Source organism: Mauremys reevesii, linkage group 1 (assembly GCF_016161935.1).
Source record: "Mauremys reevesii isolate NIE-2019 linkage group 1, ASM1616193v1, whole genome shotgun sequence".
NCBI classification, from domain to species: Eukaryota; Metazoa; Chordata; order Testudines; family Geoemydidae; genus Mauremys; species Mauremys reevesii.
Genome location: NC_052623.1, coordinates 344,361,670 through 344,433,758, shown reverse-complemented (window position 1 = coordinate 344,433,758; position 72,089 = coordinate 344,361,670). Strand labels below are relative to the sequence as shown.

General features: G+C 45.1%; 1 long non-coding RNA gene across 1 annotated transcript; it reads right to left on the bottom strand.

The window, feature by feature from the left end:
* Positions 1-36,545: 36,545 nt before the first annotated feature.
* Positions 36,546-40,717, bottom strand: LOC120395185. The gene is made up of 3 exons (XR_005592509.1): positions 40,596-40,717; positions 40,156-40,246; positions 36,546-37,148 (listed from the first exon to the last, which is right to left on the bottom strand). It is a non-coding gene; the product is annotated as an uncharacterized LOC120395185 (long non-coding RNA).
* Positions 40,718-72,089: the final 31,372 nt, after the last annotated feature.

Genomic DNA, 72,089 nt, shown 5'->3' with positions numbered 1-72,089 from the left:
TTTGACCACAAAAATGTTCAATTTGGGAGATTAATCAAAGACAACTGTTTCCTAAAAATGGTTTCAATTTTTCTGACCCCCGCCAAAAAAAAGTTTAGTCAGAAAATTCCCAACCAGCTCTAGTTAAATGTCACCCTGGAGAACTGGTTTCTATCCCTGCCTTAGCTTAATGGCTCCTATGTGATGCTGGACAAGTCATTTGAACCAAACTTTTCAAAGGTCACTAATTGCAGTGTTCCTCATTTTCTGGATGCCCAACTTGAGATCCTGGAATCTTATATGCAGAAGTGCCGAGCACCCACTTTAAAGGAGCTGGGCTTTAAATGTAAGTGCTATATAATGCTAAGTACTCTGAAAAAATAGGCGATTGGTGTCTCAAATAGAGCACCCAAAAATAGTGGACACTTTTGACCTTAATCTCTTTGTGCCTTCAGTTCCTCATCTGTAAAATGGGGAAAATCTGACCCTCCCCTCTCACAGGGATGTTGTGAAATAAATTAGTGCTTACCATAGCAATCAGAATAATAAAAATGCCTATGAGGAAATAAATAATTCTGTATTCAGAATAGGGTTTGAATAGTGAACAGAAATAGTGAGAGATTCTTTTAAGATATTTTTGGGGATATGATTTAAATTCAGTATTTCAGTCAACCAGCAAAGTTTTTTTTTCAAAATGACATTTTTCGATATTCAAATGAGAATCAATCTAGCAAAGAAAATTACACGATGCTAATTATGCTTTGTGCATATAAATCAGCTGTGAAATCATTTGAAACTCTTGTGTGTTTGGGATCTTTATCAATGAGGCAGAATAATCATCAACAAACCTCAGTTAAGCCCCACTTTAAAAAGATCTCATTATTGAATATGAACACAGTTCTGCACTTCAAAGTCAAAGCTGGTCCCCAGTGGGCCAGGCAGATATCTAAGCTTGCATGCACCATTGTTCATATCTGAAAAACTTAAATTATAATTATTTTTATGTTAAAAATAGGAATCCACCCCGTTCTTTCCCCCTTATCCTTTTATTATGGCAACTACTGGAGCCTATTGTGACCTAGAAACAAAGTGACGCTTGGTCAAATGTAATGCCGCTGTGCTGAATAACCAATCTAAATGCATGCTAATACCTAATCTAAATGCATGCTAATACACGTATGACAAGCACTGATACAATTTCCAATAATGGAGAGCACCTTAATAAACACGGAGCATTTTTGTATTCTAAAGTGCCAATTTGTGTACAGATCAAGCTATAAAAAGCATGGGTTTCAATCTCAGATCAGGTCTACTAAAGATAATAGATTTTTCTAAGACAGCCTCAAAAATGCAGTGTGTTATTTAACATGAGTAATGAAATATTAAAATAAAAGTTCCTCTAAACAGCCTCCAAGGTAAACAAGTACATTTTCACATAGCACTTCCTCAGTAGAGCTCAAAGCACTTCACAGAGGAGGCCAGTATCATTTTATAAGTGTGGAAACTAAGACTTACCCACAGTCACCCAGCAGCAGAGCCAGGACTAGAACACAGGTCTCTGAGTCCCAGGCCAGTGGGCTTTCCACGAGGTCACACTGCTTCCCAAATAGCTTGCTGCATTCAGTAAAATTGTTCTATAGAGTCAACCCACAGTGCTCAGCACTTTAAGGCAGTGTAACGAGAGTGTGCGTCACCTCCTGGGAGGAAGGGAGAAAGACACACTACCTGACAGTGCCCTAGACTAGGAGAGGGTGCAGTGGGTTATCAGCAAAGAGCCTATGAGTTCGAAATTCCAGCTCTACCCCAGATGTCTTATATCTGTGTATTTCACACTCCTTGATTAGCCAAAGCCTCGTACCCCTCCCTTAGGGTGAAATTCATCACTTTTAACAGAGATTGCACAAGGTAACTACGGGTAACTCTGGGCCCAGAAGGCCCTGCCCAGCTGCACCTGCCCAGCATGGTCGAATTGGTGGCTGGGCTCCAAAGGGAGCCGCTCAGCTCAGTCTGGGTGGACAGAGAAGCGGAGCAGCTGCGTGCTGCAGAGAAGCTGCTGGGGCTCCATGTGGCCGAGACCAGGCCCCGCTGCCACAGACCCTTCATCTCACGGAGGCTGGTAACGACGGGCCGCAGCTGATAGAGTAACACCGGAGTGCGATCAGAGGGAATCCAGAAACTGACCAGTGGCGCCAATGGAGGAACCAAAGCCGGGGTAGGGAAGTGGCCCAGGGAGCAGGCGAAAGGCTGCCTGCCCATGGGCCACACATTTAAGCTATTATTCACAGGGCCCTGAGTTGGAACCCAGTGGAGCAGGGGGGATCCGGATTCCCCTGTCCGCAGCCACTGACTCTCCCCACTGGGCGACATGGTCCAGATCACTGCCACTAGGTAACACTACCTGGTTTGGGCTCCAACCTCCCAGCACAGGGTGGAGAACGCAGGCAGTTAAAAGGACAGCAGGTGTAATAGTTAACCCAACCCCAAAAAAGCCACAGATACAGAAAAATTACTGAAACGGACCGTGGAGAGCTAGCGACAGCCAAGAGTTGCTTTGTTCAATTGCACCACAACAAATTGATGGGCAGGTGGTGGTGGTGGTGGTGGGGGCTCCCACTGACAAACAGGAAGTAGGGAGGGGTGGACCATAGCTCTGTCCCCTTATACTCTGGGTAACTCAGTTAACCCCATGATGATCCCTTTGCTACTATTTCCATCCATTTCTTCAGGCATCCAGCCCTTTCTTTGCAATGAAGAGTCTGGTCTGGATGCCTGTAGGAAGAGATGGGCAGATGTGTAGGAGGGGCCATCATCATGTGCCTGGCCAGCTGTCTCTGACCATCAGCAAGTGCTTTGTAGATGAGATTTCGAGAATCACTGATCTAGATCTGGGAAAAGCAGCAGGCTAGCAGCATGGATGCTTTGTATCTGATGTGGAAAGTGCTTAAGAAACTGTCCTCAAAGCACTCAGAAGAGTCACGTCTTTGGCTTAGGATGGTCACTTGTGCATTTGCAGAACATCAGACATTCCAGCACTTCTGGGAATAGCATGGACCCTCCCCCGACCTGTGTGACCCCAACTCCACTGGTGGGAGCTCTCCCCCAACCATGCATGCGAAGTCACATCACATGGAAAATGCCATTTTGAAGAGTGCACTGCCTTGCTCCTATTGGCAGAGCAAGGGAGGTCACTTGGTGGGGACATGGCGGAGGAGTGCGCTCTTCAAAATGACGTCCCCACATCCAGTGCCAGACAAAGTCACATCTGGTTTTGTCTCAGTACCAGACAGGGGACAAACCTTAGAAGAGGAGGACTGCCTGGCTTAAAACCAGACAAATGTTCTGGTTCATCTTATTTTTTTAAAAGAAACTTGTAAAAAAAAATCATTCAGTTTTTAAAAGCAATGTTGTAGCTCAAACAGAAGTGATGGGCATGATTCAGAAGTTATTGGCTTATGTTCTCCACAGGGTCAGATTACATGACCATACTGGTCCCTTCTGGCCCTTATTCAGCACAGCTGCCTTTCACCAACACTAAATCCACACCCTATTTCTCAAAGTTAGCCTGTATAGGCAAATTAATTGCAGATATTGAAATTAGCTCATTAAATAATCTGCATGAAATGCCACACATGGAGCAGCACAGAACTTGGCAGGTGTGACCTGCTCCCAAATGAATAATTAAAAGCAGAGAGTCTCATTGTGGTTGCAGTCTCTGGCAGAAGTACAGTCCTCCTTATTTCAGAGCAGGCAGTTAATTCCTCCAGTTACTCCTTCCCCTTATCCTGAGTCTGGATCGGGAGCTTTTGAAATTAGGGGGAACAGGACAGCTGCTCCTCTCCTCTCCTACAAGCCCGCTTTCTTTTCCTATCCCTCCCAGCCCCCGCCCCACTTTTTTTTTTGGGGGGGGGTGTCCCTTCACAGAGGAGGCACAGCAGTCAGATTCACCTCCCAGAAGCTTAATGAGCTGCAAGTTGCAGCTGCTAGAATTTTGCACTAGGCCTGGCAGCCAGGGACGGCTTGAGGGCTTTTGGCGCCCCGGCAGCGGGCAGGGCAGGGGCGGCTGCCGCTGCATGAGGACCGAGGTCCGCGCCCCCCGAGCAGGACCAGGCGACTCCGCCGCATGCCCAGCCGCGCAGCCTGCCTGCCGCCCTGTGGCGCGGCAGAGCACCCCCCCTTTGCACGCCCAAGCATGCGCTTGGTGTGCTGGTGCCTGGAGCTGCCCCTGCTGGCAGCTCAGGCAGTCTCTAAGGGTCAGTTCCTCCCTTCTGCTAGGTGAATGGGCTTAACCCTTTTCTGGTTTATACATGCATGGGGCACATAAGCCCCCCCTCACAGGAAGCAATAATGAAACTCATGTCCCAGTGCAAGGAGCCCCATCAAAAAGACACGGAACCGTGCCAATATTTGGGAATCTGTCAGCCATTACTGCATGCCACAACGAAAGGGAACACAGAGTATAGTAATCACATTGTGTTATAACCTTATTCTTCCCTCCTTTTCTCTCTGATTGTCTCTTACCCTTACTCCTTGTGGTGTCTCTATAATTAAGCCCTAATCCTGCAACTGACAGCACGTGGACACACCGTCAATAGCAAGATCTGGGCCTTGGACTGGAAACTCTTTGGGGGCAGAGATGGTCTCTGTATTTGTGCTCTAAGGTGCCTAGCACACCTATACATATTACTACTGCTTATGGGTCAGTTGGAAATGGCAGCCGTGAAGGCAGTTCCTGACTAGAACTGGCTGGAAATTGCAGTCGTGGGGGAGTGGCAGGATTGTGAACAATCAGATCCAAATCGGTTTCTGGGTTTTTTTTAACTGAACCTTTCTGAGCAGTTCAGTTTCTGGCAATGCAATTGTTGTGGAGTTTCCAGCCAGAGCACAGTTCTTACACAAAACTCCCATTGCTGTAGAAAATATTACTTCACTAAAGGAGGAAGGAGAATAGAAGTAGTGACAAATGCAGGTAGCTTTGGCTGAAAGTTTGCTTTATTAGCCATGTTCTCTTAGCATTTGTAAAGGATAATTAACTGGTTTTAAACTCCAGAGGACAAGTTACTTATTTGTTCTGCAGTAGCATCTGGATGAGATTCGGGCTACATTGAGCTACGTATTGTGCAAACATGTGGTAAGAGACAGTCCCTGCCCTGAAGAGCTTACCACATAAAAAGAAAGGGGAATGATACCCTCTTTTTATAGATGGGAAAATTGAGGCACAGAGACTAAATGACTTGCCCAAGGTCACATAGGAAGTCTGTGGCAGACCATGTAAATTGAACTTGGAGCTCCTGAGTCCCATTCCAGTGCCTTAGCCGCAAGAACTTGTTAAATTCACTTTTAGAATAGCTAGCTCCCCTTGGAAGTAGTCAGACCCAGCTGGGTAGTTAAATGATATATTGGGCCAGATTCATAGAGATAAAAAGCACTCGGGTCCTCCCCAACTTGCCCATTGTGTTTCACCCAGGATTTTTTGTAATTAATATTTTATTGAAATGTATCAGAAGCGCATACAAAAGGAGGTCAGCTGTGCAAAAGAGGATGTCAGCAACAATCTGCTGACAGTCCAGGAGAGTTAAAGCACCATGAAAAAACTCTAAGCTAGTGCATCCACTCTGCCTTTCTGCATAGCTCAACAGTTCTAGGTGTCTAAGCCTCATGCTATGAAGAATGCTATGAATTATACCATGTCCTGGCATAGGCAGGTGGATAAATTAAATTAATATCTTTGTTTGGACTCTAGAGACCAAGGCTCAGAAGACAAGGGCCTAATGTATTGATTCTCTATTCTGTAGGACCTCAGGGAAACGACTTGGTAATGATTGTATCAACACGTTACTTTAGTATCCCGCAGTTTATTTCTGGGTTGTGATTTTGACCTTTAAAGGGGGAAAATAATCGTCCATTTTTAACTTGCTTTTGAGATTCTCTCCAAAGAAAGGTATTTAAACCTTATGTACTCAGGAACACCGCAAAATGGATGGGGTCAAATTCTTCCAACCATCTCCCAACAACATATATTATTATAATTAATTATTTGTATTACCCTAGGGCCCAGGAACCCTAGCTAAGGGCCAGGACCCTGTTGTGCTAGGTGCTGTGCAAAGACAGATTGGCGTTCCAGTATTACAGTAAGCAACAAGAGCAGAATATGGCCCGTCATCTTTAGATCTACTCAGTGTACCTGTATTAAGAGATTCCAAATTTTATCATGATCTTCTTAGATGCATTAGTCATTTATGGTACCCACTTATGTTTAGACAAAGTCTCTTTCCTTCTGTATTCATTTTCAAAGAGCTAAATTTGTTATATTGCTTTCTTTCCCATAATAATAATGTTTAGCACTTATTCTCACAAGACCCCTGAGTAGATAGATAAGTAAATAGTGTCATTCTCCTTTTACAGATGGAGAAACAGAAGCAGAAACTGTAAGTATCTGCCCAGGTTCACACAACAAATCATTGTCAGAGGCAGGATTAGAACTCAGGGTAAGTAAACTCAGACCTTTAGACTATGATGTTTCTATGACAACAGAGTGAGTAGATGTTTTAGTTTTGTTTTAAAAAAAAACTCCATCAAAACTCTTTTGTGACACAAAATGCCTGTTGACCACAATGAAAATGTCGACCAAAAAGTTTTCTTCATTTCAGTAAAATTTTTCAACAATTTTTTTTGAAATGGACAACTTTGTTTCATTTCAATAGGGAAAAACACTTCCTTAAAAAAATCCCTTCCTGAATGTTTCATTGGTTTTTTTAAAAAGTTTTTTTTAAAAAAGTCTTTTTCCTTCACCAAAATGTATTTTTTTAAATTAAAGTAACATTTCACAGAAAATCTTGAATGAAACAAAAACTGTTGATTTCTTTTATCATTTTTTACAAATCTTTTCCCAAGATCTGGATTCTAATTTTAACTCTATTGTAGACTCACCATATGAGCTAGGACCACATGCTATCCGTAATATCTTCCTGCTTCACTTCTACCCTTTAGTATTAAGGCTCATCACGCATCGTGCTGGAGGAGGCTAACTGAATGTCTGCAAAGCACATTGAGGAAGGTGCTATCCAAGTGTAAAATGATATTATTTAAAACTGGAGTGTCATTTCACTGAAGGATCGAGCAGAGGCAACTCTGGGAAGAGAACAAAGTTTAGGGGTAACAATTTCAATAGATTCATAGGTTCCAAGGCCAGAAGGGACTCGTGATCATCCAGTCAGACCTCCTGTATAACACAGACCATAGAACTTCCTCAAAGTAATTCTTAGAGAACATCTTTTATAAAACACCCAATCTTGATTTTAAAATTGTCAGTGATGGAGAATCCATCATTGATCCTTGGTAAATTGTTCCAAAGGCTAATTACCCTTGTTGTTAAAAATTACATCTGATTTCCAGTCTGAATTTGTCTAGCTTCAACTTCCAGCCACTGGACTGTGTTGTACTTTTCTCTGCTAGATTGAAGTGGCCATTATCAAATATTTGTTCCCCATGTAGGTACTTACAGACTGTAATCAAATCACTCCTTAACTTTCTCTTTGTTAAGCTAAATAAATTGAGCTCTCTGAGTCTGTTACTTTCAGCCATGTTTTCTAACCCTTTAATCATTCTCCTGGATCTTCTCTGAACCCTCTCCAATTTTTCAACCAATAGCAGCAGAAGACAGAAAATGATTAGCAACATTTTTTTGTGTGTGTGAAATGTTCTACATTATTCTAATTTCCCCCAGTGTTCCTGCTTAAACCAATTTACAAAGAAAATTACTATTAAAAGGAGGGAATTAACTACCCTTTCTAGTTAATTATTATCGTTATTCCCATTACCGTAACACTTAGGAGTAGCATGACCATATTTCCTAAAGTGAAAATGGACACCGCTCATCCAAGTCACCTGGCGTCTCCACTTGCCGGAACCGCCTGGCATCACCTGCTGGCCACCCAAGCCCCATGTTGCCTGGGACTGAGAGCTCGAGCCCCACCACCCAATACCTCATAGCCACTCGCCCTCCTGAACATTCCTTTTTTCGGGGGCGGGGGCAAAACTGGGCATTTGTTTGATTTGCTCATGCCAGCTGATGATCAGTTGGCAAGTGCAAATGGGACAAATGCCCAGTTTTGGGGAAAAAAAAGAAAAAAGGTCAGGATGTCTGGGACAGGGCTTAAAAAGGGGACTGTCTGGCCAAAACAGGATGTATGGTTACCCTACCTGGGAGGTCCAGTCACAGATGAGGACCCCATTGTGTTAGGTGCTGTACAAGTACAGGTAAGGCACTAAAATGGGACTTAGGAGATCTGGGTTCAATTGCCAGCTTTGCCACAAACTCTCTGTGGGACCCCAGGCAAGTCACTCTGTGCCTCACATCCCTGCAGGGATAATAATGCTTCCCAGCTTTGCAGGCGTGAGTATACTACGGAAAGCTGGACTATACAAGTTCCCCAATGTGAAGAAAAACATAGGGGCCTCAAATTTCAGAAGTGACTTTTGGAGGCCCAATTTGAGTGCTCAGCACTCTCTGAAACTCAGATCCCTTTAAAATGTTACAGATTGGGCACCCCAAATCAGTAGTCACTTTTAACATCTGAGTCTGGAAAACCCCAAGGAAGCTGTAGTAAATTTATTGGCAATGGCTTAAAGTGCATGGACTATACATTTGTCTATTTCAGTCTCAGATCAGGGCTAAACAGCTGAAGCACCACTGTTGATTTGTATTACATTTTCCCAGATTTATTCATTGTTCTCATATTTCTTCCACCTACTTTCTGCTGCAGCTTTCCTGGGTACTAACTGGTGCCACACACTGAGGTGGATGTTGGAGCCTCACAAAATAAGCCAGCTCTGTTGTTCTGAACTGCTGGTGCCGTCGTTGTGCCAGCCATGAAAAGCCTCCGTGTGATAGAGACTGATCATGCTCTCACATCATTATCATCAGCTGTTCGATGCCGTTGAATGGGGCGCTGCTTAGTGCTGCTGCCGAAACCAATTGCTGTCGTTCACACATTGGTGGTGCTGGGACATTACTGTGCATGTAATATCCAGACATGAACGGTACAAGGAAAACATACTGGGAAATTATTTGGTAAATGGTTATAGGATTCTAGCCAGACAGAACATGTATTACACCAGGAAAACTGTTGAGGCCAAGGAAGAGGATAAAACATTGCTGCTTTGTTAGCCCGCTTCTGGCAAATGCAGAGACCGTGTCATAAACGTTCCCCACGACTGTGGCTATGAATGGGCCCTGCAGAGCCTTTCCACCGCTATGTCTCCCAAGCTCAGCTATTGCCTAACCCTGTGGACACCTGCCATCCCTAGGTGCCTATGTTTCTGCCAATAAAGTTCCCTTGGTGCCTAAAAATTGCCAGTGGGCATGAGTGTAGCCTCCTATGTCCCTCATTCAGGCCCTTAGCTCCAGGCTAAGCCCCAGTGGGATTCCCAAATTAGGCATTTCCCTGCCTATCTCACCCTGTGGGACCCAATCCAGTGGCATTCTCAGAGGCTGCCTGAGAGCATGTCTACTGGATCCGGGCCTGCACAAAATGGTAGCAGTGGTGGTGGCATGACTATCCTCCTTTATAACCTTTAGCCCAGAAGTTAAAGTACTCACCCAGTATGTGGGAGACCCAGATTCCATCTCTGCTTTGCCTGATTTGGAGCCTTCCATCCCTTCTCAGGAGGGGAGCCCTAACCACTAGGCTTTGGGATGTTCTTGGGTGGGTCTTTTTGTGTCTCCTGTTGAAGCTGTCCCACTTTGTATAAGTAACTAAATTGTCCTTGGGCTAGAGAGTGAGAATGACTCTATAGTGGTTAGGATCCTCCCCTGGGATGTAGAAGACTCAAGTTCCTGGTCTAGTGACTTAAGAGTTTTGCCATTTACTTCAATGGGCAAGGATTTCACCCCTTCGATGCAAAACCTGCATTCTTTTTATTCAAAAATTATAAACAGCAGGAAAGTCAGAAGCTGCCCTAAACTTCAAGGCCTTCAAGGCTTCAAGGCCTGATCCCTGGTCGGCCCTAAACTTCAAGGCCTCACCTTCCAATGTGGAGTGACCTCTGCAGCCACACCCCAAATCCTTGCACAACGACATCTGTTCCACACAACGCCATTGGCCCACAGCGCCAAGCCTAAGCTGGCTCCCAGATCAGAGGAGCAGAAAAATAGTTTAGAACCAACTTCCCTGCCCCTGCTCTTTACAGCTACTAGATCCACTTTTCCCCTGGCTCGCTCAGCTACTCCAAGTCCTCCCCCAAGCACGTTTAGCCGCAGCAGGGATCTGGTGCTCAGTAAAGCAAGACTCCAATTCAGCCTCCTCTCTGCTGATCAGTGTGTTCCATAGCCCCAGGAGTGCTGTCTCGTGGCCTGAAAGAGATCCACCAGCCATAGGCGGCAGGTTTGTATAATTTTTGGTGGGGCCCAAAATGGTGGTGCCCCCCCGCTCCCGCCCTGTAAGCCGATATAAAATGAAGCTACAACGCGTCAGTGCCACAAGATTACAAGGGTCAATTAAAAGTGGAAAGTCAGAAGCAGCACTTGCCTACTTCAATATACAGTATTATATTTTGTTGCACCTGTTGTGATGAAGTGGGAATGTTCTTAATATTTTCTCTGAATACTGTGTGGGTGCCTCAGTTTCCCCTGCAAGATGCCAACAGAAGGTGTTGGGGACAAAGAGATCAGGTGGCCTCCTTGTCCGGAAGAGACACAGAGGCCAGAGGAGGGAGTGTCAGTTTGGAGCTGGCTGGGGAAATGGGGAGAGACCCAGAACTTGGTTCTGGGCTCCCCACCCCCCAAGATGGACCTGACAGAGGGGTTCTGTTTTCTGTACCAACAAGCTCTGTTTAAACTGTGTTCCCGTCATCTAATAAACCTTCTGTTTTACTGTCTGGCTGAGAGTCACATCTGACTGCGGAGTTGGGGTGCAGGGACCTCTGGTTGCCCCAGGACCCGCCTGGGCAGACTCGCTGTGGAAAGTGCATGGTGTGGAAGGGCATGCTGAATGCTCCAAGGTCAGACCCAGGAAGGTGTAAGCTTCTTGCCCTGGAGACAGTATGCTCCAAGAGAGGAGGCTCCCCCAGAGTCCTGACTGGCTTTGTATGGAGTTGTTCCAAAGCATCACAGCATCCCCTTCCACACCGTGCACTTCCCAGAAGTCCGCACAGGCACTGACACTCCCTCCTCTGGCCTTTGTCTCTTTTCCAGGCATTAGGAGGCCACCCAATCTCTCTGTTCTCCAACACCTTCAGTTGGCACCTTGAAGGGGAAACTGATTTGGGAGAAATGAAGTAAAAGCTGCCCAAACCGAGCTTGAGCACTCCCGAATTTTGAGGTGTTCAAATCTGGAAGGCAGGTGCTGGGGGTGGGAGAGGGCTGTGGGCTCCATGGGGGAGCATGGCAGCAACTATCTGGAGCTGCACGGAGCCAGACACGCTGGTCTGAGTGGCACAGTAAGCGGTTTGGGGGTTGGAGGGGGCAGAGGTTCGGAGGGGCAGTCAGGGGATAGGCAGCAATTGGATAGGCATGGGAGTCCAGGAGGTTCATCAGGGGACAGGTAGGGGGTGGGGTCCTGGGGGGAAGTTGGGTGGGGTCTCAGGAGGGGGCAGTTGGGGACAAGGAGAAGGGAGGCTTAGATAGGGGCTGGGGACCCAAGGGGCAGGGGTCTTGGGAGGGGGTATCGGGGGACAAGGACCAGTAGTGCTTAGATAGGGGGTGGAGGTCCTGGGGGGCAGTTGGGACAGGGGTCTGGGGAGGGGGCAATCAGCGGCCAGGGGCTGGGATTCAAAGGGCTCTGGGCTACTGACAGCTGCGGGGAGCCCTGAGCCCTTTAAATCCCAGCCGCCGCCACGGCTGAGATTTAAAGGGCTCTGGGCTCCCCGCGGCTGCTGGCAGCCCAGAGCCCTCTGACTCCCCTGCGCTCCAAGCAGGGGAGAAACCTAGCTCCAAATATTGGTGGAGCAGAGCCCCTGATTGTGAATATTCCTGGGGCTTTAGCCCCACGAGCTCATATAAGTTGGCGCCCATGCCACCAGCTACAGCGCCCTCATCTGAACGCAGCTGACATTTAAAGGAGCCCATGCTGGGAAATTGGGCTCATTATGGGTTTTTCTTTTTAATTTAATTTTATTTAACATACAACTCAAACATCTTTATAGCTGCTTGCTGACTTACAAAAACGTGACAATGCATCCTTGCCGTGAAGAAAACGGCGAGGCAGGTATGCCATTTCACCCTGAAGCAGCTAATGTAGCTTTAATGATCTTGTCTACAGGAAAAATTGCCCTGAGATACCTATTCACTACTTAATTTACTCACAACTGGCCATGAACACCCCCCACCCCCCAACACACACAAAAACAACAACAAAATGAAGCAACAGCAGCACAACTTGGTGCTCAGTCTCTGAAACCCAAAGACTGTTGGAGGTGCTTAACAGCTTCAGTAGCAACAACCATAGGAGAATTAATTAGGTTGCACTGTCTTTTCCATTGAGCAGGCATTTTTCACCAAGAAGGCTCCTTACCAAAAAAATATAAAAAACTAAACAAATGGTCAATAATGTTTTTCTGAACTTGAATTAACCTGCGATCTAAGATGCCATATGAATGCTGAGATTATATTGATTAGCCAAATTGGAAAGGGTAATAGGGAAAGAGAATTTAACGTTCAGGCAGTAGCTAAAACGAAGGAGCAATAGGAAAAAGCGGAGATGTACTCTTCCGCTCCCTCTCTAATTACATTTTGCTAATCCGTTCAATTAACGTTGATGAATTTTATGATGAAAAGCATAATGAACCCATTAAACACAAAACAAGTATTGGCATAAACTCTTTTCACCCCAGGAAGTGAATTATATCAGAAAGACTGTGGTAATTTACTAATAAAGTGATCTAATGAAAAGAAGCCATTCATTCTGTGGCCAGTTAGAGACAGATTTGAGGAAGCTAGATTCTGCTCTTACCGTACACCAGGGTAAAGCCTTAGTAAATGCACTGGCATTAATAGGAATCACTCCTTTTTTATACCACTGTAACTGAGAGTAGAATTAGGCCCAGAGCATATGTAGCTTGTTACTACCCAATAATAATATGTAACACTGACGTCAGTATTTCTCTCCCACTCCCAAAAGGCACTTCCATAAAAAGTAGATTTCTTAAGCAGTTAATCGCTGTCTTATAGACTCTCCTGGAAGTTTTAACCAGAAACCACAAAAGCAGTGACAGATAAGTACAAACTGAGACAACTATTCATGATTCACAAATATTCCTCCTATAATACAATCTCCTCTCGCAATGTATGCATGACATTTCTACCATGTGCACGCTAAATTTATATGTCATGCATTTCCTTAACAAGACTATTCGTACAACTATGATAAATAGGCCCATAATCTGCAGCAATTTCAATCCTTCTGCATGCCAGCAATTGTCGCTTAGCAACGGTTGTTATGGGCAACACCAGCATCTTTCGCCGAATTCACTGGCAACCAAGCTTCTACAGGCTTACAACTGAGGCTTATACCTTAGAGAATATAGAACCCCTTCCCCCTACAAATCCATATTAGTTATAATCTCCCTTTGCACAATGTATAAGGCTCAGCAATTATTAATAATTAGCAATTTAGTAAGATCAAAACTGCCAGCCTGGAGATGATGCATGTACCTCTTTCTATTGCACTGAAGAGCCATTAACTGATATTGCAACAATGTGACAGCTTGCCCTCTCCCCAGGCTACTTAACATTCACAACATCATCTTTAAAATGAGTTGGGGACCTATGTAGAGAGAGGTATAAAGAAACCCCTTTACTAACCTCCTGCTGAGGTGCCTAGCTTTAATGCACTTCCAGACTTTTAAAACAATGTGCACATCGGTATATTACAGGCATGCTCTTGATGCGCCTTTATTTCTGGGTCCTGACCATCACCTAATGATTACATCTAATTGTTTAGTGTTTCACATAGGAGGAGCTGTTCCAAATTTATCCTCTGAGAGCTAACTCAGGATGCCATTTTTTTCAATGAGAACTCCATCTTGTGCTAAAATCCAGAGCTCTCCAGATCCTGTAAAATATCTGAAGAACCTTTGGAGCTAGAGAAAAAAGCCAACCAGAAAAGTGACAGGTGATCCTGTGCCATTCAAAAACTAAGTGCACATTAAGCAATGCTGGCTTTAATGAGGACAGCTGTGATATGGGTTAAGAAAGGTATCACGCTGCCTGATCACAGGGGAATATGAATATTTTATCTCAAATCAATTACACAGTTGCTATTCCCACTGCTGTCCTTAAGGCTCTCTTAAAAAAACACCATCATGGGAGCTGAAACTTGGCATCAGTGGGCTTAATCTGGAATCATTTAAAAAATATGTTTTTGCTAAATTGCAAGTTTTCTTTCTTTTTTTAAGCAGCAATTTTCACATACCTTCATATAATTTGCATTTAAATTACTCATTAGCTGGCATGACATATTATCTGTATGCTATTTGTCCTCTGTGAAAGAGTTCCCTCTTTAAAGAAGCAAACACTGAAAGTTAAACTCAAGCTCTGCGTTTGAGTCATTATTAAGATTGTAACCAACAAGAGCAAGACATGTCAAAGTTATGGGTGACAGTCCATTGTAAGCAATTACCAGGCTGTCAGATCAGTACATGAGATAAAGTATTATTTGCCATAATGCCTTGGTACTGCTGGTTGATTTATGGATTGTGTGTCAGACTTTGATTTGAATTTCCTCGTTTATCCTACGGTTGAGTCCTTCCATGAGTGCTGAGAGGGTACACTGAGTGCAGCTACAGTTTGGCAGAGAGGGTCCCATCCTACTCTCTCTGAAGTCAGACTTTCAGAATGGAACACTGAACCTAATGTAATCAGTTCCTCTTCAAAACCTTTGGGCTCTTTACAGTCGAGAAGAAGTATAGTCTTCTGGTTAGGCCCCTTGATTGGACCTCAAAGAATCTGCATTCAGATCCACTTTTTCCATAGTCGTCTTCTGTGACCTTGAGCAAATTACTTTATATTCCTATGTTCCCCATTCAAACATGGGGACAATACTTCATTTCTCTCTGACTTGTCCATTTAGATTGAAAACTCTTCAGGGCAGGCACTATTCTCTTATTGCTGTATATATTTTGTACAGTGACTAGCACAATGGGGTCTCAGTCTTGGTTGGGACATCTAGGTGTTATAGTAATATAAATTATAGTAATATCACTATGTTTAATCCCATATTCACATAGATTCATAGGGTTTAAGGCCATAAGGGATCACTATATTATCTAATATGACCTCTTGCATATCACAGGCCATTACATTTTACCAAGCTATTGAGCCCAACACCTTGTGTTTGGCCAAAACATACCTTCTAGAAAGGTATCCAGTCTGGATAGGAAGACATCAAGAGATGGAGAATCCACCACTTCTCTTGGTAGTTTGTTCCAATGGTTAATCACCTTCATGGTAAAAAGTTTGAACCTTATGTCTAATTGAAATTTGTCTGATTTCAGCTTCCAGTCATTGGTTTTTGTTATTCCTTGATAAGCTATCCACAAGTTCTCTTTCTTGCGTGGCAACAGCTAATTTAGACCCTATCATTTTACGTGTATAGTTGGGATTATGTTTTCCAATGTACATTACTTTGCATTTATCAACATTGAATGTCATCTGCCATTTTGTTGCCCAGCCACCCAGTTTAGTGAGTTCCCTTTGAAACTCTTTGCGGTCAGCTTTGGACTTAACTATCTTGAGTAATTTTGTATTGTCTCCAAACTTTGCCACCTCTCTGTTTACCCTCTTTTCCAGATTATTTATGAATATGTTGAACAGCAAAGGTCCCAGTATGGATCATTAGGGGACCGTGCTGTTTACCTCTCTCATTGTGAAAACTGACCCTTTCTTGTACCTCTTCTGTGGAAAGAAAGCTTCAGGCTCCACAGGTGTCAGTCTGACGCTGTTCACTCCACAACCCACCAGGGACATCAAGATGCTAAAGGCGCACCCTTTGTTTCCCATCTTTTTAACCCGTTACTGATCCATGAGAGAACCTTCCCTCTTATCCCATGACTGCTTAGCTTGCTTAAGAACCTTTGGTGTGGGACCTTGTCAAAGACTTTCTGAAACTTCAAGTACACCATATCTCTGCCTCTCCCTTGTCCAGATGCTTGTTGACTCCCTGAAAGAATTCTAATGTATTGGTCAGGCCTGATTTCCCTTTACAAAAGCCATGCTGACTCTTCCCCAACACATTGTTTTCCTCTATGCGTCTGATAATTCTGCTCTTTACTACAGTTTCAAACAAACAATTTGCCCAGTACTGAATTTAGGCTTACTGGCCTGTAATTCCTAGGATCACCTCTGGAGCCCTTTTCAAAAATTGGCATTACATTAAGTATCCCGCCTATCGTTTGATACGGAGGCTGTTTTAAGTGACAGGTTACATACAACAGTAAGTACTTCTGCAATTTCATATTCTGAGTTCGTTCAGAACTCTTCGGTGAATGACATCTAGTCCTGGTGACTTATTACTGTTTAATTTATCAATTTATTTCAAAACCTCTATTGACACCTCAATCTAGGACAGTTCCTCAGATGTGTCACCGAAAAAGAACAGCTCACATGTGAGAATCTCCCTCACATCCTTTGCTGTGAATACCCATGCAAAGAACACATTTAGCTTTTTCTCTATGGCCTTGTCTTCTCTGAGTGCTCCTTTAGCATCTTGATCATCCAGTGATGTACTTAAAAAAGGTGCAATTAGATTTTGTGTCTTTTGCTAGTTGCTCTTCAAATTCTTTTTTTGGCCTGCTTAATTATATTTTTACACTTGACCTGCCAGAGTTTATGTTCCTTTCTATTTTCCTCAGTAGGATTTGACTTCCGATTTTTAAAGGATGCCTTTTTGCTTGGAACCGCCTCTTTTACATTGCTGATTAGCTGTGGGGGCATTTTTTAGCCCTCTTGTTTTTTTGTTTTTGTTTTTGCTTTGGGGTATACATTTAGTTTGAGCATCTATGATGGTGTTTTTAAATAGCTTTCAGGCAGCTTGCAGGCATTTCACTTTTGCCACTGTTACTTTTGCTTTACATTTAACTGGCTTCCTTGTTTTTGGTGTAGTTCCCTTTTTTGAAGTTAATGCTAATATGGTGGGTTTCTTTGGCATTTTCGTCCCTACAGGGATGTTTACATTTACTTTGCTATTACCAAGCAGTTCAGCTATATTCACCTCTTGGACCAGATCCTGTGCTCCACTTAGGACCAGGGCCGGCTCTGGCTTTTTTTTGCCACCCCAAGCAAAAAACCAAAACCAAAAACAATAAAACCTGCGGGGCGGCCGGAGCGACGAAGCAAAAAAACCAAACAACAACAACAAAACGGTGCAGGGCAGCCGGAGCCAGGGTGCAAACTTTCGGTGCCACTCCCCCAGTCGCACTAGCTAGCGGGACTCCCTGTGCTGCAGACATGCCCCGGGCAGCGGAGTGCACACCCGGCTAGCGGCAGAGAGGGGGAAGGAGCGGGCTCCACGCTGTTCCCGCCTGCAGGTGAATTCTAGGTTGGTGGGGAGGGAAGGACGCGGACTTGCCGCAGACCTGGCACCGGCTGGGGCAGACAGAGCACACAGCCCGCTCCCAGCAGGGCTCGCCCCTCTTCCATGCCGCTGCCCCCTACAGGGAGGCCGGAGCGGTGAACCAAAAAAAAAAAAAAGGCCGGCGGTGCCACCCTAGGATTGGACGGAATGCTGCCCCTTAGAATCTGCTGCCCCAAGCACGAGCTTGCTCGGCTGGTGCCTGGAGCCGGCCCTGCTTAGGACTAAATCAAGAATTGCCATTGTCATTCCTGTGGTGGGACTCCAGAGGTGAAGTAGTACGGCACCCAGAGCCATCCCTTGGGAAGGGCAAATCAGGGCCTCGCACTTTGGGGGACCCCGTGGGCTGGTGCGATTGGCCAGCGCGGTCAGTCCCGGAAGATTAATCCATCACTTCTGCAGGGCCCGCCATCTTGTTGGCAGTTAGCAGAGACAGCGCCCGGCTCAGCCACCCACGTTTTGGTGCAGCAAGTCCCCCACCCTGGCCGGAACCCTGAGTCGCCATGGCGCTATGGTCAACAATAGCCCCGTGATAGGCACCAGCAGGGCTGGCTCCAGGCACCAGCAAAGGAAGCAGGTGCTTGGGGTGGCCAATGGAAAGGGGCGGCATGTCTGGGTGTTTGGTAGCAATTTGGCAGTGGGTCCCTCAGTCCCTCTCGGAGTGAAGGACCCGCCACCGAATTGCCACCAAAGAATGAAGAGGCGCGGTAGCGTAGCAGGTGGCCCAGCATCAGGCTGGATCTGTCCCGCTGGCCCAGCTGCCGATGCAGATTGAGGCCCCCAAGCCGGTGGGGGCTGATTTATCCTGGGCCCTGCACCCCCCCACGGACTGCCCTGCTGGCACCTTTCACTAACACTTCACTCAATTAGAAATCCTGAAAAAACCATACATTGCAAAGAAACAGTTGCACTGAAAAGCATGGTCAGACAGTGAAGATATTAAGGACCAGATCCTCGGCTGGCATCCTTGACCTCAGTGGAGCAATGCTGATTTACACCTGCTGAAGATCTGTCCCTCAGTTCTTTGCACCTAGAGACAAAATAGAGGATTGTTGCCTTTTTAAGCAAACACCAGAGCTCCAGGTTTCTGGGGAACTAAAAATCTGTCTAATGAAATGAAGGCTCTGTTAGACTTCAGCAATGTAGTTTTGCCACATTTCCCTGTTTGAAATTGCCGGCTCCTGGGTTAGTTTGAGGGCAGAGAAGTAACAGTGGCATTTACTAATATCATCAGGGCTGACTGGTGCAGCGTCTGTGATATCTATAAAAGAGGAGGATGTGTGAAGTACTCAGGGCTGCTCCCAGAAGTATTTGAGTTTCTGCATTTTACAGGAAAACCAGTCTGCAGGGAAATGTTTGCTGTAGGTTTGCATTAGTTATATAGGAGATGCAATTTCTTTGTGATTGGAACTAATGCAATCTGTAAGAAAATCAATGAAGGTTCACGTGAAATTCACACACATTTCTGGGAGCGCAGTGCAGTCTGTCTAACAGAACCATGCTCTGCTAACACTGAAAAATGGTCAATAGCCATGCATTTGATCTCGCTTCTTCCACATTACCTCAAGCCTTCCAGACAACAAAGGACACATCTTCACACAGCTTCCTTCTGCTTCAGAATATATTTCAGACTGGGCCACCATCTGCTCTGATCTTGCATTATAAAGACCAGCTTGATTATGTCGAAGCAGGGTCCAGAAGCTCAAAGGCTCTTCCCACAGCTGTGGCATAACCAGGCTGGGGGCGGGGGGAGGGGGCGGAATCCTATTGCACAGAAGCCAGAAATGAGTAAAAGTTGCAAAAGGGGAGGATGGTCACAGGTAACGCAGGAGGGAGGAAAGGCTGAGTGACATAATTTGACACACATTCACTGAATAGTTTCACCCGGAATTGGTTTTTCCCCCCACCTACAGTCACAAAATGGTGGCTTATAGGAGGCAGTGCTTGTCTCATAGCTGGTTTTTAGTCCAGTGAGGAGAACACTTTCCTGGGATCTGAGATGCCCAGGTTCTAATCCCTGCTCTTGTGCAAGGATTTGAACATAGATGAGTGCCCTAACCACCAGGCTATATTGATTTTCATGGTCACCTTCTGACCCAATGACTAGTCAGGTAGTTTATACACAGTTCAGCAGGCGAGACTGAAAGAGGCTCCCTTCAGAATACACTTTGGGCTGGGTTATTGGGGCACTAACGTAGGAGTAGAGGGTTCAAACCTAGGTGTCCCGCATCCCAGCTGAGTACCACTTCCTTCTCCAGCCATCTTGTGAATCGGTCCTTTAAAAATGGCCCAGGAATAAAACATTTGGGGTTGAACTATGGGCTGGTCTACACTGGGGGAGGGTATCGATCTAAGATACGCAACTTCAGCTATGTGAATAGCGTAGCTGAAGTCGAAGTATCTTAGATCAATTTACCTCGGGTCCTCACAGCGCAGGATCGACGTCTGCAGCTCCCCATGTCGACTCTGCTACCGCCGCTCGCTCCGGTGGAGTTCTGGAGTCGACGGGAGCGCGTTCGGGGATTGATATACCGTGTCTAGATGAGACGCGATATATCGATCCCCCAAAAATCGATCACTACCCGCCGATACGGCGGGTAGTCTGGACGTACCCTATGTGTTTTGTTTGACTCTAAAATGGATTCTTTTGATTTGCCAAAGTTTTTTGGAATTTTTTGTTTATTTGATTTGACCTGAACTGAGAATTATTTTTATTATTATTATTATTATTTGGAAATGCCAGCAAACAAAAAAATCAGTTATTTGCCTAGCTTTAATTCCTAGACAGGGTGACAGTTTGAGAAGTCAGCAAGAGCAGAGGCGACACCAGACATGTAATATTTTGTATGATCTGATCTGGATTTCAAATGAGTTTTATTACAGTTTTTACTTAAATTAGAAACAAAATTATTATATAGCCTGATTTTTGATTCATAGTCTCAGGCCAAATGTAAAGACAGAACTAAACATAAGACTACGGAAAGGTGGGAGTGGGAGGTGTAGAGAGACACTAAAAACAGAAGAATAAAAAGAGAAACCCTGGCATAATAGTCAAAAACTGAGCAGAGAGAATGCAGACACAGATACCTCTAGGCAATCACAGCAGCAACAATATTTCAGTTTAATTTATTTGGGAGACTGAAACCACAATCTGAAAATTGGGACAACCACTTTGTTTGTTTGTTTCTCCAGAACAACCAGACTTTAAATCCTTATTCACAAACAGCAAAGAGATCAGATTTTTTTTCTTTCAGCCTCTGATCCAGCATCTCCACACCCTCACTGAGAGATGTGCTTGGGTATCCTACTTTAGTGGAGTGACTTCTTAGATGGTGAAGCTATGGAGCAGCCCCCAAGTGGCTACCCTTGTAAGTTACACCCCGGCCCTCTACCCCCTGTCTATCTTGTCTGTTTAGATTGTAAACTCTTTTCTGTCTCCAGTACTTATCAAAGCAGCTGAGGTCTTCTGTCAAAAGAACTAAAAGCCTCTATTGCAATCCAAGGTGATTTGCATCCCTGATTGGATTACTAGGATTGTAAAGGGAGGTGCAGAAATTAGCCCTGAAGTTATTTAATTAAATGACAGACATATTACAACAAGGATCCACGGGTCCCTTCTGTTGAGGTTTATAACCAGCAGGGGCGGCTCTAGCGATTTCGCCGCCCCAAGCACGGCGGCACGCTGCGGGGGGCGCTCTGCCGGTCGCCGGTCCCGCGGCTCCGGTGGACCTCCCGCAGGCGTGCCTGCGGATGCTCCACCGAAGCCGTGGGACCAGCGGACCCTCCGCAGGCACGTCTGTGGGAAGTCCACCGGAGCCACCTGCCGCCCTCCCGGCGACCGGCAGAGCTCCCCCCGCGGCATGCTGCCCCAAGCACGCGCTTGGCGTGCTGGGGTCGGGTGCCGGCCCAACCAGGGTTCCATATAGTGCCAGCTGTAGTGGTGGCTTACATGTCATGGATGATTGTCCACTAGGAACTGTATCGAGACCACCAGCTTACTTCACACAGACCCACCATAACTAGTTCACAACTTTTCAAGGAAGGGTAGAACTTGTTAGTTATGTTAGGTGCTGTTTTCTGTACTATGGACTTCAATTAAACCAGTTGTATGTGGCTCACCGGTTTGACCAGCTGGAAGAATTCATTTATAAAAGCAAGTCACCCTATCGGAAGGTTTTTTTAATCTAGCAGACAAAGTTGCAACAAGATCTAATAGCTGGAAGTTGAAGTCCACCACAGTTCAAATAGGAAATAAGATGCAAATAAGTGAGTGTATCTAACTGCTGGAACTGATTACCAAAGGATGAGGTAAATTCTGTCACTTGGAGTATTTAAATAAAGACTGGATGTCTTTCTAAAAGTTATTCTCTAGGTCAGCTTCAAATTGTTGAACTAGATGTAGGCATCACAGGGTGAATGTATGGCTTGCGCTATGCAGGAGGTCAGACTAGATCATAATGGTCCCTTCTGCTCTAAGAATCTATTCAGCATAGGTGGTGTTTCTCCTAAACTCTCCCAATTCCTAGCTTTTATAGTCTGATTTCCAAAACCCAATATTCCAGTCCCCTTGTTTTTGCAAACGAAACTGCTTTTATCATGTTTTAAATGAAAGGGATAGGTTGAATGGACACCATGCAAGATATTCACAGCTGTGTAAACTGACTGAAGAAGATGATGAAGATGTGAATTAGCAGGAAAACATAAGCTATGTGAGCGTGGCTTATACTTCCATTGCTTTGTTATTTTGTTGTAACTCATGTAGGACCCCTAGTATACGAGGTAATTAGGCAGATAGTGTATTACAGGCAAATATATGCCAATGGTTCCCTTGTTTGTGGGAAGGTTGTACCTTGTTGTTTATTTCATTATTATAACACAAGTCCTCCTACAATGGCTGCAATGCTATGATAAAGCTATTATAGAGACATTAAAAAACAAAGCTCCTTTTGAGAAGACCTTTGGAAGAAATCTCTGTTTAAAATACAAGGTTGTTTTACATTCAGAGTTTTAGATACTGGCAAATCAAGAAAAACAAAACCTGAAATAGAAAAACAGACTAACCTGACTGTCATTAACACAGGTTCATCTTTTTCGAGGATATTGTTGTCAATTAAAAAGCGACAGAAAAACATGACTACAGAAGTTTTGTTTTTTCCTGCTGATAATAGCTCATCTTAATTAATTAGCCTCTTAGGGTTGGTATGGCAACTTCCACCTTTTCATGTTCTGTATGTATATATATCTTCTTACTCTACGTTCCATTCTATGCATCCGATGAAGTGGGCTGTAGCCCACGGAAGCTTATGCTCAAATAAATTTGTTAGTCTCTAAGGTGCCACAAGGACTCCAGTTCTTTTTGCGGATACAGACTAACATGGCTGCTACTCTGAAACCTATCAGATCTGGTAATTACACTTACAAAGAATGTTTAAAATTTGGATCCGGTATCCTGGGATAAACTCTGCCCTATATTATGCCCCTGAAATTACATTACGATCAACGGGGATGCACAGCCATGGCTGAGGGCAGAATTGAGACCAATATCTTAAAATTGGTTTTATTCTAAAAACTTTAAACCACTACTCAGGTGATCAATAAATGCCAGGAAGTGAGGCCCTGGCCCTGCAATGAGCTCTGTGGGAACAGAGTACCCTTGATTTCACTGGGGGTCCACATACACTAAAGGACTTTAGGGCCAGAAGGGATGGTTATGATCATCTAGGCTGGCCTCCTGCATCCCACAGGTCAGAGAATTTCACCCAGTGATATCTGCATCAAGCCCCTGACTGCTGGTTGAGCTAGAGCCTCTCTCTTAGAAAGACAGTCAGTCTTGATTTAAAGTCTTCAGGTAAAAAAGAATCTACCACACCCAGGACCAGCTCCAGGCACCAGCGAAGGAAGCAGGTGCTTGCGGTGGCCAATGGAAAGGGGTGGCATGTCCGGGTCTTTGGCAGCAATTCGGTGGCGGGTACCTCAGTCCCTCTCTTCCTCTTTGAGCTGCCGCCAAAGAGGAAGAGAGGGAGCGAAGGACCCGCTGCTGAATTGCCACAGAAGAATGAAACGGCGCAATTGAGCTGCCACCGAAGTGCCGCTGATCGGCTTTATCTTTTTTTTTTTTTTTTGCTTCGCCCCTTGGGGCAGCAAAAAAGCTGGAGCCGGCCCTGACCACACCTCTAGGTTAGTTGTTCCCATGATTAACTCACCTCCCTGAAGGATCAGGACCTAAATGTCTCTCCAGCCCATCGGTGCCTGCGATACAAGTATACCATCCACTTTCATAGCGCCTTTCATTCCAGGAGCTCAGCGTGCCTTAAAACAGAAACAGCCTCACAACATCCTTGTTAAGGGCAGCAGCATGATCCTCCATCTATTTTTACATATACAGATAAGGAAACCAAGGGAGATTTAAGGGGTACATTTTCAAAGGGCTGAATCCAGGATTTCCTTCTGGGGAGGAACAGCTTGTGCTCACATTTTGTACCTATAGCTGCATTACAGGTGCAAAATTCAGGTGTAAGTTTTGCAGGTGAGGTTGCACCCACGAAGAGGAGATCACTGTTTTGAAACGCAATGCCAGGTGACTTCTCTAAGGTCTCAGAAGGGGTCAGTGGCACTCCTATTCAACCTTCACCACCACGCCATTCGTCCTTCCTTCTGAGAGTCTCTCATTCTACAATATACCGACCTCTGTCACACTACAGCAGGGATCGGCAACCGTTGGCATGCAGCCCATCAGGGAAATCCGCTGGTGGGCTGGGACGGTTTGTTTACCTGCAGAGTCCACAGGTTCAGCCGATCGCGGCTCCCATTGGACGCGGTTTGTTGTTCCAGGCCAATGGGGGCTGTGGGAAGTGGAGGCCAGCACATCCCTTGGCCCACGCTGCTTCCCTCAGCCCCCATTGGGCTGGGACGGCAAACTGCCGCCAATGGGAGCTGCAATTGGCCAAACCTGCAGACGCTGCAGGTAAACAAACCAGCCCGGCCCGCCAGCGGATTTCCCTGACGTGCCGCGGGCCAAAGGCTGCCGATCCCTGAACTACAGTATCGTCTCCTCACAGTTAAAAAAACCAAACCATTATTTGTCTTCTTTTACTTCTTGTAATTGTGTTGGTAAACAACCAAGACGCTGGCTGAAGACCAGGAGCGTGCACAAGTGGGGGGCAAGCAGGGGCACAGGCTACCCCCACCCTGCCCAGTAATCATCAGGGGCAGAGAATTTCTCTAGCCCCGAGGCCACAGAGACAGAGAAGAGTGAGCTCCTGCCGAGGTGTGTGTGTGTGTGTGTGTGTGTGTGTGTGTGTGTGTGTGTGTGTGTGTGTGTGTGTCAGGGGGCGGGGGAGACCAAGCTCCTGTGGGGGCTGGCGGGGTGGAGGCAGCAAGCTCTTACTAGGGCTCAGTGGGGAGGGAGCAGAGCAAGCTCCTGGAGGGGGGAGCACAGAATGTCTGCCTCCAAAAGGGGTCAAATTTAAATTTCTGCACCCATCCCCTGCTTAAGACAGAAACAATTTTTGCTCTCATTTATACTCATTAAAATCCACAATGATTCCAGACTTCAGTTACTCCATTTATTAATTATTATCATTATTATTAATTTGCATTATAGTGTGGCTTAGGACACCATGACCACATTGTTCTAGGCACTGAACAAACACAGGATAAAAAGACAGTCCCTACCCCAAAGAGTTCACATCTAAGTATAGGACAAGAGGCAAGAGGTGGATGCAGACAGAGTGGGGAGCACAAGGAAACAATGAAACAAAAATACTCCATATTTCCAACAGTGCACCATGAAGTAGAATTTGGCCAGCATTCCTTCTCACGCAGGAAAGACAAACTCTTCATTTAAGACAGCACTTCTGGGCAAGAAACCTAAGGATGTAAGTGTTTCAAGGTGGCAAAAAGTCAGCCGATAGAAAAGCTGCACTGCCTGTGTACTCATTCTCTTTCGACCAGACCTAATTATTCATTTACTACTAAATAATGTACAAACACCTATGACTTTTCCCAACAAATCAGAACATATGAAAGGTGCCAGATTGATAGCCGTAAAGACCTTAGTTTCTCCAATCAAGAGGTTCAGAACAGGGAGTAGTAGTGTTCAAGATTATCCACACTGCCCTGCCATTGTCCCTCAAACCTAACCTCCCAGGGTATGTCTACACTGCAATTAAACACCTGAGGATGAGCTGTGTCAGATGATTCAGGCTTGAAGACTCAGGCTATGTCTACACTACCACGGTAAGTCAACCTATGCTACGGAACTCTAGCTATGTGAATAACAGACCTGGAGTCGATGTACCTTAGGTCGAGTTACCGTGGGGTCTACAGCGTGGGGTGGGGGGTTGATGGGAGAAAATCTGTTGACTTACCTCACTCTTCTCGTTGGGGGTAGAGTACAGGGATCAACTGGAGAGCGATCTGCAGTCGATTTGGCAGGTCTTCACTAGACCTGCTAAATCAACCACTGGTGGATCGATCTCAGAGCGTCGATCCTGGCTGTAGTGTAGACATAGCCTCAGGCTGCAGGGATGTAAAATTGTGGTGTAGATGTTCAGGCTTGGGCTGGAGCCTGAGCTGTGGGACCTTCTACCCTTCATCTAAAGGTATGTTTACACTGCAATGTGAGCCCAGGGTTAGTAGAACTCGAATTTGCGGACCCAGGATTTTTTTAACCTAGAACTTGAGCGTCTACACTCATTTGTAACTCCAGGTTACGAATTGTTGAACCCTGAGACCCAATCTGGGGCTCCAGTGTTTATACTGCATTATAATGAGTCCAAGCACCCATATCCTAGCGCCCTCCCAAAATGTGGCTGCTCTAGCCTTTTGTCTGCAGTGCAGTGTGGGAAAACTTGACCGTCTACCAAACTTGACTGTTCAGAGGACAAAGAAAGTCAGCCCGTTGGATTGTGGGATAGCAAAGCAATAGTGCTTGAACCCTGGGTCCTGGCTTGACTCAGGCTTGGACCCTCCCACCTCTGTGGGATCCTGAGACCAAGCCCTGGGTTAACATGATTTATGTGTAGACAGACAGGGGTTAGGCTTAAGACCCCGTTCAAACCGTAGGCTTACACTGCAGTGTGGACATATCCTAAGGGCATGTGTACTCTGCAAAAAAGCCCTTATGATGGCAGCGAGTCTCAGAGCCTGGGTAAACAGACTCTGGCTCACGAGGCATGTGCTACCGGGCTAAAAATAGCAGCGTAGATAATTGGGCTAGGGCTGGAGCCCAGGTTCTGAAACCCATGAGGGGGTGGATCTCAGAGCCCAGGCTTCAGTCCAAGTGGGAATGTCTATGCTGCTATTTTTAGCCCCATAACATGAGCCCGAATCAGTTGACCGAGGCACTAAGACTCACTGCCGTGTCTTTTCTTTTTCTTTTGCTGTGCAGACTTATGCTAAGGCGTCACCAGTTGTCAGAGCATAGTCCCGTTTCTGTGGCCCATTCACTCCATGGCCCATTCGCTCTTTAAGTCGTGTGGAAAGACTACCAAAAGAGGGTCAACTCATGCCAGCGTGGTGGGTATTTTGTATTGTGGACTATCTGAAGAGGTGATTTTACTATCTCTTTTCTTCCTGCCTTAGGAAATAAGCGAGATACAGGGATCGCTTTTATTGGTGCGCCAAATACATTATCACCTACAAGCTCGGAGGCCAAAGAGATATAGGTAATTATAACAATTGGTTGAATGAAGAGCCGTCACACACAGCTCTACTAAGCTTATTCTTTACAAGAAAGATTCTTGGCCATGGCAAGGTATTTTCATTTTCAAAGCCTTGCCATTGCAGAATTGCTAATCGTTTTCCTGACCGATAAACTGCCACTGCAATTTACTCCATACCCTATCATTGTCAACTTCTTTATCCATTATTGTTGCATACAGGAAGTCAAACAGTGAAAACAACCTTTCCTTAAAAGAACACCATGTGAAGGGCCTGACTGAAAGCCCAGTAGAGTCAATGGGAGCCTTTGGATAAGGCCCATACGTGGACAACTAGATCACAATTTCATCAATATTTCCAGGACGGTCAGACAATTTCATTTCAATGATTCTTCCACTTTCCCTTCTGACAGCCACATCAACCTGAGTTCTCAACAGGGTTGTATTTGGGGCCCTGAGTCAACTAATAAGGAAGGGTTTTAGTCTATATAACAGAGCAATTTGGCAGCAGGAGACTGTCCAGGTTTTGCTGACAGATGCAAATATTTACAGCAGACAGTGAATGTGTCATGAGGTCAAGCAGCAGAGCAGCTGCAGTAACAGTGTACAGCCACACAATGTTCTCTTTGGCTCCATGTTCACATAATTGATTGAATCAGTAGGTAATCAGTTATACTAAACACTCATTAAAATATCTTGTTGCCAGTAAGGAAGCCACTTCTTTTATAGAAAGATATCAAATAGATGAGCTCAGGTCATTTTTAACACCCCACCCAAAGTAGAACAATGGGTATTTAAGATTCGCAATGTGCACTTTTATACTTGCCATCTTGGCCTATGACTTTTTCTACCCCCAGTGAAATGTAAATACACACTGCACAGCTTGGTGTTCTTCTTTAGTTGCCAGGTATAATATTACATAGACTAAAGAAAACTTCTGTGCAATATCAGAGTAGGACAGATCAGGGATGTCTCAAAGGGAACACACCCTTCAAATTAAAGATTTGCAAAGCAATAGCAAAAAATAAAAATTAAATGAAAAATCATTCGGCTCTGAGTTTTATTATGAATATAAAGACTTCGTCTATATAAATCCATTTCTCCTTACTGATCCTCCTTGTCAAATGTCATGTGACCCTCCACCCTGCCAAATTTTGTACCCTTATCCATTCACCTGTCAGTTTCTGAAACAATTGCCTCTGTGACTTCTCCCATGTAGTCTCCTATACATGATATGGGCTCCCTGAATTCATTTGAAAGACACTTACCATCTCCACTTAAGCCTCTTTTAAAGCACCACTTTTACCATGCTTTCTTGTTGGTTTGTATAGAAAATCACTTTTCTTTGTTTCTCTTTCTTGACCTCTGCCTACTTGTCTGTTCTTAAACTGTGAGTTTCTTGGAGCAATGACCGTTCCTTCTTGGATGTCTGGAAGACAAGTTTCACCCCGTTTGTGCTATGTGTCAGACCAATAATAACTAGGGCTAAGTTTATTGTAATGTTCATGATCCTGGGCCAATGTATGGTTGAACATTGTATCCATTTGAAATTCACAGTTTCAATGTGAGACCCAATAGTTTAGTTTTGCTTTCATTCACCAAGTCAAATGCTCACAGGAAACTCTGAGAAGCAAAGCTGCTATGTTTCTGATGGCTGTCAGGGAAATGCAGTATTCGCCACTGATTAGTGCACAAAGTTATTTTTCATCTCTTGGATTTCTCAAGAGAAGTCACTGCTCTAACCTGATTGTTATAAAATGCAGCACAAAAAAGTAATACAAAATGAATAGACATGGTTTATTTCTGTGATGGAAAGGCAGAGGTGAGAGACATCATGGGTTTCCACTCACTGCATTCAAGTCAAATTATGGGAGATCCACACCATACTTTGACTTTGCCTAAGGATCAAATCACTTACATACATGTAAAGCCACCTGATTTTACTGAGTAGCCTCTCTTTCCTCTCTCATGTCTTCCATTCTTTTTCCCCTTTCAACTTCAGTTGGGTCTGTTGAGCTCACCCTGCCTCAGTACAGACAGGTTATTTCCTGAAACTGATATCAAAATCATGACCCACACTGAGTGGTGGTGGAAGGGAGTGAGGAAAAGCAGAGGCTGAGAGTTTCTCCCATTACCAGTTGAGAGGGAACAGGAATCTTCAGGTTGCTTTTGAACCCAGATTTGCCTCTTTTGCATTAGCTGCTAACTCCACCTTGGCACCGATGAATAAGTTCCAACATCAGCTCAGAGCTTTTCGATGATGTGGGGACGGACTGATTTTCCGAGGCATCCAAGGAGTGCTTTGCAGGATGCTGTTTTCCTTTACTGTATGAGAGCCTGGCCATTATCAAAGAATGTTCCTTGACAGTGAAAGGAAAAAAGGAAACCCAAACCATATAGCCTCTTTATCACATGCCATGGGGTTGAGGGCAGGGCTAGGGTTACCATATGTCTGGGTTTTCCCAGACATTGTCCTTTTTATGATGTTCTGCCTTCTGTCCGGGTGGATTTTTCAAACAACAGGCAATGTCCAGGATTTTTGCAGAGCAGTCGTTGCAGCTCAGAAAGAGCCTTGATTGGTCTGCTTCCCAATTGGTCCCTCCATGCATCCACAGCTGATTGGTCCATTCCCCTGAAGCTACAGATGCCAGATCTCACCCACCCAGGCCTCGGCTCCCAGCCCTGGGGAGGAGGTCCACACAGGGAGGCGCTAACTGATGGCTGGTGCTGTATCCTGGGTGTGCGGCAGCTGCCTTGATACAGTGACAGGGAACAGCATTGCCCCCTACATCCAGTGAGTACTCCCACTGCAGGTACCCCTCCAGTGCCTCCAAATACCCCTCCCAGGACACACAAACCCCTCCTACACCCCTGTACCCCCAACTGTACTCCCCCCTCACCGTCCCCCTGGCAGTGTCCTCTTTTTGGTAACCTGAAATATGGCAATGTTAGCTGGGGGGTCTCACATGATAATGCCCCACTGCATTTTCCCTCTGCTGACAAATCATTTGGACATCTTCTCCAGGAACAACAGTGTTTGGGGACATAATGTTAAAAAAACACCCACAAAACCCTAGAGTTTAAATATGTGGCATAACATAAATAAGTCATGAGCAGGGCAATGTGTTTTAAATTTGTACAGAGACAAATGAAAGCAAAAGAAAGATGTTCCATTTGAATAAGCTCAGTGGGACGCATCCATCTCTGGTGTAAACACCTATTGACTTCTGTGGAATTACACCAGGGATGTGGTTGATTCCAGTGCTTTTGCTTTGAAGGTTTTATCTTCTCCAAAAGCCATAGGCTTGCTCTGAAAAAAATGAGAATTCAAGTGCTCTTCTGGGAGGATGGGTGTACCTCTGCTGTTTGAATTTAATACAAAAATATACAAACACCACTAGCAAACATCTCCATATTACTGCAGAATAACATCGTATGTGCCAGAAACATTCCCCTCATTTTGTGAGAGCAGTTTTGCACTTGCAATTAGTTGTGGCCACATATTGTAGAATTTGGACATCTAAGCAGGTGATTGACAGGTGCAGTCCCCAGGGGAGGGGTGGTGGATTCAGGAAGTGGCCCTTGTGAGACAGGGGCTGGCAGAGGTGGCAAGCCTGCCAGCGGGAAGAAAGGTGCCACTGCTGCAGCAGAGGTGGGGTCACCTGGAATTGGGAGGGAAACCTGACAGAGCATTGCTACATTCTCTGGTTCATGTCTCTGTCACCATTCATCTGTTCTCCTTTTTTGTCTCACCCTATCGATCTAAAATTCTTATATGGCCCCCATCTCCGCAGTGTCTCAGCACCTCACGGTCTTTAACATATTTTTCCCCAGAGCACCCCTGTAAGGTAAGCAAGTACTATTATCCGCATTTTACAGATGCACAGAGAGACAAAGTGATTTGCCCAAGGTCGTAAAGGAAGCCTGTAGCAGAGCAAAGAATCAAATCCAGGCACGGCCGGCTCCATGCACCAGCGTAGGAAGCAGGTGCTTGGGGCGGCCACGTCAAAGGGGCGGCATTCCGTCCAGTATCCGGGTGGCATGTCCAGGTCTTCGGCGGCAATTCGGCAGCAGTCTCTCATTCCCTCTCTTCCTCTTTGAGCTGCCGCCGAAGAGAGGGAGGACCCACTGCCGCCGAAGAAGCGGCGCGATTTAGCTGCTGCCAAAGTGCCGCCACTCGTCCTTTTGTTTGTTTGTTTGTTTTGTTTTGGGTTTTTTTGTGCCGCTTGGGGTGGCAGAAAAGCTGGAGCCGGCCCTGAATCCAGGACTCATGTCCTAGGCTAGTGTTCTACTCACTGGTCCATCCTTCCTCTCTACTGGCTGTGTACAAACTAGGGCTCCACGCTGCCTATTCTGGAACTGAGTCTATGTCTTTGTCCATTACAGAACCCTTTTAGACCGGAAGGTAATTTTTAAGCTGTGCAAAGCTCAGCAGTTTCACTTCTCAGGGTTTCAGGAGAACTTTGACTTCAGCTTCAGTCCATGAGGGCTTGGAGTTTTAGGTGCAAATGACTAAAACACTCACAGTGAAATAATAATAATTTTGACTTTATTATTTGTATTCTGGTAATGCCCAGAGGAGTTTGAGGCTCCACTGTGTACACATACACATGCACAGACACACACACACCATTCTCCAAAGAGCTCACAATCTGCATAGACAATGACGGACAAGAGGTGAGAGAAAGAAAGTAACTGAGGTACAGCGCGATTATGTGAGTTGCCCAAGGTCACAGGTAGTTTGTGGCAGAGCTGGGAAGTGAATTCTCCCGAATCTCAGTCTAGTGCTTTAGCCACAAGACTTTCATCTCCCTGGTAGGACTGTCAGACATCACATAAGGGATTTTAGCTAACAGCTGAAATCCTGTCAATTACTGGGGTTTTGACCTGACACCAAGTGAGTATGAACAGGTGTGTGGCTCTGAAAAAAATCTTCCAATGACCCTAGGCCTAGATTGCTATCTAACAACAGTAGATCAAACCAAGCAAGAGTTGCATGGCTTTGGTTTCATAACAAAAGGTTTACACCCCTCTCAAAAATCTCCTCTGATGATCTCAGACAGTAGACACATCTTTCCTCCTGGGGAAGCTATTATTAAACCTGGGCACTGTGGACAAATCCATAGCTACTGCATTTCAAAGAGAAGTCGAAGAGGTTGACCGCAGGGCCTTGTGTGGGTAGAAACCAAGCAGAGTAAAGTTAAGTGCCTGGTCGACTGTCTAACCCAGCTTGTCTTATTCTACTTGACCTGTTATGATACAATATGCTCCCATTTAAAGGAATGTCAGACCTTGAACATAGCACAAAGCCATGGGCTAGAGACAAAAAGGGCTGGAAATCTACAGGGTGCCAACTCCTACAGTACAGGCTGAGCTGATGAAAATATAGCAGCTTGAATGGCCTCTAGCATTGCAACTGTAAAGAACACTTTCTATATATGAAGAAGTTGTACCTCGTTAACTACACCAGTATAATTAAAGCAGTGCAATCCTCCTAGTTTGGATGAGGTTATATTGGTATACAGGTGCTTTGTACCAGACCAGCTATTCCCTATGGGAAGGGGAATAATCTATACTGGTATAAGGCACCTTTTACACCAGTACGGTTGTGTCCATGCTAGAGGTTGTCCTGGTCTATTTAGGTGAAAATATCATACTCCTAAAATGAAATAGTTACATTAGTACAAAAGCTCTGTATAGACCAGGCCTCTCATAACACAAGAACTAGGGGTCAACAAATGAAATGAATAGGCGGCAGGTTTAAAACACACAAAGGGAAGTATTTCTTCCCACAACGCACAGTCAACCTGTGGAACTCTTTGCCAGGGGATGCTGTGAAGGCCAAGACTATAACAGGGTTCAAAAAAGAGCTAGATAAATACAGGGCAGTCCCTAGCCATTTGGGTGCTTACGCAGCCCCCCCATTGGGGGGAGCGCTGTGTAGGGCCCCTGGCCTCCCCTCCCCCAAGGATCTGGGAGGCAGGAGCTGTGGGGGGCAATGTTTGCGGGCCCCACAGGCCCAGAGTGGCCCGGGGGATTAACGGGGGGCCAGGAGCAGGCCACTCTGCTTCCCTTGCCCCAGCCCCAGCCGTGTCGCTCGGGGGAGGGGGCTTGGGAGAAGGGATTCCCACCCCCCACTGGCAGCAGCGGGAAGCGGAGCAGCCCAGCCCCAGCCCACTCTACTCTGCCAGCTCCCAGTTGCAGCGCTCCGCTTCCCGCCATCAGTGAGAGCTGGGGGTGTCCTTTCCCCAACCGGCACGACATGGCTGGGGCCGGGGCCGGGGCCAGGGAAGCGGAGTGCTCTGGGGCCGCGTCTCTCTGCTTTCCGCTGCCGGTGAGTGCAGGGGGCTGTGGCTGGGAGCTGGCAGAGTGCAGCAGGCTGGGGCCTGGTTGCTCCGCGTCCCGCCGCTGCTGGTGAGTGCTGGGTCACTGGGGGAAGAGGTGGAATGAGGGCGGGCTGGGGGTGGAGCTGGGGGGGAAGGGTAAGAGGCAGGGCGGAGGGAGTTGTCTGGAGCCCCACACACCCCTAGGGATGGCCCTGACCCTGGCGGGGGGCAGCCGGCCGAGGGATAGGGCTGGTCGCTGGGGCTGGGGCTGGGGCTGGGGCTGCTGCGTATGCAGCATGCAGCTGCCTAGGGCACCATGAAATTTGGGGCAATTTGGTGCCCCAAATTTCATGGTGCCCTAGGCAGCTGCGTATGCTACATATGCCTAAGGACGGCCCTGGACAAATTCAGGGAGGATAGGTCCATCAATGGCTATTAGCCAGGATGCGCAGTGATGGTGTCCCTAGCCTATATTTGCCAAAAGCCGGAAATGGGCGACAGGGGATGGATCACTTGATGATTACCTGTTCTGTTCATTCCCTCTGGGGCACCTGGCATTGGCCACTGTTGGAAGACAGGATACTGGGCTAGATGGACCTTTGGTCTGACCCAGTATGGCCGTTCTTATTTTCTAGGTCTAAGGCAATGATTTTTAAAAGTGCCTAATGATTTACTGTCTCAGTTTCTAGATGCCCAGCTTCAGACTCCTCCAAGAGTTTGATTTAAGAGGGCGGATGCTTTAAGGTGTGTAAAGTTGAACATCCAAAAATCATTAGTCACTTTCAAAAAATCTTATTCATATGGCCCTATCCTGCAACCCTTTCTCATGTAACTGCAATGTGACTTCCAGCATAACCGTGACAGAGAGGCCCCAGGACAAAGTGTCTCCTTTCTTTGCAAACATCTCTTACCCCTGACAAACTCACTACACCAAATAAAAATAAAAATAAAAATAATATTTCACTACACCAGTGGTTCTCAACCTTTCCAGACTACTGTACCCCTTTCAGACGTCTGATTTGTCTTGTGTGCCCCAAGTTTCATCTCACTTTAAAACTACTTGCACTACTTGTAGATGGTATAGTGCTTAGAAAAGCTTTTTTCATTTTAAGCTAGCAAGTCTGGAACTCAGAAAACTTTCTCTGAAAAAATTCTACTGGCACCCACACGCGCAGGGTGTTTGGTCTTCAAACATCGTTGCAAATGCGCCAGCTTCATATTGTTATTTGATAGAGTTTCTCCGCAAAGGAAACACAAAGCTCGAGGTAGATCGCTATGTGCAGATGTGAAGCCAAAAGCCGTATATTCCTGACAGACAGGGCCGGCTCCAGGCATCAGCTCAGCAAGCAGGTGCTTGGGGAGGCCAAAGGGAAGGGGCAGCACGTCGGGCTCTTCGGCGTCGGGTTCCCTCGGTCCCTCTCGGAGGGAAGGACCTGCCGCCGAATTGCCGCCAAAGAAGAAAGTGGCGCAGTGGAACTGCCGCTGATCGCGATCACGGTTTCCCCCCCCACCCCGCTTCGGGTGGCAAAAATCCTGGAGCCGGCCCTGCTCACAGAACTGACGGTGGGTATTTTTTTCAGTTATTTTCAATTTCTCACAATTTTCACTATCACCACTACCACTGCTTCCAGCTCATCATTTTAAAAATCTATCCAAATTTGCATCGCATCCGCATGCAGACCATGCCAACTTCAACCTCATTAATGTGCTTGAACACATCAGTAAATGACATAAACCGCACATCTAATACAGTGTATGCACACGTTATATTACCATCTAGTATATAAAGCAATATAAACAAGTCATTGTCTATACAAAATTTTAGTTTGCACTGATTTCCCTAGTGCTTTTTACGTAGCCTGTTGTAAAACTAGGCAAATACCTAAATGAGTTGATGTACCCCCTGGAAGACCTCTGCATACCCCTAAGGATACACATACTCCTGGTTGAGAACCACTGCACTATACCACAAATGTGTTATGGGATAATAAAGAGTAACATGTAAGGCATCTACAGAAAGCTCATAACTTGTCAAGATTCATAATCATTGTGAGATGTATTCATAGGTAATATTTAAGGAATAATGTATTTATACCGAAAGCATGGTTTATGGATTTGTAGTAAAAATTAGTCACCAGGAGACAATGGGTCTCTGTGATGAGCCATTCGGGCAAGGGGGAATTGTCACCCTGCCCTGTTTGGCTGGTGATGCAATGTCAGGCTCAGTTGTTCAGCCTTGTTCAATCCTAAGACTTTCAATGGGAAACCATCAGAGGCAACAACAATCAAAACCATTTAAAGATTAAAAAAAAAAGAGAGAGAAACTTTACAACAAGGCAGGGGTTCGCCCTGTCTGTGAATAGAAACAAAAGGCTGTTTTCAGTGTAACGCAGAGGGAGAAGCACTGAGGAAAACCCATTATGAAGCAGGGATACGTTAATGAACACATAGAACCTGGTTCTTGAGAAACCAGCCAGCTCTGCAAGAGTCTGAACTTTGGTGGGGAAATCTACTTTACGGGATAGGAAAGGTAACTCTTGATCAGAGTAGACCCCGGCTCGCTTTTTAGGATTCTGTTTTGTATTGTAACCATTTGTTTCCATCACTGCTCTTGTTTCTAGTTGAATCCTTATTTTTTCTTAAATAAATTCTTCTTTTGTGTTTTAGTATAAGTGCTCTCAGGTGCTGTGTGGCGGTTTCAGGTTAAACTGGGGATCACTGCACCTTTGGGGGCAGAGGAGCTGGAATTTCTGAGGTGAGTCAGCATCAGAAGCTGGATATCATAGGGGAACGCTTCACAAGGATTCGGGGAGTGGGTGCACCTATTGTTAACTGGCAAGGTGCAGACAGGGACAGCATAACTTAGAGGAGAGTGCGTGAGTGGCTGAAAGGCTGGGAGGGTTAGGGAGCCCACACTACAAGAAAGACCCCTCTTGCTGGAAGCAGGGGGTAACAAGGTGCCCAAGAACCGTCCCAATAAGTAAAAGCTATTTGCATGAGTAAGGTCTGCGGAACCAGGCCTTCGGCCATTTATTATTGAGATTAGTGCTTCATGCAGCAAATTGTCTTTGAGACTTGAAGACACAGCATTAATAACATATCTCTGTACCAAAATGTCATGTGCAGCCCATGAACCACTAATTTCATAAGACTCTCAATAAGATTATACCAAGCATGGTTCAGAAGAGTCCCAGGGACTCTTCTTTACACATAAATAAATCAGATAAACATGTCATGCCACACTTCAATTCAGAAGGGGAATCAGGGGGCAGACTGTAAACAGAAGGAAATTGCAAAAAGGCAAATAAAATCCAATTCTGATCTCGTACTGCCAGCCGGACGAGGCAACTGGGATAAATAAAGTCACACGATTCTTCCACATTTATGATTCCTTCTGATCATTGCTTAGCTCTCCCCAGAACAAACACGAGAAATGGGGAACCATATGGTTGTGAGTCGGTTCAGTTGTGGAAGCCAGGAAATTAATCTGCAGATTTATTAGAGATGGCAAAAGTAACCCAGTGGCATCGCCTCTTTCGTTTTCTGCCAACAAATCCTCTGTGCTGTGGAGCTTTACCTTGAACAGCAATCGCTTGGTAGGCATATGGGCTTTATTCCTGCAAATAGCAATGGAGGTTAGTATTTGCAAATCAACTTGGAGCTCTCTTCCTCCTTCAGCCCTAGTTTCCTAGGCAGGCTTCACTCCTGTTAGGAAGAGCCTGGATTTCTGCCCCTTTTCGCTAATGTACTTGCTCTGTTGATTTAAGATACCTTTCTGGTGTGGCACTGTAGCAGGAAGAATGAGGTGACCATTTAAATGTCACTGACCAAATAAAGGTTATTCCAATAAAGTGCTTCAATTACTGGCTCAATGCATAAGCCTGGATCCACAAAGAGACTTAGACTCAAATTCTCACTCGGTCACTGGTCCAATTCATATTTAATTAAAGTGGAATGGCTTCAACAAGAGAGACTCAGATTAGAATATCCACTAGCCCAGTGGCTGGGGCATTTGCCAGAGAGGTCCCTCTTCAAATCCATGCTCCTCAACAGGCAGGAGCGGGAAACTGAATCAGGGTCTCCCGCAACTCAGGCGAGGGCTCTCACGCAGTGGCTCTCAACCTATTTACCATTGTAGGCCCCATATGCAGTTCTCTATGTGTTATGTGGGTCGCATCCACACAATATACATACAACCTGTATGGCCCTGAGGACGTCACGTGGGTTGCATCTGTGTGCTGATTGGGCAGCAAGCAGCCATGGGTTGAGAACTGCTGCTCTAACTACTGTGCTAAAGGTTATAAGGGAAGCTGCTGCCTCCTCTTCCCTCCACAGTCATTTTGTGTGAAGTTATATTTTTTGAGCATGCCTACCAGATCAGGCCTCACAAGGAAAATAGGTGAAGGAACGCCTATCCTCACATGGTTTGAGGATCACACTGGGGCTCAGCCATAGGTTAGGCATCCAGACGCTTGCCCGAGGCAATAGTGTGCATGCTCTGAGGCAGAAACTTAGGAACCTAATGAGCTTTTACAGTGAAAATTTGGATGCTGAGTGAGTTTAGGCACCTATAAGGTTAGGTGATAGCCAAGTGGGAGGGGTGGGGCAAGGTTTATGGATCAGAGTGTTGCCTTGAATGGGGGCTTAGATGTCTAAAACTGGGATTCAGGCACCTAATCCCTTTGTAGATGTGGATCATTGTGCCCAATTGCTAGAAGACCTTCAAGAATTTTTACCATGAGATGCTTGGTGTTCTTATTTTTCCTGAAAAGGTCCTCCCAGCATGGACAATGGCAAATTAGGGTCTGTAATCTATTTAGTGCACACAATCAGCTGCTAAAGCTCATTTTCTTTTTTGGTATGAAGTGGAATCAACATTCCCAACACTCCTTTGGGCATACTCAGAGAGAGGTATCAAAGGGTTCTCTTCTAAAGGGAGGGGGTCAAGGAAGAGTCTTAGAAGCGCAAGTGCAAACATGATTAGAATTTGGAAGCAGCCCAGTTCAGCTGTAGAACATACAACACCATCATATGGGGTCTTCAGGCAGGCACTGGAAATCACAGGAAGAGAATTGTTAAAATAAAACGAACTTTGTTTCAAAGGTTTCTCCTGAGTTAATGACACACAACTCTGAGGAGAAGACTTAGCAGCAATAGCAGAAGATACCATGTAACTAATAGCACTTCTCAAGGGAGTTACTACTGAAATTAACATGTATGTTATTTTACAGTAATATGAATCACAATTGTCCTTTCTACAGCAAAAGTAGGAGTATAATATAGGCACATCAGAAATAATAAGAATACCTAACTCTTAGATAATGTTTTTCATCAGTAGATCGCAAAGGACTTCACATAGTCTGTAATATATTTATCTTCACAACACCCTTGTGACAGAGGAAAGTGCTGGGTTTTTTTTACACAGATGGGGAACTGAGGCACAGAGAGGCCAAGGCCCAGGTTTTTAAAGGTATTTAGATGTTCCTGCACTCAGCATTGCAACCCCTTCCTTGATTTAGGAGCCTAAATTCTCATTTTCACAAGTGATCAAGGCACTCGGTAGTCTAAATCCCATCGACAGCAACAGGATTTAGACTCTAAAATGCCTAAATCCCTTTTGAAGATGAGATAGGCTCCTAAATCAGTTCACCATTGTGATGTAGTGCAGCAATGCCTAGATACCTCAGCGACTTATCTAGGCTCACAGAGAAAGTCTGGGGCAGAGCAGAGAACCGAACCTAGATCTCTCAAGTCTCAGGCTAGTGCCCAAACTACTGGATCATTCACGCTGTAGCTCTACCTGCTTAGCCCAATGATCCAGCTAGTCCAGTGTCATGTCTTCAAGCTTGGTCAGCGCCAGATGCTTTAGCGAAAGGTGCCACGTATGGACAATTCTGTAACATGTTTGTGACCCCCCTGCTGGCTAGTTCTCAATGGTCCATGCCAAGTTGGTGAGTCAAAGAACCGAAGTAGCTTGTGGAATAAAACAATCCCATCAAATCTTGTTGTAGATCTAAAATAGATTATGATGAATAAGGGGAACAAGCCTGTGTGTGTTTAAAAGCTCATATTTTAAGAGTACCCTCTGTCTGAGATCTTTCCTCTATAAAATTTAGGGCTTGTCGACAGTTAGTGCATGGAAAGCCAGGGTGTAAATCTGCAGCGCACTAGCTTGCCGTGCACTAACTGGCTGCATGGACCCTGCTACTATGCACTAAAAGTTCCATCGTGCACTTTGATCTATTGCTGTTTCAAACTTCTCCCCTAGATGGTTTCAAACTGTAGCAGGTTAAAGCACTCTATGGAACTTTTAACCCCTGGTTTGCTAACATGGCACATGGGCACTTAGTGTCGCATTCACCCCCTAGCTTGCTGCCCACTAACTCTCTGGGAGGACAAGCCCTTAGTAAAGCTCTGACCACAAAATCATTATTGAAAAATCACATCTCCCCTGAAGAATATGTTAAAACTGGAGACTAAATCCAAATAATTAAAGCCTGAAATAGAGAGATTGAAGTCCCACTTTAAGTGCAAGTCTCAACACAGCCTAAAGCTCTGGGTCCTCTATAATGAGAACTTTCTGAGGTTCATCCATCTATGTTGTAACCTTACTTTGATGCTCACCTGGCACCTGCAGTACAGCAGTGTCTCCATCATTCTCTTCTGCAAATAACTATAGCATTCACAGGTTCCTCCCCAACGCCTCCAAAGCGCTCTTATTTACCACAGGAAAGAGAATAAAAATGGTTTGTTAAAAGTAATCACAAAGGAATGAAAACTACAAAGGAGCCTGAACCAGGAACCTGGACTAAAGCAACCCAAAACATCAGGGTTTAATTGGGAATGAAGGGGCGTATAGCCTATCTGGCTGTCTGCACAGGGGTGAATTTCATGCAATGTCTCTAACAATACATGTGTTGGGCCAGTTTTAGTTACCATAAAACCTCATTTTAATGAAGCAACGTTACATGTGCGTAGCCAAGAGCAGTATCAAAGCTTCACGTTTCAGTGAATATTGAGCTAAATAGTGGCCATCAGGTTAAAAGTTGTTGATGTTCACTTACACAGAAGTCAATTCCTGCATAGATTGTGAAAGGGAGTGTGTGAGGGTGCATCCACATTTTCATATCTGAAAAATCCCATTAATTATATGGACATACACATCAGTTTAACTGTTTCTTCTGCTGCCTACAGGAAGAGACAATAGCGTATGTATGCAAAATTTAATTACATGGGAATAATTTTCATATTTTACTACTTTAACTTATCACTCCAATACAGGAGGCAGTAAAATGCATCATTTTGAAGTAAGTATCTACAAGAGCACACACAAATGCATTAGTCCACATATTTGCATCACTGAACTAAAAAATAATAAAGAAACATTTCAATCATCCACATCATGAAATTAATGCTTCCTGTGATCATATAAATCCATGGTCTCTGAAGAGGTGAATTTTACAAGCAACTAACCTTTAAAATATTAAACAGTGTAAATCTGTGAGTTTGCCTCTGGCCATTTGGAGAAAAATTATGTAGTTTAAATATAACACTGTGTATTTGTTTGTAATGGAAAAGATTCATTTACATCTGAACCACGGAACCTAAAAGCAGCACATGGGCGAAATCTGGCCCACAGAACAGGGCTGCCCAGAGGATTCAGGAGGCCTGGGGTCTTCCCCCCGCCGCCGAATTGCCACCGAAGACCTGGCACTTTGGCAGTGGGTCCCAAGGCGGAAGGACCCCCCCGCCACCGAATTGCCGCTGAAGATCTGGAGCAGAAGAAACTCCGGGGTCCCGGGCGAGTTTTCCAGGGCTCCCAGAGCGAGTGAAGGACCCCGCTTCAGGGCCCCCGAAAAACTCTCGTGGGGGCCCCTTGCGGGGCCTGAGGCAAATTGCCCCACTTGCCCCCCCACGCCTCCCCGGGCGGCCCTGCCACAGAATCCCAAAATGTCACCTGCTTTCACGCTGCCCCCATAACTGTAGGATAAGGATAGTGTTTGATCTTCTGGGGAACTCTCACAATGAGGTACACCCATTCACCAGCCAAAGAAGATACAAGTGCAAACAGATATCAGGGTTGGGTGCCTTGAATTTTTTATTTTATAGATGATGTAAATGGACATTCAGTCTTCAGGTTCCTGACCAGTTGTTAATGTGAATTGCCCCATTGAACCGTGATGCAAAGAAAGGTGTATTTAGAGATCAGAATGAGACCTAATGTGCAGGGCTGTGTCAGAGACAGGATTTTATTCTGTGTTTGGATTTCACCTACCACGATAGCATGCTGGTCCATGATTAGGGCTCCTAGTTGCTATGGTAACGCAAATAATAAAATAATGAAATAAAATTTAAAAACAATAATAAATAAATAATAACAACAACACTGGACTAGATGGACAGGCCAAATTTCAGATCAGATTAAAATAGATTGAAATTTTTATTTAGGGTCAAGTTCCACCACCTTTACTCATGCTGAATCATTGATTTTAACGGGACGACTTGCAGACTAAGGTGCTACTCAAGGGATTCAGTGTGGCAGAATCAGGTCCTTAGACTTACATACATAAACATACCCTGGGCTCTGTGTATAAATCAGCAAGAGAATAAAGTGTCCCGAACCTCTCACCCAGCCCCTCCTGCAGATACAGACCCTAATCTCATGATGGCTTCAGTGAGACAAGTGTGTGAGTAAACTGCTCTGATGGATCATGCCCACAGCACTTCCTTAAAATGGATGCTGTGTGCAGGGGTGGCAAGTTATATGAGCCCATGGTGCTTGTGCTCCAGGAATATTCAGAGCATGGGTGCCCGGCTTCAGCAATATTCAGTGCCGGGTCTCTCCCCTGGCCCTGCCTGCTGCCCCCATGCGCCTCCCCCAGAGCATCTCCTGGCCCCGCCTGCTGCTCCCAGGCAATTTAAAAGGGCCTGGGGGCCCCCGCTGCCACCACCAGCAGTGCAGCGGGGCTAAAGTGGCTTCCTGCCCACCCTTGCGCTGCACGGCGCACCATACCCGGAAGTGGCCGACATGTCCCTGCAGTCCATGGGGGCGGTGTGTGTGTGTCTCCACACACTGCCCCCGCCCCGAGCACCAACTCTGCCATTGGAGTTGTGGCCAATGGGAGCTGCAGGGGCGGTGCCTGCGGGCAGCGGTGCACAGAGACCCCTGGTTCTCCTACCTAGGAGCCGCTGCTAGAGGGGTGTGCAGGTCGCTTTCGGGAGCTGCTCAAGGTAAGCGCTGCACCCCTCACCCCAACCCCCTGCCCCAGCCCAGAGCCTGCATCCACACTCCCTCCTAGAGCCTGACCCCTTACCTCCTCCTGCACCCAAACTCCCTCCCAGAGCCTGACCCCTCACCCTTCCTGCACCCCAACCCTCTGCCCCAGCCCAGAGCCTGCACCCAGCACCCAAACTCCCTCCCAGAGCCTGCACCCAAACTCCCTCCCAGAGCCTGACCCCTTACCCTTCCTGCACCCAGGGCCGGCTCCAGACCCCAGCGCGCCAAGCAGGCACGTGGGGCGGCATTGTCCCGGCAGGGCGGCATTTGGCTCCGGCGGACCTTCCGCAGTCATGCCTGCGGGAGGTCCACCGGAGCCCCGGGACGAGCGGACCTGCCGCAGGCATGACTGCGGAGGGTCCTCTCTTCCCGCGGCTCCGCTTGAGCTCCTGCAGGCATGACTGCGGCGGGTGTGCTGGTCCCGCGGATCGGAAGGAGCTCCCGCAGGCATGCCGCGCTGCGGGCGGCTGAGCTCCCTCTCAGAGGCAGGCGCGCGGTGCGCGCGGTGCGCTGGGCTCTCGCGCGGAAGAGGCCGCGCAGGCATGCGGATGCTCCACTGACTGCATGAACCAGCGCGCACCGCCGCAGACACTTCTGCCCCGGCCGCGGGACGGGGGAAGGGCGGCGAGCGCGCCGCCCTGCTTGGGGCGGTGTAATTTCTAGAGCCGCCCCTGCCTGCACCCCAACCCTCTGCCCCAGCCCAGAGCCTGCACCCAGCACCCAAACTCCCTCCCAGAGCCTTAGGCAGGTGTAGGAGAGAAGGGCAGGACTTGGACCCGTCCTGAGCACCACCAAAAATTATGCAAACCTGCCACCCCTGGCTGTGTGTCACATGTGCTGGTCCAGAAACGTAACTTGTCTGACAGGCAGCACACTCCAGGGGATCGGGCAAATCTAGGTGATGTGAATCACTTTCCTGGTTCAACCACTGTGTGACCTGAGATTTTGGGGCAAAGGTTGTCTCTTACTATGCATACATCAGTGCATAGAATAGATCTCAGCTGGAACCTCTAAATGCCACCACAAGAATAATGAGTTTGTTCTCATCAGCAATGTGACCCCGGTGGATTTCAGTATAGAATGTTGAGTAATGCTGAATTATGGCCATACATGTTATATAGGTTGCCATGACAGAGCATCACATAGCATAATGAATTGCGAATGGTACAGCATAATAATCAGAGCCTCTAGAACTGCTGTAATTAAAAGTGTATGTTCCATTTTCAGTTAGAAACATGAGGTATATCTATTGCAAGTATTATAGTACTCAGTTTGAAGTATAAAACAGCAAAGTTTAGAGATACCATGTAAACGGACACTGTTTAAAACAAAGAGTTTGCTTCAAATTGAAAATTACTCCTCCCATCCACTTCCTCTGTGCTTAGAAACAAGCAGCTTAGCTCAGTCTACAAATCCTCAGTAAAAAAAGGCCATTCCTTGCAGTACCCTCCAAAGGCTCCTTCCACCGCTGCCTGGTAATCCATAATCAAAATGAATGACAGATCACACGGTACGATTTCTGTTTGTAGATCTCTGAAGTCGAATCAATGAACACATCTTAACGCCCCTCATCTATACTACTTGAGCCCTAGATCTATTTATTTTCCACAAATAGGTCTGAACACTCCAATTTAATAGATTGCTGGGCCTTCCTGTTCATTTCTTTGTTCATTAATCTTCATAAAGAAATATGGGAACGCCGTAGCTCCCCCTGCACTACCTGCTTCTCTGTGGGCTCCAGTGAATACGTGGAGAGACAGCTGTAAGTCTGGAATTTTTTTTTACATTTCCCGCTCCCTATGAAAACGTAAAGGTTTGTATAGATTAATTTGTGATGCTGTGCACACACGAAAGGGCACTCTGAACTGATGTTCTAACAAGAGTTAAAACAACAGAGTAAGTTGCAGGCAACTTAGTGCTTCCTGGTACGGATGAGTCAGCTTACGCCAGGCAATGAAATTTTACTTTTTCTGGGCAAGGGTCACATTTTGCACTTATTCTGAAATACTTCTGAAGGTGAAAATTATTTAAAGCACGTTCATGCAATAAAGCAAACATATTATTTTTCAAATAGCAAGGGCAATTTTTTTTAAATGGCCACTTTGCCTGCAAAATCTGTGTGTACCCACATTTGCACATGCAGAATGGGCACCTAAATGCTTTAGGAGCTACAGCCATAGATTTTAAGGCCAGAATGAACCATTAAATCATGTAGAGTGTCCTCATGTATAATACAGGGCAAAACATCCAGGAGGAATCACTAATGAATGCAGACAGAGCACAGCGAATGCACACAGAACATTCACAGAAAGCTGCAAGGACAGGCCTTGAAGACCTAGTAGGTAGTGCTCCCATTTAGTGGCCTAAGCACATCACAGTGAGCCGTCCATTCATTCTGCAGTGGGATACCTTACAGGGCCAGTCAGTTATTTTTTGTCAAGGTCCAAATTTCTTGGTCAAGCTATAGTCAAGGTCCAGAGCCCCAGGGAAAATAATACCCCCCTCCCCCAACAATAGTGATAATGATAAGTAAATAAAAAGATTTCAGGGTCTGTTCAAAAGAGTCTGGTGTTCTGGATTTGGCCCACAGTGTGCCTATTGACTGCACCTATTGACTACTTAAATCATGCTAGAGTGGTATCTTGCCCCATGAATGGTCCCACTGAAGACAACGTGACTATTTGTGGAGTAAGATACTCCTCACCTTGAGTAAAGAGTCCACTCCTCAGCTCGTGTCATACCATGTAATTGCATTGGCTTCAATGAAGCTATGCCAGTTGACACCAGTTGAGGAGCGGGCCCAGTAATTTTCTCTGTAGATATGTAGTTACCTATTTTGAGCCTGATCCTACAACACAGTTGCATGTAGAAATACAAGATTCAAAGACAGTGAGTGCAGGCAATTGGATTCTGCATTAAAGTAAGTGCTATAGCGTAGCCCCCAGGTTCCTGTGGCTAGCATCAAGCCTGAGAGTGGGAATAGCTACGCACCTCATTAGCATGAAGATCACCACATTCAAATCTGTCTCTCTTCAGCATGCCCATTCTCCAGCCTCAAGTCCACCACACTTGTGAGTGAGGCAGCAGGTGCACAAGTATGAAACTCGCTTCCGCTCATTGGGAATGATTATGCATAGTGTTGAGCCTTACTTGTACCTATGCATAACCTAGTCAGGAGCCCAGCAGTGCTGCCCACTGTGCAGAGTCTTGGAGGATCAAGGCTGAAATATGGGCTTTGCCTTCTAGTCTTCTGCAGAAGTTCCCCTGTGTTAATCTATGCTTGATATGACAGGAATCTTCCACTTTATTTGCCCCCACCCAGCTCCAACCTGCATTTGCTTGACACTTTCCTCAGGAGATGCAAGGCTTGTTTGAATAAATTTAGTTAGCAAATGTCCATAAATAAGCATCCCCTCACTGAAACAACACATATGTGGTTGCCATGCAGCATCTCCGTGCTAGAGATGGAAGGGAGGAAAACCACATTTTCTCCATAGAATGAATATTAACAATATTTGTCAGCTGAGTGACGCTGGCTGCATTTGGATGACCGACTAGTTGAGTGATTGTTCCTGCAGTGCCGCTGCCAGTAGCAGGGAGTCCACAACGAGGGGTATGAGAGTTCTGCCTGGTGGCTGCATTTGAAATGCATCGGCTGGCCAGGCATTCCTGTCCATATCTTCACCCACATAGGTGAAGATATGGCATCCGCCGCCCTTCACCTCGTTGGGGGAGAACCTCCATGTTTTTCCCCATCCCTAGGCTTCCCTGAGAGGAGGGAAAAGAATATCTAGCTCTGCCTATGCTCTGTGAGGAAGAGACCAAAAAGGGCCACACCCCCATGGGCATTCCAGTGCTTCTACATCCTCACCATCATGCACTCACCTGGGTTTCCTGGGATGGTTAAGGAAATTTCCAGAAGCACTAGGCAGCTCATGGGATGGGTAGGTTTGGATTCAGCTCATCTGATTAAATCCAGGTATTATCCAGGTCCGAATGCATTATTTGGCCAGATCTCTCCATCATGCTGAGGATTTGACCCTACCTATTTGCATTGATCTAATTTAAAAATATTGCAGATCTTAGCACAATAAACAGACACTTTTAACAGCCTTAATTGCAGCAAAGACAGGATTAGAGAGAGAAGCTGGGTGGGTTGAATATAGGCCTAAAGAGTCTTCAGTGTTGTATAGTGAGTAGCATGCTACAGAGTTTTTGCAGAAGTACAGTACTCCAGCTAGTCGCGTTTCCTCTTCAAAAACAACTTCACTTTGTGCAAAGTGCCCTGTGATCTGTTGCATGGGCAAAAAAATCTTTGATAAACAAAAACCATTAGTCCCGTGCCGTCCGTGTAGGTTTGTGCTGCTCTGATATCCAGTAGCTACATAGATAATTGTTACTGAGAAGCAGTGAGAATGAAATACATGGAGCTGTAGCCCCAAGAGACAGAGCTTCAGATCATATGGAAGGAGGATCTGAGTCCCTTTTTGTATAAGGGTTTGAACTAGCTAATGTTTGATACATTTTCCTGCAGACTTGAAAGCATTGGCCTGTCTCAAAGGTGACCTTGACATTTGTCGGTAACCTTTAATTTCATCCATACTCTTGGAGACAGTAACTGAAGCAGCAGGAGCAGAACTTCCTCTTCCCAATAACCTGCTGCCTCATTCTGCATTAGCTCTGTGACGAAGTGGGGGGGCGTTTCTTGGGGTTTTCTGTGTTTTCCAGTGGTTTGCATGCACAGGGGGTGGGACTCAGTGTCCCCGGGTGTTACTGGTTTAACGAGGTGAGGGGAGAGGGAGTTTGTTGTTACAGAGGACCGGAGAGGGACTCGGGACCCCGGCTGATGGCCTGGAGGATGGAGACCCCAGCGACTCGTGATCTGGTGACCCAGAGACCCGGCTCAGGAGACACAGCTGGCTCTGGCCAGTGGGAGGACAATGGGCTGCAGAAAGAGGACCACGGTGACCTGACCAGCCGGTTCCAGCCAGAGGAGAGCTGAGAGGAGAGGAGACCCAGGCCTTCCTGTTTACCTGGAGAGAAGACAATGGACAGGGGCGGGGCTTGGGGTGAGGGATATCGGAGGCCCAGCTGAGCAGCAGGGGGGCTTGGGGCTGGCGAGGGGAAGCAGGCAGAGCCCACCTAGATGCAGGGGAGACTGGGATATGCTGTGCTGAGAGAGGCCAGGCCTGAGGCCCTGAGAGTTTCCTGTGCTGTGTTCAACTCTCAATAAACCCTCCTGTTTTATGCTGGCTGAGAGTCACTCTGGTCTAGAGAGCAGGGTTGCATCAACCCCTTCGGGGGTGAGGAGGCCCGGGGGGTCCAGAGTGCATGGACTCCCTGAGGGAGCCCACGGCGAGAGACAGGTGTGCTAAGGCTCAGAGAGGTGCAGCTCCAGGAGGTGGAGGGGCCTGACCCCCGAAAGAGAGTGGACCCCCAAGAAGGGCTATCGCACTGAAAGGGGTACCCACCATGGACTGCATGGGGCCAAGAGTGGGCACGATCTGTGAGTCCATGACAAGCTCCATATCCCAGATCAGCCGTTTAAGTTAGAGGTGGATTTACAGTGCAAAAATTAGCCTCAAGATTTTACACTCTCCCCTCCAAAACCTCTGTTTTCAGATCTTGGATTTAGGACTGGGCAATTGAGGAATAAAGGCCAACTGCAAATTTCAGATCTGGATCTAGATTTGGGTTATAAATACCCCTGGCCCTCAAGACTCAGGAGTGTTAAAATAAAAGGTGTGGGGCGGCCCAAGCCCCTCTTTGGGAAACAGCCCTCTGATGCAGAGCCAGCTTTAGGAGGTGCGGGGCCCAATTTGAACAGTTTCGATGGGGCCCCGGCAGGGATGACTAAAAAAAAAAAAACACGTGGGGCTTGTACTCACCGGGCAGTGCTCCAAGTCTTTGGTGGCACTTTGGCAGCGGGTCCTTCACTCATTCCAGGTCTTCAGCGGCACTGAAGGACCCACCGCCGAAGTGCCGCTGAAGACCCAGAGCAAGTGAAGGACCCGCCGCCGAAGTGCTGCTGAAGACCCGGAGCACCGCCAGGTGAGTAAAAATTAAAAAGGCGCCTCTAGCCAGGAAAGGGATTCTCACTGGGTGCGGGGCCCTCTTAGGCGCAGGGCCCAATTCGGGGGAATTGGTGGAATAGGCCTAAAGCCGGCCCTGCTCTGATGCTTCATTACTGAAATGTCTCAGACTATGTCGACACAGCAACCAACGGGGTGTCATTTGCAGTTTGTGTAGACAGACCTGTGCTGGCGTTAATCTAGCCAGCTCGCTAGAAATAGCAGTGAAGACAGAGCAGCACAGTTTCAGTGCAGGCTGCACAAACCCAACTGGCCAGCATAAGCACACAGACCATGTTGCTAGCCCGCACTAAAGCCCATGTTGCCTCGTCTTCACTGCTATTATTAGTGAGCTGGCTAGATTAGAGCTAGTGCAGGTCTGTCTACATGAGCTGCAAATTACACCCCCAGATGCAGTGTAAACATAGCCACAGACAAGCAGGATATGCCCATCCATGGAATGAGAGGAAGGGATAGGGCTGAGATGGTGAAAACCTGCTTGGATTGTGCCTGACAACCCATTCTCTAATATCAGGCCTACACAGTGGACACGCTCAACTTATATTCGCACTGCAGCGGTTCCCTTAGTTAGTGAAAATGCTTTTTTAATTCTTCCCAGCTGCTATATGCTGTTATCAATCTCCACACCTGGAACCGCTTTTCATAACAGCCTGGGGTGCAGATCAACTGTTAGTCATGTCATGTGACAGTGGGCCAATGAACTTTGTGAGAATTAGAAAACAGAATCAACTTCAGTTTGCTTTCTCTCTTTTTCCCCCTTCATTGTTCAGCTTCCCACACCTCCTCCAACCTCCTCCCAGTTTGACATCTTCATCCAGATTTAAAGAAACAGTACATATATCTTCACCATATACAAAAACAAAAAAACCTACATGGTAACTTGCAAATGCTTTTCCAGTCTGGGTGATTCTAAATAAGTACAAACCAGGAATAGCCAAATAATGTGTTAGGACCTGGATGATACCTGGGACACAGTAATACCAGGGTACAAAATATATCGGAAGGACAGAACAGGTCATACTGGTGGGGAAATGGCACTATATGTGAAAGAAAGTGTAGAGTCAAATGAAGTAAAAATCTTAAATGAACCAAACTGCACCATAGAATCTCTATGGATAGAAATTCCATGCTTGAATAATATGAATATAACAGTACGGATATACTGCCAACCACCTGAGCAGGATGGTGATGGTGACTGTGAAATGCTCAGGGAGATTAGAGAGGCTATAAAAATAAAAAACTCAATAATAATGGGGGATTTCAACTATCCCCATATTGACTGGGTACATCTCACCTCAGAATGGGATGCAGAGATAAAGTTCCCAGCTAGTCCTGGAACTCACAAGAGGAGAGGCAATTCTGGATTTACTCCTAAGTGCAGCACAGGATCTGGTCAAAGAGGTGAATATAGCTGAACCGCTTGGTAATCGTGACCATAACATAATAAAATTTAAGATCCTTTTGGGGCAGGGGAGCACCAAAGAAGCCCACCACAGTAGCATTTAATTTCAGAAAGGATAACTAAACAAAAACGAGGGCATTAGTTAAACAGAAATTAAAAGGTACAGTGCCAAAAGTGAAATCCCTGCAAGCTGCATGGAAACTTTTTAAAATCATCATAATAGAGGCTCCAGTTAAATGTATATCCCAAATTAAAAAGCATAGTAAGAGGACCAAAAAAGTGCCACCATAGCTAAACAACAAACTAAAAGAAGCAGTCAGAGGCAAAAAGGCATCCTTTAAAAAGTGGAAGTTAAATCCTAATGAGGAAAAGAGAAAGGAGCATAAACTCTGGAAAGTAAAGTGTAAAAATATAATTAGGAAGGCCAAAAAAGAATTTGAAGGACAGCTAGCCAAAGACTCAAAAAGTAACAGCAAAATATTTTTAAGTCCATCAGAAGCAGGAAGCCTGCTGAACAATCAGTGGGGCCACTGGACGATCGAGATGCTAAAGGAGCACTCAAGGAAGATAAGGCCATTGCAGAGAAACTATGGATTCTTTGCACTGATCTTCACAGCTGAGGATGTGAGGGAGATTCCCAAACTTGAGCCATTCTTTTTAGGTGACAAATCTGAGGAACTGTTCCAGATTGAGGGGTCATTAGAGGAGGTTTTGGAACAAATTGATAAATTAAACAGTAATAAGCCAGATGGTATTCAGCCAAGAGTTCTGAAGAAACTCAAACGTGAAACTGCAGAACTACTAACTGTGGTATGTAACGTATCATTTAAATCGGCTTTTGTACCAAATGACTGGAGGATAGTGTGACAAAGTTCCTCCTCTACCTTGGTGGGTCCTGCACTTATTGGCAGATTTGCTCACCTCAATGATCTTCTCCTCTGATGGAACCCACAGTCTGGGTCAACTCCTCCTGTGTCTGATCAGGAGTTGAGAGGTTTGGGAGGAACCCGGGCCCGCCCTCTACTCCGGGTTCCAGCCCAGGGCCCTGTGGATTGCAGCTGTCTATAGAGCCTCCTGTAACAGCTGCATGACAGCTACACCTCCCTGGGCTACTTCCCCATGGCCTCCTCCAAACACCTTCTTTCTCCTCACCACAGGACCTTCCTCCTGGTGTCTGATAACGCTTGTACTCCTTAGTCCTCCAGCAGCACACCCTCTCACTCTCAGCTCCTTGTGCCTCTTGCTCCCAGCTCCTCACACGCACTTCCTGTCCTTTGGCTCCCCCCCTGCCTGACTGGAGTGAGCTCCTTTTTAAACCCAGGTGCCCTGATTAGCCTGCCTTGATTGGCTGCAGGTGATCTAATCAGCCTGTCTGCCTTAATTGGTTCTAGCAAATTCCTGATTACTCTAGTGCAGCCCCTGCTCTGGTCACTGAGGGAACAGAAAACTACTCACCCAGTGACCAGTATATTTGCCCTCTACAAGACTCCTGTACCCCACTGCTCTGGGTCTGTCACAATAGCTAACATGACGCCAATTTTTTAAAAAGGCTCCAGAGGTGATCCTGGCAATTACAGGCCATTAAGAGTAACTTCAGTATGAGGCAAATTGGTTGAAACTATAGTAAAGAACCGAATGATCAGACACATAGATGAACACAATTTGTTGGGGGAAGAGTCAACATGTTTTTTGTAAAGGGAAATTGTGCCTCACCAATTTACTAGAATTCTTTGAGGGAGTCAACAAGCATGTGGACAAGGCTGAGCCAGTGGAAATAGTGTGCTTGGACTTTCAGAAAGCCTTGGACAAGGTCCCTTACCAAAGGCTCTTAAGCAAAATAAGTCATCATGGGATAAGAGGGAAGGTCCTCTCATTGATCAATAACTGGTTAAAAGATAGGAAACAAAGGGTAGGAATAAATAGCCAATTTTCAGAATGGAGAGAGGTAAATAGTGGTGTCCCCAGGGGTCTGTACTGGGATCAGTGCTGTTCAACATATTTATAAATGATCTGGAAAAACGGGTAAACAGCGAGGTGGCAAAATTTGTACAAGATACAAAACTACTCGAGATAGTTAAGTCCAAAGCAAACTGAGAAGAATTACAAAGAGATCTCACAAAACTGGGTGACTGGGCAACAAATGGCAGATGAAATTCAATACTGATAAATGCAAAGTAATGCTCATCGGAAAACATAATCCCAACTATACATATAAAATGATGGGGTCTAAATTAGCAGTTACCACTCAAGAAAGAGATCTTGGAGTCATTGTGGATAGTTCTCTGAAAACATCCACTCAATGCGCAGCGGCAGTCAAAAAAGTTAACAATGTTGGGACTTATTAGGAAAGGGATAGATAATAAGACAGGAAATATCATGTTGCCTCTCTATAAATCCATGGTATGCCCACATCTTGAATACTGCATGCAGATATGGTTGCCCGATCTCAAAAAGGATACTGTATATTGGAATTGGAAAAAGTACAGAAAAGGGCAACACAAGTGATTTGGGGTATGGAATGGCTTCCATATGAGGAGAGATTAAAAAGACTGTTACTGTTCCGCTTAGAAAAGACTCAGGGGTATAGGACAGAGGTTTATAAAATCATGAATGGTGTGGAGAAAGTGAATAGGGAAGTGTTATATACCCCTAGATATAACACAAGAACCAGGGTTCACACAATGAAATGAATAGGCAGCAGGTTTAAAGCAAACATAAGGAAGTACTTCTTCACATTATGCACAGCCAATCTTTGGAACTCATTGGCAGGGGATGCTGTGAAAGCCAAAAGTATAACTGGGTTCAAAAAAGAATTAGATAAAGTTCCTGGAGGATAGGTCCATCAATGCCTATTAGCCAAGATGGTCAAGGATGCAAACCCATATTCTGGATTTCCCTAAACCTCTGACTGCCAGAAGCTGGGACTGGACAACACGGGATGGATCACTTGATAACTATCCTGTTCTGTTCATACCCTCTGAAGCATCTGGCACTGGCCACTGTTGGAACACAGGATACTGAGCAAGATGATCTATTGGTTTGACCCAGTATGGCCATTCTTATGTTCTTATGACCTCCCTGGAAACATCCCCCCTCACTGACAATTCTGCATTTACAATTACATTTTGAGACCTATCAGTTAGTCAGTTTTTAATCCAATTAATGTATGCCATGTTGATTTTATATTATTCTAATTTTTTAATCAAACTGTCTCGCGTTCCCAAGTCAAAAGCCTTATAGAAGTCTAAGAATATTACGTCAATGCTATAACCTTTATCAACCAAACTTGTAATCTCATAAAAAAAGAAATTAAGTTAGTCTGATAGGATCTATTCTCCATAAACCCATGTTGATTTGCATTAATTACATTACCCTCCTTTAGTTCTTTATTAATTGAGTCCTGTGTCAGCTGCTCCATTATCTTGCTTGGGATCAATGTCAGGCAGACAGGTCTATAATTGGAGAGACATGGGTGAGGTAATATCTTGTATTGGACCAACTTCTGCTGGTGAGTGAGAGAAGCTTTTGAGCTTACACAGAGCTCTTCTTCTGTGTATGCTGAAAAGCTTGTCTTGCTCATGACTGGTTCAAAAAAAGACATTACATCACCCACCTTGTCTCTCTAATATCTTGGGACCAACACAGCTACAACATTGCATACAGGCCATAATTATGTTTGTCATTTGGTTTACCCTTTTTAAACACTGGCACAACATTAGCTTTCTTCTAGTCTTCTGGAACTTCCGCAGTGGTCCGAGGCATATTGAACATTAATATTATTATGTCCCTTACCTAAGCAGCATAAGAACCTATGTCATTTCTCTCTAAATTTCCACATCCTTATTGGTTATAATTTGAATATTTTATCCCAAGCCAAATTCATATGTTGTACAAGAACTGAGTTCTAAACATGAGAACCAAATAAGTAGGTTCAGATATCACAGCCAAATTAAACAATTTTATTGGGGCTGGCCGAACAGGTTTTGTTAGAACTTTGATACAAAATTGTGTTTTTGTCTAAAGGAAATTTTTCACAAATGTCTGCTTTCTTTGGAAAAGGTTGACTTTTTGTTGAGAAACTAAACACTCCTAAACCAAAAACTGCAAATTATCTGTTGATTCATTTTTTAAAGGATTTTTTTTTTAAATTCATTAAAAATTTTAGTGGAAAAATATTTTCTAATCAGCTCTAAATTTTACGCACACTGGGCCTGATCATCAGGTAATGTAAATCAGCATAGCCCCATGCAAATCAGTTGGCTGATGTTGATTTACTCCTTCTGAGAATGTGGCTCAGATTCTTTAAGGTAACCTCACTTTAAATTACTACAGACCATTTTCAAACCTCTGGTAAATGATGATTGTGACATTCCCCAGGGTACAATCTGGACTCGAACAGCTGTGTCCCCTCAATTCTCAACCTGGGGTGCCTTTTACACTGCTTTGCTGTGAGAGCAGCTACTCCTGGCCTCTCTAGCATGCAAAATCACTCCCAGCTGAATGATATGAGTGTTTCTAGCCACCCACTCCTGAATTATATTGCGGAATGACACCAGCAAATTCGCAGTCCCAGATTTGTTCCCAGAAATGTGCCTCTTGTACTGCCCAGCTCTTTCCTTCTGTGCAGTACAAGCTCATGGAAAGTCAGTCATTTTATTAATAGTAAATGATATGCACAAATGCTGTTATCCCAAATGGAGGTTCCCTAATACTTCAATCCAAACACACACTGGTTTAGATAAAACAATAAAACAAGTTTATTAAGTATAGAAAGATAGATTTTAAGTGATTACAAGTAATGAGGCATAAAAGTCAGAATTGGTTGAAAAGAAATAAAAGATAAAACACAAACTAATACCTAACTTAACAAGCTAAATGTATTCAAAGCAAAGGGTTTTCTCACCACATGCTTTTACTGCCTGAACTCCTTCAGTCAAGACCCCTCCTCCACTTCACTGTTTCTTCGGGTGTCACTGATGCCATGAGCAGAAAGGGAGAAGTGTTTTGGGGTTTCCCTTCTTATTTCTTATAGTTCTCTTTTCCCTTTGAAGCTCATCTCCAGCTGGGGTTCACGTAACAGTAAGTCTATCAAGATGTATATTTCTGACTTACACTGCTCTTTCCTGCTGAAGAATGACCGCTTAAGCCAATAATCGTCCACTTGATTATGTCGACACTCGGCTGAGGTGCTGGCTAACCTTTTGTCTCTGAGGAACTGGTTTGGGATGCTTTTCTAAACTTGGAGCATGTGCCAGCAATGTCATACAGTAGAATCTTATAACTTTACATATAATGTTGCCTACACACATTTTACCAGGACAATAATGTTCAGCAGAGTATGAGTTTTCAAATGATACCTCACAAGGCATACTTTGTACAAAATGTACCATGGTCTTGTAAAATTGGTGAACATAGAAGCACAGTCAGTAACAGTGATTTTTTCCATTAATCACTAACAGAACTGACCATTTAATGTTAACAATTAGGGGAGAAGAGCAGCAGAGGTGTGAAGGTAGATGAATCAGGCCACTGCTGAACCAGGAATCTCTTTCTTAGCCCTAACTCACAGATACTATGAAGAGCAATTTTTCCCCCAGCCTTTAGAATTGAACAGATTGCTCCAAATAATACTTGGGGTGAAGGGTGGAAGAGGAACAGTTCCCCCACAAGGGAGTTTAGCCCAAATCCTCATATAAAAGGCAAAATCCTGTCTCCATTGAAGTCAATGGCAAAACTCCCAATAACTTCAATGGAACTAGGATTGCATTATTCAGTTGTATTTAATGACTTTTTACAATGGACACTAGCTAAATCCATTAGACTAGACACTGAACAGATTTTTCAAGTGGCACATCAATCCTTCCAGTGTTGAATAATTTAGAAAAACAAGGGGAATGTGCTCTGTTACCCCGGTTCAGGCTCCTCAGGTAGGCTCTCCATATCTTTACCAGAGTATGATCTTTGTGCCTTCTTGTAAATAGATTGTGCACACTTTGCTGCTTGTCTGCTTGGCCTAGATGTCACTGCTTTGCAGTTTCTCAAACCAGCACATGCCCATGGACCATCTGCTACCATAACACACCATTACTGGAGCCAGATAAAATTCTGCATTTACAGCTGAGGGTTTGTCTACATGGGGATGCTCAGGAAAGTTAGTACAAATTTGTAAAGTGATTTAGTTAAACCACATTAAACCCTGGTATGAATGCTTTTATTCAGAGCTAAACTGGCCTTAATTTGGATTAAAGATAAATAAACTAAACTGGATTAAGGGTACTTTAATTCGGAATAAAAGTGTTCTGTGTAGGTTTAATGCTGTTGAACCAATCCACTTTAAATTCAAACATTTAGTTAATTCAGATTAATTTTCCTGTGTCCCTATGTCGACAAACGCTTAGACAATGGATCTGAATTAGTGGGTCACATCACTCTGATTTTAAAACCAGAAGGGACCAATATGATCATCTATATAACACTGACCTTAGAATTCCATCCAGTGATTCCTGCACTGAAGGGAAATATTCTTCCCTTAGATATAAGTGAAGACTATGTATGTCCAAGCATCAGTGCAGAGATGCCCACATACTACCTTCAGCTGTTCAGAGGAACCTAACCACTTCTCGCCTAATGCAGCTTGGCAATGGTGTAATACTGAACATGAAGGGGGGAAATCTTTCCTGGCCACTGTGGAGACAGCCATTTATAGGTTACATCATTGCCATCAAGGGCTTAATAGTGTCTTTTTAAAACACAGTTTGCCATTCTATAGATGTGGCAAGCCTATAGAAGGATCTTCTCATGTCTTCAGGCCAGCTAAGTTACCAACTGTGCATTGAGTCTATGTCCCCTGTTTCCACGGTATCTGAACACCTCATACTCTTTAATGTATCACAAAACCCCTGTGACCTAGGGAAATGCTATTATCTTCATTTTATAGATGGGGAACTAAAGCCCAGACACTCAGATTTTTAAAGGTATTTAGGCATTGCTGCATTCAGCATTGCAATGCCTGATGTAGCCTATGGGATTTAGACTCCTAAGTACCTAAACCCTTTTTGAAAATCATAGAATCATAGAATTGTAGGACTGGAAGGGACCTCGAGAGATCATCCAGTCCAGTCCCCTGCAATGATAGTATCCTAATTTGGTTAGGCATTGTGACACAATGCAACAGTGCCTAAATATCTTTAAAGATGTGACTTATCTAAGAGCCAAAATACCATTGACAGTAGATAGGATTTAGCTGGTTGAGTGGCTAAGCCACTTCTAAGCTCCTAAATCAGTTAGGAATTGCAATGCTGAGTTCAGGAACAGCTAAATTCCTTTACAAATCTGGGCCTAAGAGACTTGCCAAATGGCACACAAGAAATCTGTAGCAGAGAAGGGAATTGTATACAGGTTTCCCAAGCCAAGGCTAGTGCCATAGCCACCAGCTTGCTTTCCGCAAATTCCTGGAAATTAGATAGACCCAGTCTTGCAGCTATGACTCAAGTTAGCAGCCGTTAATCACATGATTAGCCCTCCCATATCAGAGTGATGGATACAATGTAAAGAGATGTAACCTGGCAACTCGTATGCACAGGCAGAGTCTATGGAAATACCCTGAAATCTGTAAACAAACTCACAAAAGATAAGGGCACAACACAAAGTGTTACTTGAACACTCTTTAAAATCAGTTCATCAAAGCCTTTCACACTTTCAGTATGACAGGCCGAGGGGTTTGTTTGGTTTGCGCTCCTGACGAATACAGTTTTGTGAAAGATGACAAGAGATGTAGAAAGATAATAAAAAACCATGAATAAAGCACATCTTGCAAAAATGATCATGATATTATATGAAATATGCACAGTATTTTTACAAATGCGCTTTTAATTCCATCCCTCAGCCAAAGAGCACTCATTTTTCTGTCAACGTTACTGATTTTAATCTATTTTGAAACCACTAGAAGAAAAAGAAGAAAAAAAAAATAGAAAGTAACCAGATACCTCTTCAAGTGTCCTCAGAGGTAATGTTACAATCTTTCTCTCATGAGTGTGATGCTGTGGCCGAAAGGGTTAAAGCAGTTCTGGGATGCATAAACGGTAAGAATAAAGAGGTTATTTTCTTTCTATATTTGGCACTGGTGCGAACACTTCTGGAGTCCTGTGTCCAATTTTGGTGCCTATAATTCAAGAAGGATGTTGGAAAAAATTGGAGAGGTTTCAGATCAGAGCCATGAGAATGATTAAAGAGTTAGAAAACCTGCCTCATAGTGATAGTCTCAAGGAGCTCAATCTACTTAGTTTAACAAAGAGACGGTTAAGGGGTGACTTAACTCTACACAGGGAGCAAAATATTTAATAATGGGCTCTTCAGTCTAGTACAGAAAGCTATAACACGGCTGCAAGCTGAAGCTAGACAAATTCCAGCTGGAAAGATGGTGTACATTTTTGACAGTAAGTAATTAACCACTGGAACATTTTAGCAAGGGTCACGGTAGATTCTCCATCACTGACAATCTTAAAATCAAGACTGGATGTTTTTCTACAAGATTTGCTTTAGGAATTATTTAGGAAAGTTCTGTGGCCTGCGCTAAACGGGAGGTCAGACTAGACGATCACAATGGTCCCTTCTGGCTTTGGAATCTATGAGTCTATGAAAAGTAATGTATAGTATAGCCCCTATCCTCTGACATCAATTATACATCAGTGTGACTCTATTGACTTCAGTGGAGCTATTCCTGATTAACACCAGGGTAAGTAAAAGGAGAATCAAGTCTTTTCATGGTGTAAAATTTTCAAAGGTTCCTTTCAAAGTTGCTTAGGCACTTGAGTCTCATTGTCAAAAGAGACATAGGTCCTTAAAAACGCAAGTCTCGTTGAAGTCAATGGGATTTAGGTTCCTAAGTGCCTAAAGCACTTTTGAAAATGGGACTTAGGCACTTCTGAAATTTTTTTCCTTTGTTTTTTTTGTTATTCTTTTGTTAGGGAGAATGAGGAAGAAAGCTGGGGGCCCATGTTCTGGCTACTCCAAGATCTGACAGGGAGTACAACAGGGCACGAGGGAGCAGTCAGTGGGCATGGTCTGTATGCCTGTGCTTGTGCATTCTGTGACCTAGCCGTGGCCTTTGCAAACAGGATAAGGATTAGGAGACTGGTTGTCTTTCACAGCATATCCAGCCCCAGCCACCAACTGAATACTCCTAATTCCAACAGGTACAGAATGGGTAAGGGGCTGGTCTCTACAAGAATGCAGACACATACTCATGACAAATGGGCCCAGTAGTTGAGTGGGAGGATTCCAGTGAGAATGTAAGGCTCGCTGAACATGGTGTTAGCAATTTAGTAGGTAGCCCTGTTCCCTCTGGTGACTCAGCCCCATAATGTTATACAGACCAGTGCTGCTGGAGGTGTCACCTTCCAGAGCAAGCATTAACTCATGGCCCTGACCATGATCCTGTTCTCTCTCACACGCACGTTATAAGGGTGCTAAACACAGTATCTTTGCAAGATCCCAGGTTCATTCTACCTATGGTCACTATGTTTCCCTGGTAGTTTCAGTGGGCTAGGTTACTGCTCACTTCCTATCCCGACCTGCTGGATACCTCTGCTCTGCAGCTAAGCAGCTGCCATGCTTCATCCCATATACGGAAGAAAAGATGCCAATGAGCGATTCTGCTTGTGGTAGGGCCATGGTCTAAGTAGCTGAAGAGACAGTTCAGAAGTGGCTCAGTTTTAAACACCCCACCCCAATCCTTCCTTGAGTTTTCCATTCTGGCCAAAACAAAACAATACAAATGGGTAGGTCCCTGATCACGTGCCTTCCTTGCAGCACAATATTGCTTTTGGCATTTACAGAGTAAAGAGTCAAAGCAACAACACAACAAAACCAGAGCAGCCTTCCAGTTTCCCCATACTTCCCTATCGTGGTCTTTATTTAGCAAGCCCCTTACTCTCCCTAATTGGAGTCACCTGAGTTTTCTTTAAGGTGCTGAGTTTAATTAGATTCAGCTGCACCTAATTAGTTCCAAGCTGGGAATGCCTCCCTGAGGTGACTCCAAAGCCTTGCTGGGAGTTCAACCACCCAAAGAAACAGTTCTAGCTGTTGTCAGGAAGGCTGGAGGGCAATTGAAAAGACCCCTACACCCTGTCACAGCATTTCATAAATGGAAGATGTTTAAATGGGGTGGGCAAGGGATCAGGGTTTACAGTCTTCCCAAGTATCTCAAAGATCTAGAGCCTGATGTATTGGTGTAAATCAGGAATAAGTCTAAGTCTGTAATGGGTTATACTGGCCCTTTGAGAGTGTGGGGGCGGGCAGAAGACCGACTCCCAGGGAGTTGGAATGAACAAAGGGGCAGGAAATGGCTTGGTAGTGGAAGAGAGGAAGTGGTCCTGGGAAATTAGGAGTTGGATAGGGGAAAACCCAAGGGCATCATTCCTTTAAGGGACAGGGATCAGAGCCCCTAGAGCAGGGGTCCCCTACGCGATGCCCGCAGGTGCCATGGTGCCCGCGGGGGCATCTAAATGCACCCACGTCCTGGCCGGTGGTTGAGCATCCGCCGAAGTTCAGCGGCATTTCGGCGGCGATGCCTCTGGATGACGCCGCTTGCCGCCAACAAGCAACGTCATCCAGAGGCGTCGCTGTCGAAATGCCGCCGAATTTTGGCAGCATTTCGGCAGATGCTCGACCGCCGCCACGGTCTTTCATCTGGCGCCTGCCAGACGAAAAGGTTGGGGACCACTGCCCTAGAGTACGGTGGGGCAGAGTTCCCTCCTCTTCTAGCCAGTTGTGAGGCGCTCTCTGGAAGACGGCAGTATAGACTGTCCTCACCCTCAGAACAGGGGAGACACTGGCCAGAGAAAGAAGCCAGAGCCGAAAGGCTAAACTCCACGGAGAGACAGCCATGAGACGTGACACTGGGAAAAGCAGGCTGTGGCAGGAGAAGATCTCTGGGGAGCTGGCAGACGAGCCAGAGGTAAGTGTGAACCTTTAGACTGCAGTGATGGACTTCATTGGTGGGACTGCTTGGAATGGTTACAGAGGGATGATAGGTCTGTGGTGAGACCATAAGGGGCCCTGAAGAGGGAGAACAGAGGGAGGCCGCTCGAAGGGAAATCTGGCCACAAGGGACTGCTCAGGAAGCAGCAGCCCTGTTACAAAGTCAATGGGAGTTGGTGTAAAATCAGTGGGAGGGGAAAATTAGGCCTCTAGGCCTAATATGCAGAAGCACATTACCTTGGATCTTGGCAAATCCATCATTTCTCTTGCACTCACATGCCTAGCAGAGAGTTTGCTGGTAAACGCATGCTGGCCTGAAGAAAAGCCCCGTGGGGCTCGAAAGTTTGTCTCTCTCACCAACAGAAGTTGGTCCAATAAAACATATTACTTCACCCTCCGTGCACACAGACTGGGATTTGTGAGGTTAAAATTGAGTCCCATTTGCTGGAGGTATCTATTTTCTCTAAATCAGGCATACTATCTGGTTGATACTCAGTACTTGACCAGATGTCGAATTCAAGTTGATTAGCTTAGCAGCCATATCTAGGCGAGCGAGAAATAGCCTGGCTGAGTAAGTGGCGATCATAAAATTAATGACCTGTTGGTGCCAGCTCTGCTGCCTTAAAACTGCGTTAGCAATTACCCTGCTGAAATATTAAAGAAAACAGTTACCATTCTAACACAAGATACCATTATAAGATGATTCAGAGGATGAAAGCATAACTAATTTTAGACCGAATTTTGCAGGAGATGTGTTGGTAGGATTGCAGACAATATTTAAAGGCATGTGTGGGCAGTTACAAAGTACTTCCAGAAATCTGAACACAGACATTTGCTGATTATAAAATTGGTAAGTCTTTGAAGAGCAGAAGTAACATGTTAGCCATGTCCTTTCCTCCAATGACTACTCTGTCACTCTTAGCTGCTATTAGGATTCCAGATACAAAGCACTTTAATCCATCGCTAACACTCAACATAATATAAATTCTGGGTCTTGGAGCAGCTGTACTGAAGTGGTGCCCTGCTAGAACTGCTGTTGTAGGGGGCTGTTTTCAGTTAGTGCCGTTTGATCTCTCTAGAGCTATAGAGATACATACTAGAGAGAGTTATAATATCTATAAAATGACTGTTTCCCCACTCCAAGCACACAGGTTTTTTTTAAGGGTATAAAATTCTGTTGTTACAGACGATGTTGATGGCTTTTCCTATAACGAATCATTTTTGTTTACAAAGTTAATAAAAGGCAAAAATAATCACGTTAATTAAGGCAAAGGAGATGACAGTGGAGATCACTTGTGTTCATTAGCAGGGGACAGAATGAGCTATTAGGACCAGTTCTGCATAGGGACTGACATGTAGCTGCATCATTCTAGGAGGAGCCCTAGAGGGAATTGTTGCTCAGAGTATGTCCACACTGCAAGTAAAAACCCGCAGCTGGCCTGTGCCGGCTGACTCGGGCTTGTGTAGCTCAGGCTAAGGGGCTGTTTAACTCCAGTGTAGACATTCAGGCTTGGGCTGCAGCCTGAGCCCTGGGAACTTTCTGTGACACAGGGTCCTAAAACCTCGGCTCCAGCCCATGCCCAACCGTCTACGCTACAATTGACCAGCTCCTTAGCCCAAGCCTTGTCAGCTGGCATGGGCCAGCCATGGTTGCCTAATTTCAGTATAGACCAGGGATCGGCAATCTTTGGCATGTGGTCCATCAGGGAAATCCGCTGGAGGGCTGGGACTGTTTGTTTACCTGCAGTGTCTGCATCATTCATCATTCATTCATGCCCGTCACCCCAACCGGGGTATGGGCCACCAACCACAGATCTCCATAGTCTTCTATCCTGGGCCATTCGCTCTAGCTGGTTCCAGGTATAGCCCATTTTTTTGCTATCAACCTGAAGGTCGCGTCGCCAGGTATTTCTTGGGCGGCCTCTTTTCCGCTTGCCTTGGGGGTTCCACTGCAGTGCCTGTCTGGTGATGTTGGTTGGCTGCTTGCGTAGTGTATGTCCTATCCAGCCCCACCTTCTCCTTCTAATTTCTTCCTCTGCTGGGAGTTGATGGGTCCTCTCCAAGAGGTGGATGTTACTGATGGTGTCTGGCCAGCGGATTTGGAGAATCCTTCTGAGGCAGCTATTAATGAAGGTCTGGATCTTCCTGGTGGTTGTTTTGGTTGTCCTCCAGGTTTCAGCTCCATACAGTAAGACTGATTTCACGTTGGAGTTGAACAGTCGAATCTTTATTGCCAAAGACAGCTCTCTGGAGCTCCAGATGTTCTTGAGCTGTAAGAAGGCTGCTCTTGCCTTACCAATCCTTACTTTGATGTCTGCGTCTGTGCCACCCTGCTGGTCGATGATGCTACCTAGGTAGGTGAAGGACTGCACTTCTTCCAGGGGGCTTCCATTCAGTGTGACTGGGTCGTTGCTGATGGAATTGATCCTAAGGATCTTGGTCTTATCCTTGTGGATGTTGAGGCCAACCTGTGATGACGTGGCTGCCACTACGTTGGTCTTCTCTTGCATCTGCTGTTTACTGTGCGAAAGGAGTGCAAGGTCGTCGGCAAAGTCCAGGTCATCAAGCTGGGTCCACAATGACCATTGGATTCCATTCCTACGCTTGTAAGTGGATGTCTTCATAATCCAATCGATGACGAGAAGAAAGAGAAGTGGTGACAACAAGCATCCTTGTCTGACTCGGTTCGCACCTGGAAGCTGTTTGTGAGCTGCCCTCCGTGAATCACTCTACAGTGTATGCCGTCGTATGAATTCTTGATCAGGTTGACCACCTTTGCTGGGATGCCATAGTGCGAAGGAGCTTCCAGAGGGTCTCTCGATCCACGCTATCGAATGCTTTCTCATAGTCAACAAAGTTGATGTACAACGAGGAGTTCCACTCCATAGACTGCTCGACTATGATGCGGAGCGTTGCTATCTGGTCCGTGCATGATCTGTTCTGCCGGAAACCTGCCTGTTCATCTCGTAGCTGTGGATCGACGGCATCCTTCATTCTCTCTAAGAGGACTCGGTTGAAGACCTTTCCTGGCACTGACAGGAGTGTGATTCCTCTATAGTTGGCACAGTTGCTGAGGTCTCCTTTCTTGGGGATTTTGATGAGATATCCCTCTTTCCAGTCAGCCGGAATCACTTCTTCTTCCCATATCTTCTCAAAGAGGGGGTACAGCATTTCCACTGAAGCATCCAGGTCTGCTTTCAGGGCCTCTGCTGGGATATCGTCAGGTCCAGCCGCCTTCCTGTTCTTCATCATGGTGATGGCTTTTCTGATCTCGTCTCTGGTTGGTTTATCGCAATTGATTGGGAGGTCCTCATTGGCTGGGTCGATGTCTGGTGGATTTGGTGGTGCTGGTCTGTTCAGGAGTTCCTCAAAGTGCTCCGCCCATCTGTTCATCTGTAGTTCTATTCCTGTTATAGACTTTCCCTGCTTGTCTTTAACGGGACGTTCTGGCTTGCTGAACTTTCCAGACAGTCGCTTGGTAGTATCGTACAGCTGTTTCATGTTACCGCTGTATGCTGCCTGCTCTGCTTCTGCTGCCAGTCCATCCACATAATCTCTCTTGTCCTTCCTAATATTCCTCTTCACTGCTCTGTGGGCTTCAGCATACTCTTTTTGAGCTTTGGCCTTTGCTGCTCTAGTCCTGCTGTTGTTGACTGCTGCCTTCTTCTTCTTTCTGTCTTCTATCTTTGTCAAGGACTCTGCTGTGATCCACTCTTTCTGCTGGTGTTTCTTAATTCCAAGCACTTCCTGGCATGCTGACCTAAGTGTGTCTCTCACTTTCTGCCATCTGTTGAGTACACTGTCTTCCTCTTCCTCAGACCGATCCTGTAGTACTGAAAACTTATTCTTCAGCGTCAATCCAAAATCTTCCTTGGTCTTATGGTCCTTCAGAAGGTTGACGTTGTACTTCGCTCTTCTGTCTGACGCGCGTCTATCCAGTTCTTCTTCAGCTTCAGCTTCAATCTGGCCACCACTAAGTGATGGTCGGACGCCACGTCTGCTCCTCTTCTAACTCTAACGTCCTGCAAGGATCTTCTGAACTTCTTGCTAATGCAGACATGGTCGATCTGGTTTTCTGTCATGCCTGCTGGCGATACCCAGGTACTCTTGTGGATCCGCTTGTGAGGAAAGATGCTGCCTCCTATGACCAGGTTGTTAAGTGCACACAGATCCACAAATCTCTCTCCATTCTCACTCATCTCTCCCAGAGCGTGGGTCCCCATGACTTGTTCGTATCCTGTGTTATCAGGTCCAATTTTGGCATTAAAGTCTCCCATAAGGATGGTAATGTCTTTGTCTGGGAGAGTCTCTAATATTTTCTGGAGTCTGTTGTAAAAGTAGTCTTTGTCCTCCTCTTCACTGTCATTGGTTGGAGCGTAGCACTGAACAACATTCATCTTAATCCTCTTCATTTTAGTTCTGAAGGATGCTGTGATGATCCTGGGACCATGTGCCTCCCAACCAATCAGTGCTCTCTGTGCCTGTTTGGACATCATGAAGCCTACTCCCTGTGTGTGGGGTGCGTCGCTCTCTTCATGTCCTGAATACAGCAACAGCTCTCCTGTCAACAGTCGTCTCTGTCCAGCTTGCGTCCATCTTGTCTCGCTAATGCCTAGTAGGGTCAGGTTGTTGCTCCTCATCTCTGCTGCAACCTGCGCCGTCTTTCCTGAGCAGTGTCTGCAGGTTTGGCCAATTGCAGCTCCCACTGGCTGGGGTTCACAATTCCAGGCCAGTGGGGGCTGTGGGAAGCAGCAGCCAGCACATCCCTCGGCCCACACCACTTCCTTCAGCCTCCATTGGCCTGGAACGGTGAACTGTGGCCAGTGGGAGCTGTGATCGGCCGAACCTGTGGATGCTGCAGGTAAACAAACAGTCCCAGCCCTCCAGCGGATTTCCCTGATGGACCACATGCCAAAGATTGCCGATCCCTGGTATAAACATACCTCAGAGTCACCACACCTACACTGCTTCCCCCTCTTGGATGTAAGTTGCAACACTTGACTTCCCCAGCTCTGGGAAGTTCTGCCCACCCAGGAGCAGGAGGGCAGATCAGGCATCCATACAGCTCCTGCCTCCCTCCACACCTGAGCTGGGATGCAGATAGATCCAGTGTGACTGCATAGGATCAGGACATAATTTTGCCCGCTATTATGATTAACACAAAGCCATAGATGTAGAGCCAGACAACATTTTTCAACCAAAGCTCATTTTTAGTGAAAAATGCAGAGTTGGCGACAGTGAAACATTTAACAAATTTGTGCCAGTTTCAATGAATTGTTTAGGCAAATTAAGCCCCCGCCCCCCCCCCCATAGCATTTTGTTTCAACATTCTTGAAACACAATATTTCTATTCAAAACTTTTTGTTTTCAAAATTTCTTTTAATTTTAAAAATGCCCAAAATGAAACATTTCCCTTCAGGTCAAACAAAATGTTTGTTTAACCCCAAAGATTATTTTTTTTAAACTTTTTAATACAAACAAAGAAATCTAAAAGTTTTGTTTTTAATTTGACATGAAACAAATTGGTTTTTTTTTTCAGAATTTCCAGCAGACCAACAAAAAAAAAATCTGTTATTGGTACAGCTCTACACAGATGTGCATGATGCTTATCTGATCAATGATGCAGCTATTTAGAAGTGATAAAGTACACACCATTTCTGTTTTTTTCAGTGTTTGTTTTAATTTTGATTTTGGGAGTTTATTTTTAGACAAATTCTATGCCTTATTGATTAAATATTTCTTACATTGTATGCAGTCTCTCTCTCTGCCCTGAGCTCCTGGAGGTTGAGATCTTATCTAATGTGACCACTACTAACCTCCCTTTGCAAACAAACATTCAACACAACGCTTGTTAATTTCAGAGATTTTCCAGTGGCAAAACTAAACTTTTCCTACTAAGTATGTCAGCTGTTGTAAAATACAAATAAGGTTTCAACTCCTTCCGGAAGTGGCCAGGATTTCCACTTTTTAACCATTTATATGAAAATGGTGTTTATAAACAAACAAAAATTCACCTGCAGTTCAGTAAAGGCCTGGTCCAAAGCCCATTGAAGCCAACTGAAAGGCTCCCATTGGCCTCAGAAGGCTATGGATCAGGCCCCTATCGCATAGAGCATTCTTATTGGTCAACTACTTTTGGTAATATGTCTCTTAGGTTATTTTCCACAGTAATCAACTGACTCTCTGCATGCTGAGTGATGCTGAACACAATTACTGACAATGTGAAGACAAGATGGCCTGATATGAAAGATTAGAAAAGACCTTTTGATTGTTCTGCAGATTCATAGGTTAAAATTTTCATTATTCATCCCAAAGTTGTATACTTTAGTCTTATTCAAGGCTTATCTTAATTTACCTAAATGTCTTTGGAATCTAGAAATCCATTTGGATAGCTCCAGAAAAGAGGCTTCTGTGAGATTAAAAAAAAAAAAAAAAAGACTTCCTTTGTTTTTAGGCCATGACGGTGATACAATGAGAATAACTTTTCTAATGGTATTTCCAATTATTACTTACAGCTTCCCCTAACACCACTAAATCTAATGTAATTTCCTTCTAAGGCATCTATTAGTATAATAGCTACACATTCCACAGGAATAACCCAGGAACCTATCCTTGCAACAAAGCCCGATGCCAACTCTGTCCACATATCTATTCAAGTGACACCATCATAGGACCTCATCACATCAGCCATGCCATCAGGGGCTCTTTCACCTGTACATCTACCAATGTGATATATGCCATCATGTGCCAGCAATGCCCTTCTGCCATGGACATTGGCCAAACCGGACAGTCTCTATGCAAAAGAATAAATGGACACAAATCTGACATCTGGCATCATAACATTAAAAAACCAGTAGGAGAACACTTCAACCTCTCTGGTCACTCAGTAACAGACTTAAAGGTGACAATTTTGCAACAGAAAAGCTTCAAAAACAGACCCCAACGAGAAACTGCTGAACTTGAATTAATATGCAAACTAGATACCATTAACTTTGGCTTGAATAAAGACCGGGAGTGGCTGAGTCATTACACAAATTGAATCTATTTCCCCAAGTTAAGTATCCTCACACCTTTTTGTCAACTTGATTATCACTACAAAAGTTTTTTTTCCTCCTGCTGATAATAGCTCATCTTAATTAATTAGTCTCTTAGAGGTGGTATGGCAACTTCCACCTTTTCATGTTCTCTGTATGTATATATATCTTCTTACTATATGTTCCATTCTATGCATCTGATGAAGTGGGCTGTAGCCCACGAAAGCTTATGCTCAAATAAATTTGTTAGTCTCTAAGGTGCCACAAGTACTCCTGTTCTTTTTGCGGATGCAGACTAACACAGCTGCTACTCTGAATCATGCTTGTGGAAAGGCCTTTCAAGGGAACTGTGAACATTTTGTGCTCCAGGGTTCAAGAGTGCAAATCAGGGGCCATGCTGTGACTTCAGATTCTCATTTGCAGTTCCTGTTGGCCCTTATCTAATTCCACAACATAGCCCTAAGGTGCAGCTACCATCCTGAGCTCCACTGGCTCAGAGGTCCCTTTGACACTTTTGAACCAGTGCAGGTCCTCTGAACAAGTCAGCCGGATGGAATAAAGATTAAGATGTACAGTGTGGGGGAATGGCAGCATACTGCAGTATTTTGGAACAGGTGTTTGGATATTGTGCTAAACCAATGGTTTCTCCAGCTACAGGAAATTTGCAATTGCCATGACAACAACAATAACTTTCATGTGGCCTGAACAGATATCTCGGTGACTCATAGACTAATCTGGAAGCTTAACATAGCTGCCTTTGAAGCAAGACTTTTAGCATTTTTAAAATAGGGCTTCTGCTTCAACCAACTGAGAAATGCAATTATGAATGCCTTGTTTACATTTTCTGTATTATTTATTTGTTCTCTCTATATTTAGCAGAATAGGCTTAAAAAATCAAATCAAATCTCTCCTTCTGGTATTCTCTTTCAACAGTCACCTACATTGCTGTTTAATTCTGGTCAGAAGAAATTTTAAGAGGCACATTTCTCAGTGGCATTGTCTAAGATTCAAAGCAAGCAATCCTCCATTAGTTGGCTGTTTGCCTCGGCAACTTCTCTGATCCAGATTGCATTTATTAATATTCATTGCTGTGGTTTTCAAGCCTCTGCTTGGGAAAAAAAAGTGTTAGAGAGAGGTTCAAAGTGTTGAGAGAGACAAAAGCTACATAATGAGGGGCAAAACTGCTCTAAACTACTAGCCAAATGTTCTCTATAATAGCAAAGAACGGACACAGTTGTATTTCCCATACAATACCTTCAGCACTTCACAGGCTCAAGTACTATCATTTCATTTCAGTTGCAGCAAGTGGTTAGTAGAAACTCTAAACAGGATAAAGCTTTTGCTTTGTCTGGTAGTGTAAATTTTGACAAATGGGGAAGAGGCTCCGAGATGGACCACTAAAGTCTGCCTTCTTATCAGAGTTTCCACTGCCAAGCACATTCAGAGAAGATTTCAGTGTTACATGTACGGAAGGTATTTTTTTTCTCCATGTTCTATCATTCACATGATTGATCTTACTGAAATGTCTTCCCTTTCCCTCAACTCACTGTCACCATCATCTTTGGATCCAGGTGCATGTGTACCTTGATAGGCCAGGTTTCCAGAAGACCATAGATCAAATCAAGATTGGATGTATTTCTAGAAGATATCTGTTGCTCAAGCTGAAGTTAATAGGCATGAGGCAGGAATTATTAGTAAAGTTCTTTAGCATGGGTTATGCAGGAGGTCAGGTGATCATAATGGTGTCTTCTGGTCTTAAAATCTAGGAATAGATATTGGAGGTGGGTTTTATAGTCACGTAATCTTGTTACTAACATAAGATTATTCCCTCTGCCAATACAAGATTACTCCTCTCCAATGCTTCTGTCCATTAAAGGCCAGGCAGCATACCTAGAAGTACCCTGGTGCATCTAGGACACATGCTCTACCAAAAAGGAACCAAGGTGATACTTACAACAAATTTTTGGTCAGCAAGTTAGTTTTGTTCTCTGTTTCCCTATGAACCTTGGCACCAATGGTGAGATTTTCAAAAGACCTCCACTCCTAGTTAGGCACCTCAATAAAATGGGATGATTTTCAAAAGTTGAGAGCACCCAAAAACTCCCACAGAGAAGAACAGGAGCAACTGGAAACTGAGCTCTTTTAAAAATCTGGCCATCAATGGCAAGGTAACAAAATATGTTACAAGGATGAGTCACAGCAGGCTGGATACATCTTATAATGTACTTCACACTAAAAGAGTCCACAGGCAAATCCTTTGCAGAGGACTCTTTTGCTATGAACATGAATATTCCCATTAGAGGTGCAATGAATAATCTTAAAAACCCAAATCTGATTGCATTCCGAGTCTGGAGCAATCTTTAAGAGGAGCCTGGGGCAGAAGTCGAGGCCTACAGGTCTGTGTGAGAGAGGGAGAAAAGAGAGTTTACATAGACTTTTAACTCATTTCAAAACCAAAACAGCCTCAAATAGCTGGGGGAAAAAGTTATACTCTAACCTATCTCAGTCGTTGAGCCCTAACATACTTAGATAAGGGGCACCATCCAGAAACACAGGCCTTTATCATCACAATGGTATTTAATATGATACATGAAATATTCTCTTTGCCCTGGAAAGCTTCCTTTCAGTTTCCAGCCTGATAAGCAAACAAAGAGATTCCAGTAAGTAACAGCTTTAAGCATCTGACCCAAAGCTCTGAACTTTGAAGATTTGCACGTCATCAATAAGAAGCCAGGCAGATTTTGGTCTTGTCTACGCAAGACCTTGATTTTTAGACTTTTGCACCATCGCTACCAGGTTGTAACTCCATTGGTTGTAGCAATGGTGGGAATTTCAGTGTACACTAAGCACCAGCAGCCACTGGGATTTTAGCCACTGTGTTGCCTAACGCCTGCTCTGAGCAAGGGTTAGATGACATGGTTAAAAAGCCAAGCAATCAGTTTGTACTATCTGTGCAGCTACCTATGGTACCTGTAAGGCCCCTCATTATTGTAGTCCTGAGTGCCTCACTATCTTTAATGTACTTATCCTCAAAAAAAACCCCTGTGAGATAGGGCAGTGCTATGATCTCCATTTTACAGGGAGGGAAATCTGGCAAAGAGAGGCTAAGTGACTTGCCCAAAATTACACAGAAAGTCTGTGGCAGAGCAAGGACTTAAAGCCAGGTGTCCGAAATCTAAGGTTAGCACCTTAACCACTAGAAAACCCCCTCTTCTCTATTAGCAGAGTCATTGTTGCTACTACAGGCAGACTACGGTGATGGTAGCAACAGTGGAAAATGTTAAGAAAAATAATGCTATGTAAACACAATCTTTGAGAACTTCAGGTGCCAAATCAAATAAAACCAGTTTACTCACCTAGGCGGGTTTCCCCTCTTCTCTCTCAGCTCTAAATTTCACGAGCCACATGATTATTCCCTTCATGTCAATGTATTGCAATAATCAAGAGAGTGACATGAAGGAAACTGACAAGTGAGGAAAAAATCTGGAACCATTTGATTAAAAACAATCAATAACACAGTCAGACAGAACCTAGTAGGTGGGAAGCATAGATGGCTTAGGGTGGAATAATGAAAAAGACCAGATAAACAAAAGCAGAATAGTCATCCTTCTCCTCTCACATGGCTGGAGGCAGATAGAATAATCAGGACATGATTGTGGTTTCAAAGTAAATGCAATAACTCTGCCGAATATTGCAATCCATAGCTCGCTGACCCCTGACTCTGTAATGATAACCATGCTCCTCTCCTGTGTATAGTAATCTTCTGCCCCTGA